Source organism: Rhododendron vialii, chromosome 2a (assembly GCF_030253575.1).
Source record: "Rhododendron vialii isolate Sample 1 chromosome 2a, ASM3025357v1".
In the NCBI taxonomy this organism is placed as follows: Eukaryota; Viridiplantae; Streptophyta; class Magnoliopsida; order Ericales; family Ericaceae; genus Rhododendron; species Rhododendron vialii.
This window is the reverse complement of record NC_080558.1, coordinates 43389617-43461445: the sequence shown is the minus strand read 5'-3', so window position 1 is coordinate 43461445 and position 71829 is coordinate 43389617. Positions and strand designations below refer to the sequence as shown.

The 71829-nt window shown below is 38.8% G+C and overlaps 3 protein-coding genes and 2 long non-coding RNA genes across 9 annotated transcripts; 1 reads left to right on the top strand and 4 right to left on the bottom strand.

The window, feature by feature from the left end:
* The first annotated feature begins 11778 nt into the window (after window positions 1-11778).
* On the top strand, window positions 11779-15491 carry LOC131316151 (probable LRR receptor-like serine/threonine-protein kinase At3g47570). Its single transcript, XM_058345429.1, has 3 exons — window positions 11779-14633; window positions 14712-15107; window positions 15179-15491. The coding sequence occupies exons 1-2, from the start codon at window positions 11912-11914 to the stop codon at window positions 15092-15094; spliced, it is 3105 nt and encodes a 1034-aa protein (XP_058201412.1). The 5' UTR covers window positions 11779-11911; the 3' UTR covers window positions 15095-15107; window positions 15179-15491.
* A 15122-nt stretch (window positions 15492-30613) lies between these two features.
* On the bottom strand, window positions 30614-36406 carry LOC131316556 (uncharacterized). Of its 5 annotated transcripts, none has more exons than XR_009197177.1 (3): window positions 36288-36406; window positions 33679-33815; window positions 30614-31770 (listed from the first exon to the last, which is right to left on the bottom strand). It is a non-coding gene; the product is annotated as an uncharacterized LOC131316556 (long non-coding RNA). The 5 variants fall into 5 exon arrangements; XR_009197176.1 differs by lacking the exon at window positions 36288-36406 and having other exon boundaries at window positions 30614-31128; window positions 31305-31770; window positions 33679-33895; XR_009197174.1 differs by lacking the exon at window positions 36288-36406 and having other exon boundaries at window positions 30614-31821; window positions 33679-33895.
* A 582-nt stretch (window positions 36407-36988) lies between these two features.
* On the bottom strand, window positions 36989-39671 carry LOC131316555 (uncharacterized). Its single transcript, XR_009197172.1, has 5 exons — window positions 39437-39671; window positions 38978-39001; window positions 38466-38526; window positions 37412-37499; window positions 36989-37341 (listed from the first exon to the last, which is right to left on the bottom strand). It is a non-coding gene; the product is annotated as an uncharacterized LOC131316555 (long non-coding RNA).
* A 14522-nt stretch (window positions 39672-54193) lies between these two features.
* LOC131316554 (protein neprosin-like) lies at window positions 54194-57332 on the bottom strand. Its single transcript, XM_058345971.1, has 8 exons — window positions 57312-57332; window positions 56827-56990; window positions 56306-56398; window positions 56027-56224; window positions 55193-55345; window positions 55021-55074; window positions 54792-54929; window positions 54194-54673 (listed from the first exon to the last, which is right to left on the bottom strand). The coding sequence occupies exons 1-8, from the start codon at window positions 57316-57318 to the stop codon at window positions 54308-54310; spliced, it is 1173 nt and encodes a 390-aa protein (XP_058201954.1). The 5' UTR covers window positions 57319-57332; the 3' UTR covers window positions 54194-54307.
* A 7656-nt stretch (window positions 57333-64988) lies between these two features.
* Window positions 64989-68069, bottom strand: LOC131316553 (protein neprosin-like). The gene is made up of 8 exons (XM_058345970.1): window positions 68024-68069; window positions 67557-67723; window positions 66760-66852; window positions 66481-66678; window positions 65898-66050; window positions 65731-65784; window positions 65502-65639; window positions 64989-65376 (listed from the first exon to the last, which is right to left on the bottom strand). Exons 1-8 carry the CDS (start codon window positions 68028-68030, stop codon window positions 65011-65013), a joined length of 1176 nt encoding a protein of 391 aa, XP_058201953.1. The 5' UTR covers window positions 68031-68069; the 3' UTR covers window positions 64989-65010.
* Window positions 68070-71829: the final 3760 nt, after the last annotated feature.

The following is a 71829-nucleotide window of genomic DNA, read 5'->3' as shown; positions in this document are numbered from 1 at the left end:
CAATGGTGCACAAATCGGCATGCGGGACCCAATTCTGTGTACCTAAAAATAATTCAAACTATTCATTGATGTTTAAATATTTTTACGAATGGTCCCGTAGAAAATTAACTCAGTTGATTTTTAAATATTCATTGATAAATTGACAAAGCTCTTTAATTATTGGCCATGTTCTTATCACTATATTAATCCTGAAGTGTTTACTTAATACGTCCTCTAAAATTCAAGGTTGCTTTGGTGAAATATCTTATGGCTAAGCTATGTACTTGTTGCACAGGATTATTTTCTTCTCTTCCTAACCTAGACATGTACGGCTATTTTTCTAGCATCAAGGGACCAAGGGAACCTATCTCCAATAGTCAAGAGTTAAAAGAAGAAAATTAAAGTAAAGACTAAGGACAAATCTTTCCTTTATGGTTCAAATGGCTAAATTATGGAGGAAGATTGAAGAAATCAAGAATGGTAAGGGAGGAGCCTTTTGTGTCTAACGGTAAAAATTCTCCAACAGTCATACACAGAGAACTTTTGAAGAAAATTGCTCGTTGGAGCGATTAGAGATACATTGCTCGTTGTAAAGCTTGTCTAGCACCCGCGAAGCTAGAAGATTGTAACTATTGGAGATAGTGCAGCAAATCCCGAGTTAAACACTTGGGGAGTAGACTAGGCCGTGAAATTATGGACCGAACCACTATAAATCTTTGCTTTCGATTCTCTCTTCTCTACTCTCTTTAATTTCTATTTTGCATATTTATATTGGTTGCGTAAACTGATAATTTCTGAATCTAACTTCGGGCAACTTAGCTTGCTTAATTAGTTAATATTGTCTACATATTAATGCCCTAAAATCTGCTAATTAGTTTTTCATATCTGCTGAGTTTTCTGGTTTTGAGTTGACTCCATCTGCTTTGCTTACAGTATTACTGACTGTATTGAGTCGACTCAATTGTGCTACAATGTTGATTTGTTTCTATCTTGCATTTAGTTTTTAATTCCGCATTATAATTGAGATACCCAATTCATCCCCATCTTAGGTTGTTATTTGGACCAACAAAAAGTGTCTACCGTGTCCTCGTGGAAAATTGTGTTGCGTTCTTATCCAGAGGTCAATCTCTTGCTTGACTAATTCAGTTGGAGTGGCTTCAAAGTGGCTTAAAATCGGTTTTTTTATTTTTTTATTTTTTATGTCAAATACGTAACATTCATTGAGTTAGCACGGTACAGAAAAATCAACGATTCCCAATAAACGGGGAAGACTCAGGAAAGAATATAACTGCACCACTATCATGTCACACCCAAGTCAGCAAAAAATATTCATGGAAATAAACACGTACAAGAAACAAAATAAAAATTTACATCCTCAGAAGATAGAGAATATTACGTTATAAGAGGGCAAATCTATATAATATGATAGAGAAGTTTATGAATTCGTATATTTTGAATCATTAGATTGGTATACATTTTTTAAACTGCTAAGATTTTCGGATACAAAACCTAGCGATATATTTGGAAGCCAAAAGTGCTACACACACAACGGTTGTGTAAAACACAACACATAACCAATCTCTAGCCATCCATTGCTGTAGTAAATGGTCAGGATTCGCTTAAACTCTTTCCCATAAAAGTTAAACTTTTCCTTGAATGAGTTTTTTTAAAATCTAGACCGTTCAAATACATATGAACGGCCAGAATTACGCACACAACTAACACAACGATTGTGCAAGTAGCATTTTTGATTTGGAAGCCATTCTTACTACTATAATGCCGCATTAATTTTCGGCCATGCAGTTAAATGTGCCACATTTTCGGCCACAATTTCAGGATGCAATTATATGAGGCTTACAATAAAGCTACGCCCACCGCATGCCATGCCAGGCCCGCTCCGGCCACCGTACGGGTGATCCGAGTTGTTCAATAATTTTTTTTAAAAAAATCGAGTGGGCCATCCACTGAGCTCTCATATTGGGTTTCTTTTGTTGAAAATTGGGAGTTTCTAGAACGATTATTTTATTTGTAAGGGAAAATTGTTTCTGTGACACCGGGGGTGATCACATAATTTTTTTTCACAGCTGATTAAACTATAAAATTAATCTATGTAATTAAATTTGAAGTCTTAGGTTTCAAGGAACATGTCACAAAAAATAAAATAACCTTTGTTGAAAAATTGCAAGGGATTCAAACATCGAAGGATTTTGTTCAGTTCTCATGCAAGTTCGATTTTTTCCTTGAACAATTTTTACTCATATTTTGTTTCTTTTGCCGAAAAATGGGAGTTTCTTGAACGATTTTTTTTCAGTTCTCATTCAAGGGCTTCAAATACTGAAGGATTTTTTTGTAGTTCTCATGCAAGTTCGATTTTTTTCTTGAACAATTTTTACTCATATTGGATTTCTTTTGCCGAAAATTGAGAGAAAAAATATGTGTGTGAGAGAAAGAAAAAAAAATTCACAACCTTGGGTCTTTTACGTTAATCCTAACTTTGTATTTTTTCTACCATCTTCTTACTTTCTAATATTTTACTGCAGGGGTGATCACATAATTTTTTTCAAAGCTGATTAAACTATAAAATTAATCTTCATAATTAAATTAATATTCACCTTAACTGATAATTTAACACACACATCTAAGTTGTCTCTAGAGCTTTTTGCTTAATGTGGATTACGGGCCTCAAATTCAATTGAGGTGAATATTAATTTTTTTTCCCATACAAATGCTAAGTGAACCAGTCTTCCAAGGATCATTTCTTTCCTTATTTGTGTGATATTCTTTTCTCATGAGACAACTTGGATGTGTGTTAAATTATCAGTTAGTCACTAGCAACCCTTAGTTATAGATCTTCATCAAAGCACCGTTATGAATTTAATTTTTTTTTCTGATATGTCTGTTTTCTTCGCAATCATGGCACAACATATATCCAATTTATATAGAAGTTCTTTGTTTTTTCTGATTATCATCCAATTTATAAGACGAGATTGGTTGGTATTAACTCATGTTTATCAAGAGTATTATAATTTAGTTTTTCTTTGATATCATATACACTACAAGAAATTTAAGATCTCCCAACGGTTTTTTAGCAACGGTTAAAAAAACCGTTGGTATAGACGGCGTATAGTAACAGTTTACAAAACGTTACTAGAAACAGGTCTATAGCAATGGTTATCATGTGACCGTTAGTAGATTACAACACTATAGCAACGGTTTTCATTAACCGTTGCTAAAAACTGGACTATAGCAACGGTTTTCATTAACCGTTGCTAAAAACTGACCTTTAGCAACGGTTTTCAATAACCGTTGCTATAAACTGGTCTATAGCATCGGTTTTCATTAACCGTTAGTAGAAACCGGATTTAAAAAAAAAGAATTAAAAAAAACCGGTTAGTATAGTATAAATATTAAAAGGTGTATGATTTTTCACAAGTTATAGGCTAGCACAGTTGGTTCGCGCACGCGCGCGCACACACGAGGTCGGAGGTTCGATTCTTAGGAGGAGCAAGAATATTTCGCCCGCCACGCGGGCGACATGTGGCTGACACGTTAGTGCCACGTGGAGGCTTACGTCACACAGTGGTTGGTTTTTTAAAAAAAGGAAAATTGCCTTTAGCAACGGTTATAACCCTTGCTAATGAAACCGTTGGTAAAAAAAAATTTGTACCAACGCTCGTCAAAACCGTTGCTATACCTCTATAGCAACGGATATATTGCAACGGTTTGGCCGAACCGTTGGTATAGCCTAAACGGGTCTCTACCAACGATTTTTGGGTTTTTTGGCAACGCTTTCGACCGTTGCTATAGAACAATTTTCTTGTAGTGATATCATCTCTTAAACAAATAACTTGGTGTACCAACTAGGCTTTTGTTGACATATCATTCTTTTTTAGGATTGGGATCGAGAAGCCTCGAAGCTCAAAAGGATCAATATGCTTGAAAATTTTTAGTATTGACATGTTTCATGTTTTTTTTTTAAGATGTCTCCTTGAGGCATGCATGTTCCTTAATGTATATCGTTTGTTTTTTTTAATCGTTGTTTTTGATGGTGTTTTTTTATTTGATCAAATTTTATGTATTTGAGTTTGTTCTATGCTTCTTACTTGGTTGAATTTGTTGTTAAGTATTTATTTACGTGTGCTAAATGTTTAAGCGGTGTCTTCAGACATGGACATGCGCTAGTATTACATATGATGGAATATATGGTGGGTCTATTTGAACGCTAAATATATAGTTCCCCGGCCTCTAGCTTCATGTATTCGAAGAAAATTGGAAAACTTTTGTAAGTTTTCTTTTCACTCTGAAAATGGTTCCACCACTAACCATAGACTGGGCTGTGCTTGAGGCCAAGAGTAGTGGAGTATTCTCTAAAATCTAAATTTCATTGAGGGTTTATGGATATTGAAATTGTAGAGAGATTTGCTGAGGAATAGAAACGAAATGGCAAAAATAGGAAAATCTAGATGCGATTGGATTACTTTTCCGTTCCTTCTCGTTATCCTCTACGAATACTTCACAAAATCACGATTTTGGAATGAGCTCTTATTTAGTTTCAGATACACGACAAGATTGTGTTCTTAGAATGAATCACATTTTAACAGTAACTAGTGGCAGAGCCAGGATTTTTTTTCCGGGGGGCGGCTTGATAGACATAATGTATCGGAATGTCTTCTTATTATATCAAAAAGTTTTTGCGTCTAATTAATACATTACATTACATTTATGTATTGAAATGATTCTAGCCTAATGCAGTTAAAGTATACCAGTTATTTTATTATTTTCTTTATGTTATTTCAACTATCACGTGCTTATTTTTTATTTATGAAGGAAATTGAGAAATGAGAATGTCAAATAACTAATTTTTTATTAAATTAAACTAAGATTATTAAAATTATAAGTAGCTATACACGAATAATTATCAATAATATTCAAAATAAAATATATATGCAACAAAAATTTTATAACTCAAGAGCTCGGGGGGGGGGGGGTTCCCTGGGCCCCAACATAGCTCTGCCCCTGAGTTCAATACTGCTAGGAAACAAGAACAGACTCTCAGTTCAGGTCGACGTTGAGAGTACAGACTAGAGCACCCAATAATTACTTGGTCGGGAAAAGCTGTTCTCTCTCTTACTTCAGACCCTCTCTCTCTACTTTACCCTCTACTAGGGCTCCTCGGCGCCACCACCGCCAAGGGGGGGGGGGGGGGGGGGGGGGGGGGGGGGGAGAGGGAGGGGGGGACCCCCCCCCCCCCCCCCTCGGGCTCCTTTCTCTTCTTCTCTCTCTCGTTATCTCTCTATCTCCTCCCTCTCCTCGCCTGATCCAGTCCCTGCTCACTGTTTTTTTTTCCCTCTATCCGTTCTGTGTATCTCAGGCACCGCCCTTCTCGTGGGGAGGGTGTGGCGGCTGGGTGTTTTGCTCTCCGTCACCGACCAGAGGTTTCCATGGCTTCCTCCGGAGGCCTAGCGGCGCTGGGTGTTCAGATGATCAGTGGTGGTGGGTGGCGGTGTGGTGGGGTTTTTGATCCAGTTTACTTGGGTGGAGGCGTCGGGTGGTGGTGCAGTGGAGGTGGAGGTGTAGCTAGAGCTTTCTAACTTTTGTTGTTACAGGTGTTTTTCAAAATCGATTGGCAAAGATGGCGGTTAGATCTGGTTCAGTGTCTCTCCGATGGCGGCGAGTTGGTTGCAGTCCTCAAGATTGCTTTTCTCTTGGTCATCTTTGTGTGCCGAATTTCGGCCGGCGGCCTCTCTGAGATATCTTTCGGGCGAGGGACCGGCAGTTTGCATTCTCCGGTCGGTTGCTGCTGCTTGTTTGCTCGTGTAGTTTGGGGTTTTTTTGTGTTTTCTGCTGTGTTTTGATGGTTGGTTTAGTACCCAAGCCTTGGCTGCATCGGTGGTCCCCATCGTAGGCCGGAGTCGAACCGCTGGGTGCTACTTTTGGGAGTAGCCGGATTGGCTTAACGGCGAGGCTGGGTCCTCCGGTGGTCTGTACAGTGGTGGCCGTCGTTGTGGTTAGGGTTTTGGGGGTTGGTTTTGGGTGGGCCGGTCTAGGTTGGGCCGGGATTTCGGTGTTTGGGCTCTATTGTATTATTTGGGTGTTGGGTTGCGCTCTAATGTTTATATTTTGTGACCCCCTGTAGACCCTTAGGTGGTGGGGCTTTTGCCCATTTCAGGTGTATGTGTGTTCCAACTCTTTGTTAGATCCCTTTTCCTTTCCCCATTTTTTAATAAAATTTCAACTTTGCCGATCAAAAATAATAATAATAATTACTCAGTTGGGATTCAGGTTGGGGTACGGCAAAGCCCGCCCCATGCTGACCTGTTGCCATGCCTAACTGTGGGGCTCTGTTTCGGATGGTCCGTGCACCTTGCGCCTCTAGTTCGGTTTGGTCTGGTCCCTCATCCCTGTTTCGACCTGCAACACAGAACACGACTAAAGACCACACCGGAGGAGCTCCACGATGGCCCTCCGGTGCCAGGATCAGTCAAGTGTAGAGAAGGAAGAAAAAGACTAGGGTTTAGTATGTGGAAGAAGATGAACCTTTCTAGGGTTCTTATCAAGGGATATTTATAGGGCTCTTCTTTGCTTGGCCTCCAAGATTGCACATGTGTGTGGCATGCGATGGCTGACGTCACCCCATGTCAGATTTAGGGCTTTGTAACCACCTGAGGGATGAGTTGGCACCCCCACGTGCTATGATCCTTGTTTGAATGCGTAACCGTTTGGATGAGGCAGTTGTGTCCATGTGAGTGGGCTAGCAGTTCGGTGCAGCCGACCGGTCTCGTCCGATCTGTGAGGCCGACCATCATAAGGTCAATGATTGGCGATAGGCAAAACCGCCTCTATCCGGTTTTGCCGAGCGCCATTACTGCCGAATGTATCAATTTCTCATGCGGAGTTGGCAGTCTTATGGCCATCTAGAATTCCTAAATGATCGGGTAATATCGACAGTTTGAATAATTTGTGTGGGACCCGAAAGCGAGACTTGCACGCCAATCTGGTGCACATCTCGTCGATTCCCATAGGATTTTCAGTGATTCACATGGTGAAGGAAACAAGATCAATGACGAATCTTGGACAGGATCATGAAAAGAGAAAAATAATGCCATGTCAAAAAAAGAAAGACAGAAACTGACGACGTTAGTGAAAATGTTATGTTACGTGAAACACATAAGACTATTAACGTGGGCATCCTCAACGGTTGACACATAATAATGGCTGTAGGATTTCCTCCTCCCTAGGTTATAGGAAATCTCTCCTCATCCTATAAATCACTTGATTGCGACGACTAGAAATTAAGAATAGTACTCGCTCCGGTCATTCAAGTAGATGTATAATTTTCTTAAGATGACAACCCATTTTACAGTGACTCTTTAGCACTAAAAGTCCACAACCTAGCTATTCTTGTATTCAATAATCCAGCATAGCCCGCTCATCATGAAAATTTATTTAGTGCTCTAGGATCGGACCACCCCATATTCTCTCCATCAAATGGTGCTGGGTAGAACACTCATTTGGTGTTTAGGTTTCGGAGAATTAAGGGACCTGAAATGCCAAAATTTAAATTGTTCTGGCAAAAACTCAAATTTATTCCAGCCAAAACTCAACTCCATCTTGACTTAATTATATGTCCTCTGCTGCATCAATTACTTTTCATGCTCATTTTATTTGATGAAACTACCCATTAAATCACTTAGTTATCAGTGTCTAGGGCAAAATTCATAGATCCAAGTCGAGTCCAGTGATGACCGTGGAAGACAATTGGACCTAATTTAGCCAATTTGTACGTACAGGAACAGAGGCTTTACCAAATATCTTGGCGTAACCAGTTTTTTTACCTTGTTTGCTATATGTCCAATACAAGCTCAAAATTGCGGAGAGAACATTACCAAATTCAATTCCAGTTCACAATTTCCATGATTCTAGCTCATCAAATCTACATTATAAAAAATTGAAGGCAGATTTTACATTTTCGTAGTAAACAAGAGAAAGTAATTTATGAAATGCTTAGAAAAAACACACGCCATCCTCCTTGACATTCTAATAAAAAAGAAAAAAACAAAAGAAAAGAACAAGAGATTAAACTTAAGTATTTGTTCAAACCCTAAAAGTAAGATAAAATATTACGGAGTAGGAGAAGAATAAAGATGAGGGGAAATCATATAAAAAACAAGTAAGTTCAAATACTCATGTGTAGAGAAATATAATACTTATTGTTAATTAGAGGAAAATCCCCAGTTGATTGGTTGTCTAATTGATTGACTGAAGATTCATGATTGTAGCATATGAATATTATATAATTATTCTTTCTTAGTTTAACTTCTTTCCTAGTTTAGCTTCTCTATATGTATATAAAGAGCTTCGTATCTTTGTAAAGGATTCACTCAAGAAATACATAAATATTCTCTCAATTTTCGCTCTCCTAAATTCAACATGGTATCAGAGTTAGGGTTCTATACCTAGCATTTTTTTCTCTCTCCCCATGGTAGTTATTTTTCTCCATCAAAACTGGATCCAAGTTTTGATTTTTCTGCAAATCCTAAGTCAATTTATGCAGGATCCTCGGAAACCACATTGGGAAGCTGCTCTAAGAGTTTTACGTTTCATTAAAGGAAATCCTGGTCAAGGATTATTCTTTCCTTCGTTCAATGATCCTACGTTAAAGGCTTATTGTGATTCAGATTGGGCGGGTTGTGAGACAACTCAACGTTCAATTACAGGATTTTGTGTATTTCTGAGAAATTCTTTAATTTCTTGGAAATCAAAGAAGCAAACCAATGTGACTCGTTTTTTCGTTGAAGCCGAATATCAAGCCATAGCTGCAACATGTTTAGAAATTACATGGATACGACACATTTTGGAAGACCTCAAAGTTCCACAAAGCCAGCCAGCATCCTTATTTTGTGATAACCAAGCAGCTCTCTACATTGCCAAAAATTCCTTTTTTCATGAACCCACGAAACATATAGAGATTGATTGCCACATTGTTCTGGAAAAAATTGCAAGCTGGAGTAATTGCACCATCTTATGTTCAGTCAAAATCACAACTAACAGACACCTTCACCAAACCTTTGGGAAAGGAACAATTTCAATATTTAAGTGGCAAGTTGGGACTTCATGATATTCACTCTTCAACTTGAGGAGGAGTGTTAGAGGAAAATCCGGTTGATTGGTTGCCTAATTGATTGACTGAAGATCCTTGATCGTAGCAAATGAATATTGTATATTTATTCTTTTCTAGTTTAACTTTTTTCCTAGTTTAGCTTCTCTGTATGTATATAAAAAGCGTCGTATCTTTGTAAAGGATTCATTCAAGAAATTAACATAGAAATATTCTCTCAATTTTCGCTCTTCTAAATTCAACACTTATGCACCTTGATTGACTATAATAGAGAAGATATGGGAATGCATTTGAGGAGCTGACCTCAGGAAGAAGAAAGCTCGCCTTCAAGCTTCGAAGGATTGCAGCAGAGAAAAAGTCACGTTGGATGCACTTGCAATTAACAAAAGAGATTGAAGGGGTACGTAGTTTTGTAAAGTAAATTAAAAATGAAAAGTCCCTGGTGGAGTAAAAGGGCAAATAATTAAGTTAAGTGGAAGTTTTTTTATTTTTTTAATCAAAAGTGAGAAGATTATATTGATAAACGCCCTTTTTTAATCAAAAGTGAGAAGATTGTATTGATAAACGCCCAGCGGCACTTTCAAAATGGAGATTATTACAAAGAATTTGGACAAAGCCAACTAATTGTCTAACAAATACAAAATGAGTAAATCACATGACATTCAATGTCTTTCATCCTAATTTAGGCAAGGTGGATAATAGGCGCGCAAATGTTCACATTAACGCCTCCTAATTTATCCTTACTAAGTCTATTTAGATCATTATTCGAAGCTTAATACTTGACTTTTGTATTGTAGGTGTTTGGAGGCTTTACACGTCAAAACCGTAAATTAAAGTTACGTGGGCAGAGCTAAAAGAATTAATTATGGGCTGCGTCTTGCTAGTTTTGCTCTGACTGTGCACATGGTTTCGGAAGTGAAAGAGGAAGCAAAATAAGATGCATGTTTTGGTGGGTCTAAGAGTGGAATAATATTTTTGATATTTCGACCAAATCTTTTTGACTTAGGAAAAGAATGGGCCTACACAAATTTCTTGGCAGTGGGCCATGTTTGGGAAAAAAGGGTTTTAGCATATAAAGGCATCACTACTTCTGGCAGAAAAAACGACCCACAACTTTTGTTTTTTTTCAAAGCACTTTTTTTAACAGGAAAAAAGAAAAGAACGGGGGTGCCGTCAGAGGACTTCTTCTTACGGTACGAAACAGAAAAAAAGTCGAGACCGGCAGAGATCAAGACGAACGGGGCTACCGTTCTTCGGTTCGAATATTATTTAATTTCTTCCGATTTTTTTTTTTCTTTTAAGTTTTTTAAAATTTTGTTCAGATTTTTGCATTCCGATAATTCGTATTGATTTATGTTCTTTATTAAAGTTGTTCGTCGGTATTCAATTAGTTGTTATCTTTTGTTTATTTATTTATTTTATCTTGCATAAAAAACATGATCAATTTTAGGATTTTATTCTTTTTATTTTTAATAATGAATGAGTAGTTTTTTTGAGGTTTGGTCGTTGGGTAAAGGCGCACCGCTATCCAATTAGAATTCGTCTCGCAATTTTTCAGTACATAAATTAAATTATATAATTTTAGTTGATGAAAATTACATCCGTTGGACGAATCCGAGGCATTGCCCGGACTCATGTGAGCGGGAACGAAAGACCAAAACCTGCTCGCTGTTGTGTACGGGATCGGCAACCTTAGGATTCGCATCCTTCGGGGTTTCCAATTCTCCCTAAATTTAACTGTTTTTAGAACCTTAAAAAGCGAGCGGATTCTGATTGGGTAGCGAACGTCAGATTCCCTACGACCATGCCACTCTTTTTAATTATTTGAGCAAGTTATTAGTTAATATTAGTTAATTAATCAACTAAAAGACAAGGGGTGGCTACCTAAGAGCTAATTTTAATACTACAACCCGAGTTTCCACAGCACACACTTCACTGTCCTTAGTGGATTCGACTCCGGTCTTATCGGGTATTGTGCTATTCGGTCTCAGCCCTACGTTTAGGGCAACCTATTATTTTAGGTCTAGGAATCGGTCAAGCAATGAAGTTGAGTTTTGGCATTATCAGCTCCCTCGAAGAATATATCCAAGTATCCCTGTGGTATATATATACAGGTATACATGAAATATGTGCACGCGCGCGTGTTCGTGTGTGTGTGAAACTGAAAAGGCTAAGGATAGGACACTATCAAAAGATAAACTAATACTGAATACATTCTCATATGGTATAGGATAGGATACATATTTTCACTCATCGTAAAAGAAATGCTTACACTGGTAGTCCAACGTAGCAGAATTACATTGCCTAACATGTCTTGAAATGGACTAGCCTTAGTGGGATGGCATTGGGGATTTAGCCAAGATGAGTACATGTATCTTACACCGAACTTGTTAGTACTCTTTAACACCATAAAAAATTCCCAAGAAAATGTGTGGTTTTAACACTTCTCTTTTCAGAGGCAAGCTTGAAAGAGAGATCTCATGTTCAAGTTCATGGCCCGCCATTGAAATCTTGTACTAACTTACAAATGCTATCACTGTGGAAAAAAAAGAAAAAAGAAAGAAGCAGGTAGCCTAGTGGGAGTGCTTAATTTGACGATTTAGCAGACCCATAGTAGTGGGCCATGTGCCGAATTATGAGCCGCATGTTGGGGCAGCAGTGACGTGTGGTTTCAGCAGTGATGACTAGGGGACTTTAATTATCACAAGACTTGTAAAGTGCAAAGACTTTGCATGATGTTAAGGTGTTACTGCATTCTTATATTATGATAATCTTTACTGTCAAATTGGTTAAGCTCTTGTTTGCACTTCCGTCATGGGTTTGAGTCTATTCCTCCAACCATTTCTTTCCTCTGTTAATCATATTACTGTCCTCTGGGTTTGCATGTGCATCATGGTTTTATTGCATCAATCTAATTCTGCCTCCGCCAGGCTAAGTGGAAATGAGACAGACAAGTTAGCTTTGGTTTCCATCAAGGCCCGAATAACTCAGGACCCTACAAACATCACGAGCTCATGGAACAATTCTCACCACTTTTGCCGCTGGAATGGGGTCTTATGCGGCCGCCGCCATGGGCGAGTCACCGGGTTGGTTATGGACTCCTTGAACTTGGCCGGTGCCATATCTCCTTCCATTGGAAACCTTAGTTTCCTCCGAACTGTTAGTCTCTCAAGCAACAGTTTTCGAGGTGAAATTCCTGGTGAAATGGGTTGGTTATTCAAGCTGCAAATACTGAACTTGAGCAATAACTTGTTGGAAGGACAAATTCCAGTGAATCTCTCTCGCTGCAGTAACTTGAGGAGCCTTGGATTAAATGGGAACAAGCTCAATGGAAATCTTCCGGAGGAGCTTGATTCGTTGTCCAAATTGGTGCAACTAGTTATCGGCTCCAACAATTTAACAGGAGCACTCCCACCTTCTTTTGGGAATCTCTCCTCTCTAGAAGTTTTCTCAGGACAAGAGAATAAGTTGGAGGGAAGTATTCCTTACTCACTTGGCAGTCTGAGGAACTTAACACAATTTTCGTTCTCCTCAAATAACCTATCAGGTGTGATTCCTTCATCTCTCTATAATCTTTCTTCATTGGAAGTTTTTGAGGCACCCCAAAATCAACTTGAAGGAAGTCTTCCGCAAAATTTGAGCCTTACTTTGCCCAATATCAAAGTGCTTAACGTTTGGGGAAACCAGTTAAGTGGATCCATTCCGCTTTCCATATCAAATTCTTCAAAGTTTGAAGTAATTAACTTAGCACAGAACCAACTTTCTCCCGGAGTGCCAGTTAATTTTGGAAGCCTAAAGAATCTTTGGTATCTTGATTTAGGTGATAGTGGTCTAGGTACTGGTGGCGACGATGACCTTAATTTCATCTTCACTTTGACCAACTGTAGCAAATTGAGAGAGTTCTTCATAAACGACAACAATTTTGGAGGTGTTTTGCCGAACTCCTTGGCCAACCTCTCAACCCAACTTGAGGTACTATCAGTTGAAAGAAATTGGATATACGGCAACATTCCAGCAAACATTGGAAATCTCGTGGGCTTAACTGCTGTAGCTTTGCACGTGAACCAATTGACAGGGAGTGTTCCGGCCTCTATTGGAAGACTTCATAAAATTCAAGAAATGGGGTTAGGTAAAAACAATTTGTCTGGGGAAATCCCTTCCTCCATTGGGAATTTATTACTTTTGAACCAACTCTGGTTAGAAGAAAATGAATTTCAGGGAAATATACCTTCAAGTCTTGGAAATTGCAAGTATTTGTTAAGACTACATCTTTATGGCAATAATCTTAGTGGCAGCATCCCCCGAGAAGTATTAGGTCTTTCATCTTTGTCAATATCTCTGGACTTGTCTCGAAACAATCTAAACGGCCCTCTACCTCTGGAAGTGGGCAACTTGAGAAATCTTGGTGAGCTAAATCTTTCCCATAACAAGTTATCTGGTGAAATTCCTAGCCGCCTTGGTCATTGCATTAGCCTGCAATACCTCTATTTGGATAACAATTTATTTACAGGATCCATTCCCCAATCTTTGGAGTCTCTGAAGGCCATTGATGAATTAGATCTCTCGCGTAATAACCTCTCCGGAAAGATTCCCAGGTATTTTGGAAACTTTAAATTGTTGAGGAATTTGAACCTTTCTTTCAATAACCTAGAGGGAGAGATACCGTCGCGAGGAGTGTTCCAAAATGCAAGTGCAATTTCAGTCTCTGGAAATAACAAGCTCTGTGGGGGTATACCTGCATTACAGCTCCCAGCATGTGCTTCTGGAAAAGAAAGAAAGAATAAAATGTCTCTCAGTCCCCCCTTAATCGCTGTCATAACATGTGGGCTTTTGAGTATAATTTTGGCATCATCTGTCATAATCCTTTGTCGGCTTAGAAAGACGAGACAACTGCCTTCTGTGGCATCTTCTATACTGGGTTCACAGAGGAATGTATCATATGGAATGCTCCTCAAAGCAACGAACGGCTTCTCTCCGGAAAACTTAATTGGTTCAGGAAGCTTTGGTTCAGTATACAAAGGAATTCTTCATCCAAGCAATCAGAAAGCTATTGCAGTGAAAGTACTTCACCAAGATAATAAAGGAGCTTCAAAGAGTTTTATGACTGAATGCAAAGCTTTGAAAAACATTAGGCACAGAAACCTCGTTAAAATCATAAGTGCTTGTGCAAGTACTGATTTCCGAGGTAATGACTTCAAGGCCCTTGTTTATGAGTACATGGACAATGGGAGTCTTGAAAATTGGTTGCATCCGGTTTTTCGGCAAACTGGTGTTGCTGATGAGCAGCCTAGAAGTTTGAATCTCCTTCAGCGATTGGGCATAGCTATTGATGTGGCTTCTGCTTTGGATTATCTTCACAATCATTGTCACATACCAATTATACATTGTGATATCAAGCCAAGCAATGTTCTTCTTGACAGTGACATGACTGCCCACTTGGGTGATTTTGGATTAGCAAGGTTCCTGCATCGTGAACTTTCTCAGAGCCAAACCAACTCTGTTGGTTTAATAGGGACTATTGGATATACAGCACCAGGTAATACATGTATATCTACGCTTATTTATTGGTTTATAATTATCAAGAGTGAACTTAATTTTCGTGTATATGTTGCAGAATATGGCATGGGGCTTGATCCATCTACCAGTGGTGATGTATACAGCTATGGAATCCTGTTGTTAGAGTTGTTCACTGGAAAAAGTCCCACAGATGGCATGTTCAGAGATGGCACGAACATTCACAGATATTCCAAGATGGCTTTGCCAGAAAAAGTGATGGAGATTGTCGATCACAAACTTTTAGAAAACGAGGAAGGGGCCAGCAAAAGTTCTTGGACAGAAACCGAAAGGAGAAAAATACATGATTGTTTGATTCTGATACTCAAAATCGGAGTTGCGTGTTCTGAGGAATCACCAACAGAACGAGTGACCATTGTTGACGCGGCTAGGGAATTGCATTTGATCAAGGAGATGCTGGTTGATAGAAGGACTAGAAAATAAACGGGTGACCAAGGTATGCTCTCATTTGATATTGGCACTTATTTTAGGGCTGCCTTTCATATCTGATTAAGATAACATTTACAGGGCATTTGGAACCATGTCGAACAAGTTCCTTCAACATCTCCACTAGGATCATCACCACAAAAACAAGTGAAGCCCAAAGTGTTTCTTCTATTCTAGCAGTGGACGAGTTCATCTCGTTCCTCTCATGCAGCGATCTTGGTAAGGGGCTTTTTTTCCTCTGTTCTTATCGCGTACACCGATTACTTGTAACCTGTAAATGTTGAAAGTTGCAAAACTCTGATTGGAATCTCTATTTTCTATGTTCTGTTTTTATTTTCCTATATTGTGTGTAATCTATGTTTGAGAATTTCATGGCTTAAATTTTCCTGTTAGTTCAGTTATGCTTTTAATTTAGCCTTTTGATGTTTGGCTTTTCTTTTGCTGTCAGTAACTTTGCTATATAGCTTTGGTTACTGAAAACAATGAGAAGCCCTTTTTTCTCCTTTGGAGGAAAATTCCGGCGATTCGGATGTCGTCCAAGAGGTCGTAGATCACCAACTCAAAGACTGTTCTCTGGCTGGACCCAAGGCCGGCTCATAAGTTTTGGAGGCCGGAAGCGAACTTTTTGAACAAGGCCTCCCTATATTTTCCATACAAAAGTGGTCTACAAAGAGTCTCATAAAAAAAACTATTACAAAATAGAAGCATATAATTATCCAAAAAAAATGCAACTATTACAATATCTCAAAATCTATCATTTCAAAATTAGTATTTTCGCACTTTTTGATGTAAACGTACTAATTAAGTCTCCATATATAGTTAAGCTGCTTCACCAGTGACTCACTCAAGTGTGAAGCAGCGTTTCTTTCTTTCATTTTTGGATCGGCTCATGTATTCTTCTGTCCCTTGAATTGGCGTTTCTTTTTCTTTTCTTTTATTTTTTCAATCGCCGCAGTGATTTTAACGAGTAATTCCACCGTTTAGCCTATTTTGTAGTTCCTAAATTTCAATTGGGCTTACTTTGTGTAAAGAAGGTTTAGTGCAAAAAAATTTGGACCATATATATATATATATATATATATATATATCCTAGGATTTTGGGGCCCTTATTTTTAACATTTTTTGGGGGCTCGAAGCCCGTGATTCTCCCGCCTATACCATTAGCCGGCTCTGGCTGGACCTGAATTATGCTTCATCTCTTTTGCTAGCCGTTCACAAGTATTTTGAGGCTCGGCTCAGCAAGGGTTCATTCGAGCTTGGATCATTAAGTTAATCACGAGCTCGAGCGAGAATATTAGGGTCGTTTCGTAAAGAATCGAGCCGAACTTGAGTTAGCAGAAGCGAGAACACAAAAATCCATTTTGTATATAAAAACTACAAAGGAGATTGATTTCCACACTCCCTATTTCTCCACGTACACTCCCTTTTTTGTCTCTATTATGTGAAGTTACTACCCGCTTGGCTCGAGCTTTGCTCATTATGTTTTCGCTGAGCTCGAGTTCGGGTTCGTTAAAAACTTAATAAACAAGCTTGAGCACAGTAAAACTCAACTCGGCTCGTTTGCAGTCCCAAATTTACATGAATGCATGGTTTGATTATGCATGTGAAGAATCTTCTATTTTGTTCCACTTGTCCAGATCGAGGAGACTAAGTGCCGTGTTCGGATGGCCCGCATTTGGCGATGAAATTTTTTTTTTTGCCCTAAATGATTATCTTTGGCGACGAAAAATAATTTCTTCTTTGTTTTTACACTTTCGGTGACGAAAAATGTATTTCGTCGCCAAATGAGTATCCTTGGTGACGAAAATACTTTTTCCGTCGCTAAATAAGTATTATTGGTGACAAAATAATTTCGTCGCAGAAATTGTCAAAACAATGACGAATTTAATGAATTTATTTTTTTGTCGCCACTTTTTGGTCACCAAACACATTTTTCCTTGTAGTTGTAGTGTTTTAGCCTCATTGGATTAGTCACTAATTAACTGTTTTCAAACAACATGTAACTATTTGAAAAAAATACTAATCAATGCATTTTGAAACAATAAAATCGTACTAAATGCAATGAAATTTCATTTTGACGTTGAAATGTGTACGTAATACTAAATTCGAGATACTAAAGATACTCAAGCCTAACTAAGGGCACATTTTTCACCTCCAACCGCCCTATATGGAGTTGGAATCTTATTATTATTATTATTATTATTATTTATTTTATATCGGCAACCTCAGCATGGAACCTATTATTACCTATAAAAGAGCATGCCGTTTCGGGGGCATCTCGATCTTTTTTTCGAGCATAACCAACGGGTTGTGTTTTCTGTCGTAACTGAGGCCACCAGCCAAGGAAATATAGTTTCTACTCTGTAGAGTCGTGCTTTGCCTTGCCAAGACCAGCTAAAATAGCATGCTGTTACAGAGGTATTTCGGTCTTTTTTCTGAGCATTACCGGCGGTTGTGTTTTCTCAAGTAACGATGCCAAATAGCCAAGGATTGCTCAAGTGGTCTTGATAGCATCGCGCCTTGACAGCCGGCATCAGGTGGCCACGGCTCCCCAAGAGAGGGAGACCACAACCCCCTATAGTAGCAAAATGAGCCTTTGTCCTTATGGCACGAATAAACATGACTTTGTATGAGAAATCATAATAGGGTTTTTTTAGCAACACAAATCATTTTTTGAGCTTTTGGTTACGAAGGCAATCGCATGGGAAAGTTGGAGTAAAGTCCTTTTGGTTACGAAAGGCAATTGCCAACTATAAGATAAAGAGCGCCGACGACATGCGAAGGCCAAAAAGCTTAAGGAACAGAACACAGTGTGATCGTGCACGAGAAAAAAACAACTAACAACATAAAAGAAGAAATGTGGTTAAGTTTGTTAAATCCTTGAAATCTTTCTTTCATATATATAAATGATGTTCTCTTTGATGTCAAAAAAAAAAAACTAGTTCCTAATTCTTATCCTTTTTTTTTTGTCCAAACAACAGCTACTATATCATTCCCCTAAATTACACCCTTCACGGATTTTTATTTGTGTTTCCAAATCCATTACCAACTGTTGGGAATTATACGTAATAATACGATTGCTATGACTACCATTGTTTTGAGCGCATTAGATGGTAAAAATTTATCACTACTATGGTAAAAAAAAATGGCAAAATTCGATGATAAATGCTAAGAAAACATCCAAGTATACACCCGGATCGATCGGGCACGTGGTCATATTTGGACTGGGCAATTGATCCCAAAGAGTTTTCGGCTTTGGGCCATTACAATTGGGCTTGGACTTAGTAAAGTCTTTGTGGTTAGTAAAGTAGAACTTTTGAAGTTTGGGCTACCTAGCTAGAGTGTGGGTTTTTCGCCCAAGATGAAATCTACTAATCTAGTTGCTGATATGCAACAGTACTCAGTAGCTAGCAGCAACTTTGAGATGGTTTTCCCATTCAATCACCGGAATTCATTTTTCAACCATCACCCGGCCTGATGAGAGGAGGAGATATTCACATATAATAGTAAGCCCACTTTTATTGATAAGGCACACAAACAATTGTAAAAAGGCTCACATCAGTAGTATGATAAACTCATATCTGTTGTTCAAATCACAAAACATATTACGGAAGCTCAAAAAAATCTTTGATGGGTAGGTGAAAGCTATAAATGTTTTTTTTTCCTATTGTATGTTCTTATTCATTTTCATTCCAATCCCTTGGAGCCTAGTAAGTCAAAAGTCTGATTGAGCTTAAATGGTATCCTACTTTTGTTGCTTGATAATTGGAGAACTTAGCATGTAAAAAAAAAAATACACATTCATATTGACAGTTATCTTGTCATCACTTCTTTACATCATTTAGCATGAGAGAACCCAAAGAATAGCGTCGTAGTCCGTTATGTTACTACAGTATTTGTCTCTTGTTTGGGGTGCGATGATGATTATTATTATTATTATTATTATTATTCTTATTATTATTATTATTTTGTGGCGCTTCAGAAAATTGCCATGAGTTTTTGCATTCTGGTGATCCATTGGCGCAGAAGCCGCACCAGGACACTAGCTGAAGTAAATGGGCTGGACTGGGTTTGACCTGCCTGGGCGTAAGCCCAGAAGCCGCACCAGGACGCTACTGACAATAAGTGGGCTAGATGGGTGTTTTTCGTGGGAAAAATGACGGCCAATGACGTGTTTTGATAATTAATACTAGCCAACGACATTTTCAGCATTAATAAATATTCTCAACATGTTATTAACAGGTATTAATTATCAAAATATGTAAATTTTTTGAGTAGCTTTATACTCGGTAAATTTTTTGAAATGGGCTCATCCTTATTTGTAATTTGGACCCCCAAAATGTCATGGGCTGTCATTTTCCCTTTTTCGTGCCTGGGCTAAGGCTCACAGCGGACGGGCTTGTGATTTCCAATTCTGTACTATGATTATAATAGTATATATTAGTATATTTTTATCATGAAATTGAGTAAATAAACAAGTTCAAGAAAGGATAAAATAAAAATAAAAAAAACAAGTCCAAGAAAATGCTCACATATAAAAGCCCCCCTTTGTTCGCAAATCAGAAAGTAATAATCAATAATCACCTAACCAATAAGCCTCCGGCGCCCCAGCTCATACGTCGAGCACAAATGTACGGTATTTCTAGCACGAATAAGCTGGAGCTCGACTCAAATCTGTACTAGTTCGGTTCATTAAATATTCTTTGGGCTTGATCCTTGAGCTTGCTACACATAAACTTAAGTATATATTCTGTAATTCTGGTTGACTCAACTTGTTGGCAGCCCTACAAAAATTTGGCAGAGAAGTGTGTTTTCTTTTGACAATGGATCACTTAATTTGTACCCGTACTTCTCTTCTTCTTTTTTGTTATTTTTAGTAGTATGTTATTCATTTTTGTTAAATTCACATAATATTTTTTAGATTATCCATTCGTCTCGAAAAAACGAGTCTTAACAATAAAAATTGTGACCAAAAGCAAAAAAGAGTTCGCAAAAAACAAAATAAATGAAACAACCTGTATTTTTGTCTGTACTGTCATCTTATATGAATTTCTTTCAACTTTGATTCTCATTTTTATACTTTTCGAATTTCTCTTGTCATAATGAATGATTAATTCAAAAACTTACAATAGAAATCTACGATAAAAAAATTATGAAATGTAAAAAACACCAACAAAAAAAATAACAAAAAAAAATGTAGGAGTGTTATGTTGTGCTTATTAATATCAGGTTTGTTTAGGACCTAATTAAATGGGATTACGATGTTGATTTCCTTTTCTGTCCTTTGCCATAATAGTAGAATAGAAAATGCTGATGACATGTCCTGATATTGTTTTTTCTTTTTCCGTTATTATAGTCATATATATATTTATAACCGTACGTTCAGGCCAACTTGCGCGCATGTCGACTAATTCCGGGGTCCTGAAGGAAAAGACTGGGCATATATAACCCACAGTGACCCACCAAGATTTGGAATGTTTAGCCTCCGTCGTTGTGATCACAAAAATGATGAACTTTATGTGAAGTGGTTAATAATTGAACAAAACTAGCACATATAACTTGTTTTGAAAAAAGGAGAGATACTTATTCACAAAGCCACTGTAAATAGGTTATTTACGGAGCCGCAAGATCTCACTCGTCCGTCTCGACAATCAATGATCCGGATTTTAAACAAACTTTTCAGGATAGATTGACCCTCCAAAACACTTTGGACCCGTGAGATTCACCTCCGCAGACACTTTTTTACGGCATGCACACTCCCTCAAGAAAAAATTTTCTGAAAAAAAGACGTAAACATGAACAAAGTAATGTGGAAATTTTTTTGAAGAAATAGCAGCACATCATAGGTACGTCGCACCTTTACAAAATAGGTTGCATTTTTTTTTTTTTTTATGTAAGTAAAAAATAGGTTGCACTTTGCACTTGTACAAAATGCTTTCTTGCAGTAGTTGTCACAAAACCCATTATTACAAATTTGCAGCTATTGAAAACTAATCATGTACCCTTCTTTGTTCATCTTAAATATTGGTAATGTTTGCATTTAATTTCACAATACCCACTTAGGTTTCTTGGTTTAATTGCATTAATTTGCTAGATCTTACTTGTGTTTACACAAGTAAAGAAACATCGAGTTTTTCCCCCTTCATTTTTCATATATACTTTTTTTTTCACGAAATGAAATAAGAATTTTATTAAGAGGAAAGATGACCTAAAGATCGTACATCATAAGGGCAAGTGGTAAGACATATATACATCACTTTCATAACATTGATGGCATTTATTTTTATGCGTCTAAGAGGGCCAATTATTGCACAAAATCCACATGATACTCCTAAAAGTCTCAGAGAGCATCTTTCCTGTTTTTTAATAAGCCTTTTCTCATTTTAAGGTTGTTCTTCATTAACTACGTGGCAGGGTACCATTCATAGTTTAGTGAATTGACCCAATATGTTTTTTTATAATTGGATGTCCGGACCACTTTATGTGTTACTCGACTAATTTTGGAACCCTAAAGTTAATGACCACGCAAACCTACTATGGCCCTAAGGTTTGAAATGTTGGATTTCATGGGATTTGAACTTGCAAACTCTTAGGAACAAGCCTTTTAATTGCTTCCTTATACCCACTTGGCCACTTGGCCAAATCGCTTTCTCATAGTATTATGTATATATAACCAAGTTCAACTTAGGTTACTCAGCTTCTCACCTACTGAAGTAGTAATTATAAAACTTTTGGATAGTTTGAGCCCTACTTTTTTGCAGAAATTTTGGATTTTGCAGTAAAAATTGCCGATAATTTATAAAATAATACAATAAAGCGGATACTACTGATCCAAAAATGCAGAAAATAACAAACCAAAAAGTACGACAAGCAAACAAAACAAAAGCATCTCATATTCCTCGGTTCACATTCAACCGAAGGGAGAGAGTGTTGCTGTGGAACTTTCTTAGGGTTCTCTTCGTTAATAATGAAAAAAAAGATTCTCCTATCAGCTTGGAACTTTTTGTTTTGACTCAAGTATCTTTTATATTTGACTAAGGATCCGTTTCACTAACACTTTATTTACTTTTAAAAAGTGCACGTTTTGTTATTATTCAATTTTTTTTTCATATTTGTTAGTTTTGTGCTAAATTTTATGAATTATTAATTTGTTTCGACGAGACGAATCAGAAAAATAAAAAAAAAAATTTATCCATATATTTTAAGAAATAATCATTTTTTAACCACAAAAAAAAAAAAACCACGACTTTTTTTAATTTAAAAGTTTTTATTTTCCAAAAAGTGTTCAAAGTTAAGCGTAAAGAGATCCAGGAGTACTTAAAATGGCCACGTGATGAGAAGCAGAGAACTATCGTAGACTTGTAGTGTAGTTAACTTCATGCAGGCTTGTAGTGTAGTTAACTTCATGCATGGTCCCCTGTTCGGCAGCACTTGTTGACTGAAATTGTTTTTTTTTTTTTTGCCGTTTTGGGTAAACTCTGCGATGGTACGATGCATGGCGTGTTTCACGCATTTGTTCCCTTCCAGCTGAAAAACTCACTTTCCATTTATAGTAGCTAGGAGTAGTACAACCCAACCACCCTAATTCTCTTGCATAAATGTTACTTTCTCCGTCCCATAATATTTGTCCGGTCCGCAAAACGGAGACGTAAAAATAATACAATTTTTGTAAGAAAAGTTGGAAAAAAATTCAACAATTTACTAGATCTTGACGAGTTTTTTTAACTTATGAAAAAAATTTGAATTTTTTCTTGAAAGAAATACATTATTTTATAGTCTCCGTTTTGCGGACCGGACAAATATTATGGGACCGATGAAGTAATAAAAAAGAAATTGATTTTCTCCCTCTTCTTGGCCAGAGATCGCAAAAGAAGAAAATGATATCAGAATGAAGACGAAGCAGCAAACTCTAGCGAGAAAGCCTCAAGAAGGGGTCTGCCATCTTGTCGCCATCTAAAAACGAAGAACGAGTTTAACCATCAAATTAAGTCCACCCATTTTTTTCCCCATTGCTGCTCACAATGTCATCACTGACAAAGAAGAAGTTTTGCCCTAGCTCCCATGGGGTCTCTCACTGGCCCCTTCGTTCAGTCTCAGCGTGCACTCGAGGTCATGTATTTATGAAGCTCCCAGCGCCGTCTCCTGGCGGTAGCCTCCCTCCCTGATATCCCCCTTACCTCGTTCTCCCCATCCCTAGATCTTACCCTTTTCCCCTTAATCGCTACATCCCGCATTGCCTCTCCCAGACTCGGGTCTCTTCGTCACTGGGCGACGGGCTTGGGTCTCGTCTTAGGGCAACGGGAGCCTCTCACCGGCCATCATCGTAGTCCGCCTAAGCTTCCCCAGGGGCCATTACAGGGCCTCGCCGCCGACGTTATATTGCTCCGGTCGGGGTCTGCTCCTTCATCGGCGCTGCTGTCTGTTTGCAGGGATCTCTGTGTCGCCCGATCTCCACTGTAAGGTCAGTTCGTTTCGAATTTGATTGGTTGATCTGCTTGTTGCTTCAACTCTGTTTTGGGTCTGTTTTTGCTTGCTCTGCTTGCGTGAGCTTTGGCTGGCTGTGGTTTCGATTTTGCTTGCTTGCGTCGTTTCGATTTTGGTTGGCACTGGTTTTCGGATGCTATTTGTGATCTCTGTTATGATGTAAATCGTGCGGCTATGGCAATTCGGGGGCCAAGCGTGGGAGGATGGGTTCCTGTGATTAACAAACATAGGATTAAAAATGGTGGGTTGGGGAGTGATAATCAACCGTTGTTCACTCTTTTCATTGACAACTTGCCAGAGGAGGCTGATCAAGGTTGGCTCAGGAAAATTTTCACTAATTATGATATAGATCTGTAGTATCTGATCTGTTATCTCTCGCCATTGCACTGCTTCAATTTGCATGGACGCATTTTGCGTTTCAATTTTGACTCAATTATGGACACACCCCGTCCCCAATTTTTTGTACTGCCCCTAGAAATGAGAATACATTGGACCCATGATCATTGCAAATAAGTTTTGTCTGTATGGGTGAGAGATCCTGTGAATCAGGAACCACTTCATCTATGGCCATTTCTTCTTTCCTCTCCACAATGGACCCTCATGATATTCATTCTTCTCGTTGTTCTGTTTACTGGGAGGGTCCTCATCTTCAGCAGCAGCAGCAGCTTTTTCATCTTCATTCGCCCAACAACCCTTGCAAGTGCAATCAGTTCTAAGAATTGTGTTTATCACCGTTTGTTCTTCCATGATTCTGACTTTAAACTTTTTGCCAGTGCATTCTGTTAGCAAAACTCACTAATGACAGTTTAATTTGGTTTGTTAGTGATTTGTTAGTGGTTAGTCAATTAGTTACTAAGTGTCTTGATTAGAAAAAGTGAGCTGGCAGTTGTGCTGGCAGGGGTGTGCTCCCCCTTTTCTGTTGTAAGTTGGTTTGTAGATTGAGTTGGGGGATATTAAAGAGCTCTAATGAGATCTGCTTTGTAATCGTCGAACAAGGAATATAGAGAGAGAGAGAGAGAGAAAATATATCTGTTATTGATCGTTTTCTAAGGTTCTTTAATTCTTCTTTGAATCTTATCACTTTTCTGTAAAATTCTTTATGGTATCAGAGCCATAAAAGACGAAAGTCTCTTGATTTGTTTCTTCTTTGTGTTCTTCGATTGTCGATCTCAACAGATCTCAACAACGACGTCTTCTACATCTTCTACTGTCACGATTCCACCATCTCTTGCATTCTTAGTTTCCAATTTTCACTCTTTGGTGAACATCAAGCTTGACGGCCCGAATTCCACTTCAATAACCTCATTAATGGCGTCCATAGTTCTTGTGGAGATTAGTTCTTTGCCCACAGTAAAAGACAAACCTTTGAGGGTTTCATCACTGATTTGGACTACGTTTCCCCATTTTTGACCAATCATGAAGAAGGTGTTGGAGTTCCATAGATGGAGATCGATCAGGAACTCCATAGCAGTTTAACCATATTTCATCACTGATTTTTGAATTCAAGATAGTAGCTAGTATCACTATGATATACGAAGTTGGAAAGATAGTACTAATATTTACAACTAATCATCATATTTAAATATTTCACTTGGAAGTTCGTAAATATTTCATGATTTGACTCCTATCGTGCCCAAGTCCTATTTCTTAAGAAATTCTTGAGCCCCGCGGCAATCTAGATTCTTCATAACTTGTGCACTCTTGTGGCGGTATAAACATGACAATATATTTTGACATGCATATATATAGACATAGCTTCAACTTGTCCGTATCCATGCCTTACATGTTGGAGAAATAGAGATTTCGTGTCGCATTTTGGAGACTAGGATTCGTTCTATCATTTAATATTGGAGATACCTACATTGAGAAAAGTAACATTGATTCTGAGCCAGCTAATTTTGTCACACTACATGGAGCTTTAGAGATTATGTCTGAGATAGTTATCTACTTAGTTTTTTATGTTCAATAATCATTGTCTACGAATGCAACGAGCTGTACGGCTTTGACTATGATTCCATGAACACGTGGGATTGTAGAACAATTGATTGGTAAGATAAGATACAGAAATGCTACGTTCACCGAACCCAAAAGCGGTGACCAGCCACCGCACGTGTGTGGGACCTATTCTGAGCCCCGCACGGATAATCCGAACCGTTCAATAATTTTAAAAAAAAAACCAAGTGGGACCCATGGGAAATCCCCCATTCAATACGTGTAAGTGCTCAATTCAATCTTTCTCTTTTGAACGGCTCGGATCATCTGATTTTTTGGAAGTTTGGATTGAGTACTTACACGTATCGGAAAGGGGTGATTTCTCACGGGTCCCACTCGTTTTTTTTTTTAACTTATTGAACATCTCGGATTATCTGTGTGGGGCCCGGAGTGGGCCCCACACATGTGCCGTGGTCGGTCACCGTTCGGTGGACGTAGCATTGCTCGATAAGATATGTTGAGTATATCTTTTCTTTTCTTTTCTTTTTCCGTTTGACCTTCTCTGTTATTGAAAGGAATGAGAAGATCATCTCATTTTGTCATTCAAGATGTTATTGATTTCTATATATCGGGTGGTTTATATTTTTTAGTTCACTAAAATAGTTGATGTTGGAAAGAGTATAACAAAATGTAACAAAAGAATTTAAAGAACCGTCCGTAAATTAAACTAGCGTCCCAAACTTATACCTGGAGACACCTTAAAGCGTTTGTCATCTCTCTTTCTTTTTTTTTTTTATCGGGATTAATGAGAGTCAACTTTGAACTTACAGATCACTTATTGTTCTCTGATTTCAGGTTGAAGGCACCGATTAATTGATCCATCTTTCCAGACTACAAAATGGTGAGTCCCTTATTTTTCTCATAAAAAATATCGCTATTCTCTATAATTCTTAAATGAAGAGAAGCTAGAGGACATGTGTTTGCGTCACTTGAAAATTAAGGACCAAATCTCGAGTGTTTCAAGTTGTTATTAGACACGTGATAAGAGAATTCACTAAAGGGCAAAGTAACGAATCAAAAAAAAAAAAAACTAAAGGGCAAAGTATGAATTACCTCCTTGTGATTTGGACCGTTTGCATATTACCTCCATAACGTTTAGAAATGACCAATTAACCTCCTCGTGGTTTCGGACAAAAATGCCAACGTTAACAGAAATTGCTGAAATGGCTGTGATACACTTTGTCCTTTTTACATACTACATCCTAATTTGACAATGGTTGATTTATGCTTCTTCTTTTTTTTGGGCAGGTATTTCCCTTTTTTCCATTCTCATGATCTCTACTACATAAAATTTTTAGATAGACAATTATTATTTTCTGCTTTTATTTTATTGGATATATTGAGTTAGAGAATTATTCGTAAAACTAAAAAGAAAAAACTTTAAAAAACAAGTGTTACTCTTTTTCTTCATGAAAATACAAGAAACAATTTATATTTTGAAAACAAAAAGAAAGAAAAAGCATGTTACGCATGTCAATGGAAACAAATTGAAGCAAAAATAGTATCTTAAGGCTCTGTTTCAAATATTGTACCGGATGTTTTCAACCCAATAATGTACTGGAGGTTTTCAACCCAATAATATACTGGATGTTTTAAATATTAGGTATTGATTATGTTGAGTTAGAACACCGAATAAAAATCCAAACATTTCCCAGCACACAGATCGATTATTGTTTTTGAACATGGAGAAAAAATTTCCGATTGTTGGGTCTATGTCCATTTAGCCTTCGATCGCGGGTGCCAAATACCCCTTTTCTTCTTCGATCAATGAGTTTTAAGATCCACCCAATGATTGAAGACGAAGGAGAATCGTCTATCGGAGCACGGGCAGCGGTGTTGACATGGTAGAACATCACCGTTGGAGAGAGAGAAGAGAGAGTCATTGTCGGTTCAGGGAGCAATACAATGGATACACCGGAGCACGAGCTGCGGTGTCGTCGGATTTGCAGATGGTCGGCCATGGCTACTATTGCAAATTTGTTTCGTGATGAAGAAGGGTAATGTTGTCTTCTTACATAGAAGTTCAACTTTATTTAATCTTCTTTTTCATTCATATTCTCATCACAAGCATGTGTTCTACACCTTCCGTTAATTTGGATTAAAAATGTAACGATAACACTTTAATCCCAAACCATGAAGAGGTGAATTGCTCATTTCCAAATGTTAGGGAGGTGAGGTGTCACATGCCCAAAACTAGGGGTGGCAAACGGGCGGGTTTGGGTCAAATTGGGTAAGTTGTTAGTGGGTTGGGTCTTTAATGGGTCAATGACCCATTTAGACCCATTAACTATGAGTCTAATTACCCATACCCAACCCGACCCATTTATTTTAAAGCAAACCCGACCCGCCCATTAACCCAATTACATATATACTAAAAATTATGATCGAAAAATTAGAAAAGTAAAAAAAAATTATGATTGAAACTCATAAATTTTTTCAAAAAGACGAGAATAAGTAATTTTTTTTGTCTTATTGATTTTTTTTTGTCTTTATTCAAAAAATTCTAAGTTTCGATCGAATTTTTTTACTTTTCTGATTCCTCTCATCAAAACAAATTAATAAGTCACAAAAAGATGACAAAAAATGAAAAAAATGAAAAAAAATTTGAATAAGGACAAAAAAATAAGTCAATTTTTTAATCCAAACCCTTTGTGGGACTACTATGAGAGAAATTTATTCACGGCGGAGAACAATTTTACGGGTCCATTCGCGCAATTAATGGATGAGATGTGTTTTCAATTTTGACTGGTCAAAATAATTATTACCGGTCACAATTGATTTTTAATTCGGACCAGCGAGAGAGAGAGAGAGAGAGAGAGGGGGGGAGAGAGAGAGAGGGGGAAAAGAGACCAGCGGGGGAGAGAGAGAGAGAGAGAGAGGGGGGGGGAGAGAGAGAGAGAGAGGGAAAAGAGACCAATTGATGGGTCTGGGTTTGGAAAAGAGACCAATTAAGAGATGAAATTTGGTGGGTTACTTTCATTGCCCATTGGGTCATTTAAGTTGACCCAATTGATACCCAATTATGACCCAACTAATACTGGGTTAGCTGGGTTTGAATCTATTCTTACCCAACTAATAAATGGGTTGGATTGGGTCTATTTTCTAATTAATGGGTCTGGGTTTAATTTGCCACCCCTACCCAAAACACATGGAAGTAATCTATACTTTGCCCTTCACTAAATACGAGTATGTACTTTGTTCCCAAACCAAGAGGAAGTGAAAATCATTTCCAAATGTTAAGAAGGTCATGAGTTGCCAAAGGCCCAAAACACAGGAAATTAATCGATACTTTGCCCTTCACTAAATAAGATTATGTGTATCTGGACCCCTATAGTTTTTTGTTTTCTTAGATGGCTTCCCAAGAAAACAAACTCTTCACTGAATGGGGCACCCCCACCCATGTTAAATTAAACCCCATGAATCCAACTTCAAGACACTGCTTAAGTAGATGATTTACTTTTCCTATCGGTCATTTTGTAACGGGATTTTGGACCTCCGGTACTGTTGTTAATTTAATTACATATCAGCCATTACGTAACGGGATTTACTCAAACTTGTGTTTTGATCTTTGAAATCAGGCCCAAGAAAAGAGTACTGATGACTGGAGTCATGTTGTCGAATCTTACAATGAGAACAAATACTTAATCTTAGGACTAGTGGCTACCGGCAGTTTTATGTTTGTCATATGCATTCTTTTTGTGTGTTGGTGGAGATACACACATCAGGATGCTCAGGAGGCCACTGGCGCTGAGCAAGCTGAGATAGAGCTAGCCGTAGCACAGCCAGCCCAACCAGCCCAAGCACACGGACTTGATCGAATCATGATCGAGCAATTTCCGTTACTTGCTTTTCCAGTCGATGAAGCAATCGGATTTGGCGAATCAGAATGTCAAATATGCCTAGAACCGTTTGAGCATGGGTGCAACGTGCGAGTCCTCCCTGCGTGCAATCACATTTTCCATACCCATTGCATCATTGTGTGGTTGACATCACGCACGCATTGCCCCATATGCCGCCACGACTATGTAGGTTGGGAATTTGGAGTGTAGAACATACTTTGTGGATGGTTGTTAAACATACTTTAATCGGATAGATGTAATTGGCCGAGGCTTATATGATGCAATGAAAATATGGGGAGAAGCCTATTTTTTTGTTTGCTTCAAATGTGCACTGTTCTTTTATAATTCGAAGAGATTCCTATTTTCTTTTCCTCTCTCCTAATTATGCATCGTTTTTTTTTTGCAATCTGCAGAGAAATACATTTTTTGCTTATACTAGATGCATGGCTACATGCAAGCACATCCATCATGTCAATTGTGGAGATCTTTTTCTGGGTCTTCCAAATATTATGTATGTAGTCATCATAGCAGAAGTTATATGCATTAGTTTGACCAAGAATTTGATCATAGCAAAAATTACATGTACAAGTCATCACTACAACAAATTCTAGATTTGGCTACCAAATTTTTTGTCACTACATGTTTGTTTTTTGTCACAACATAGCTATTGTGACAAAATATTTTTGTCGCCCTTTTGTCACAACAAGCCCGTAGCAATAAGTTTGTTGTGACAAAATTTTAAACCCGTCACAAGAAATCAAAATTTATGGTGGCAAAAAGATTTTGTCAAAAAATGTTTCATTAGTAGTGACAAAATATTTCATCACAAAATGTATTTATTTTGTTGCCATTAGGTTGGCGTTTGTCACAATAAATTACTTCTACAAGGTATAAAACTAACATCGGCAACAAACGATTTTGTCACCAAAACTCAAACTTTGTCGTTAGAATGTTGTTGAGGCAAAACAAACTTGTTACAATTGGTACTCTATTTTTGTCATTATAAGCTTGTCGTGAGAAAATACCCATTCGTCGCAAAAAAACAAAAGAACAATTATCACAATTATTTTGTCACAAGTTCACAACTAATTCAGAACCTAATTTCAGTAGTCCTGTATATAATTAGGACTATCATAACTTCCATTCACCATAAACAGAATTCAAACAAAAAATTGAATCCAAGTACTGAACAGGTAGTCGGTTAATAATTCAAAACTTTATTAATCATCACAAAATCAAGAAAGAATAGATTGAAATTCACTAAATGTCCTCACACATAATCTGCGTGTTCACTCCCTCTTTCAAAAGAAAGCTACAAAAAAAAAGGTACTAAATACAATGAATGACCCTAACAATTAGTTTGTCCGTCCAGCTTCCTTCAATGTCCCAAAAGAGTTTGCGTTGCCCAGCGCATATATGCTGCATTAAACAACATAGGACATACGTTAGAATAGCGAAGGTGCTGAGATTAAGGCTATCTTAGTCGATTCTCAACAAGAAAATAGTAAAACAACAAATACCATGAGCTTGCCTTAAAGATAGTACAACCACAAGGTAGAACACCAACCATACTCAGTAGTGATGGAGCACATTTCTTTGGTCAATTGTCTTGAGTTCTCCATATTTGAAGTAAGGAGATAGGTAAAAACATAAAAGATAATTCTACCAGTGTCTGTAGGTAGCAAGATCTGTTTACAGCATAATTCTGCCCACCACCTATGAGTCAAAAGAATATCAAATAACGAGATGAACGGGCAAGGTTGAAGCAAGGAACACTAAGAAGTATTGCCGGCTATATCAAATTTATGAAACCTATCTTAAGTTACTATCTATACCAATGTTCCGCCACTTAAACAAATGAACACTTGCAGTAGGGCATCTACAATCCTCACCTAAACATTTTTACTTCATCGCCAATCACTTCAAGATGTTTTTGACATCAATTATTGGAGTAGTGTTTCTTTCACCCGATTCTCATTTTCAGCAACTAAGACTCATATGTCTGATTCACATTTTCAGCGAACACCACCAAATTTTGGCATGTAACACCAGTTTCCTGCACTTATATCACAGTTTCAAGCACTCAAATCAACCTCCTCTTTCCTAGTACAAATATTTACAGCAACAAGAGTTTAGTTTCAGTAGTGAAGAACATATTTTCAGGAAATAATCAAACTGCATCATGCTTGCAAGCACTTTAAAGATGTTAATAACGGCATGCTCGAAGAAGAGAGAGTTAAAGAGCTAGCTTACATGTAATATGCGGTACTCCCCCCATGGCATAAAAGAGCTGCTAATATTTTTTCATGGCTAAGTTTATACACTCAGATCGCTAGCTTGGGGAGAGACTCCATGGAACTATAGCAGCACACATTATTCAAGCAGCAAGTCAACAAATTTTTATACTATCTGACATGAAATAGAGCAGTAATTAACAATCTGGAATGCAATATATTGGACATCGAATATGACAATACTTCAAACAAAGCTGGTTACGATCTAAGCGAGCAAAAAAAATTTTGGGTTCAAGCCAATGTGAAACTTGATATAAGTAAAATAGGAATAAAGGCCTATTAGCATCAGAAATCACCATGACGTACTCTTATTCTTGCAGGATACACATAAAGCTCACACTACCTAGTCCGACTTTGCAACTCCTCTATGAAGACTCTAGGAACAAGGGAAATATGACACCAATTGATTTTTTTTTCTCCCAAAGAGAACTACTAAAGGTGTACCTTAAGTGTAATTAATCTGCAACAAAAGTGAGAACATAGAGTATTTGAAAAAGAAAAACATCTAGACCATTTAACTAAGACCAGTAGCATGTATAAGCCCATTATATGTAGATTGGAGAAAAAAATCATGCCCATTGCCGACAAGTATAACAGTACAATCAAACAAACTTAAATGATGTCAACAAGCGAAATGTTACGATTGACTAAGTTTGAACAAACACCCCACTTCCCAACAACTTCATCGCCAATCAGATTAGGTTTTTCAAAATAGGGAAAATAGGAGAAAAGGACAAAAAGGCAGCACTCCAAGTTTTGAAGACTGCACATAAAATTTCAAAACAATACATTGATAAATTCATGGATTAAATGCAAAGTTCAAGAAGAACAGAGAGAAATATGTGCAGTACTCACTTGTCAATATCTAAACCTGGATACTTAAAAAGGTTTTAGGGGGTTAAGGGATCACTGACATTCTAAGAACACAAGTAGATTGATAAAGAAACTGTGTAGAAGAATTATTAAGTTAAAACGAAAGATATCCAAGATTTGACAGGTGAAACAAAGGAAAGAAAAAGAAGATGACCAACTATTTAAGCCTACTTTAGGGGTATCATGCAGAGTGGCCTTTTCCAACTATTTACTTGAACAATTTCAACCATTTTCCATGTTCTTCCCCCTTCCCCAAATAAAAGTCAGTTGATTGAGCATGCTATTTTAATCAGACATCTCCACAGACTCGCCACAAACAATGGCTAAACACTTTAAAAACTTCAGATATGCGTTACAGACTAAGAAGCACGTTTTACTTCATTTAATATGGCAGATGCCTCCAAATACCTCTGTGGATTTTCTCCACATACCTAAATACCAAACATATGCAGCTCCTCAACTAATGGGCTCTAGTTGACCCATTGAAAAGTTCTCTCTCTCCACAGATGATTGCGTATTTGCGTTTCTATGTGTGCAAAACTTTGTACCTTAATTTCTCTTGAGTTTCTATGTGAAATTTTCTAGCAAAACTTGAAATTCATTCAAGTTCTGTTTCTAATTTGCACATTTTAGTTATCATCTAACAACAGAACCAGAAACCGGAAACCATAAACCACCAAGTAATATTGTTACTGGTGACCACACTAAAAAATTCCTCACGGAGAAAGAAATAGTAAATGTTATAACCTGGGGTTATAATTAAATGTGTTCCAACCTAATTAATGCAAATTACCATAGATTAGGCAATGGAGCTGTAGAACGTAATGAAGTTCAGTTGGGAACAAAATAAGAGCCCCCTGGATTGGGGCTGAAGCACTAGAAACCTATTAATGTTGATCGAACTATACCAAGATGTCAATAGGGTGAAAAATCAAGGAATAAACAAGAAAACTAAAAAAAGGGTATCCGGTTCCAAGAGTGCTGGCCGAACACGGCGTGGTTTGCGACCGAGGTCGGTGGGGTGCGTGCATGCGTGTGTGTGTGTGTGTGTGTGTGTGAGAGAGAGAGAGAGAGAGAGAGAGAGAGATGCATCACTAACCGTTGGGAACGGACGAGGGAGGGCTTGGAGGACTGTGACGCACGGACTGGTGGGGATGGAGGCCGTTGAGGGAGACGGAGGAAGGACGAACTGCTACTGTGCCCTAGGAATTTGGGGATTTCTCTTCAGCGCACGATCTGTTTGAGAGAGAGGCGCGAATAGAATTTGGAATTTCAATTATTTTGTATAATTAGGGTCAAAATAATTAAGCGCCCTCATATCGTATCGCACAGTGCCACCTAATTGTAAACTTAATCAGCCAATTATATTTTAATAATGATCGATCTAAACCATTAGGATTTCATGTCTCCTTGATTCCGTCATTAACACCAAAATTGAAGATCATCGAATATCTACGATCGCCTAATCAAACAACAGTTGATGCATATCGAGAAATTAAAGTATTAGATTGCAATACCCAACCCTACTTAAGTCTTTTTTTTCCAATTGGAACTGTCCATCTTTTACATATTCTAGAGTACATCATCCATACCAAAAACAAAGTTAATCGGGTATCGTTACACACTTGATCGGACATAAAAACCAATTTTTTTTAATGAAATTATGTCTCAATAAAGAAGTTTTGTATACCCGATCAAGACAATTTTTTACAAGAATGATATAATCAACAAAGAAAACAAAATCATCAGTCTAGATCGTTGTAATTATGTCATGGTCGAATGGCTACCATACGTTCAAGTACATCACAAGAGTTAGTTTGTTAACAATTATATTGAACGTATAGAATTTAAAGGTGATAACCAACTCAATTTTTACAGCGGTCGATCTGAACCATTAGGTATTCATGTCTCACTAATTTCATAATTGTCACCAAAATCGGAGATCATCAAATATCGGACAACATTTGATACATCCCTAGACATTAAAGTATTAGATTGCAAGACTTGACCCCGCCAGAGTCTTTAATTTTCTATCTGAATCGTCCATCTTCTACATATTACGAAGTTCTTCAATCATATCAAGAATGAAGTTGATTGGGTATCGCTACACATGTGATCGGACGATAACTATCATCAAAAAAATAAATTGCATCCCAATCAAAGAGTTTTCTAAACTTGATCGAGTCAAATTTTTACGATAATGATTTAATCAATAAGCACAACGAAATCAATGGCCTCTACTGTTAAAATAGTTTTGTCTTATTGAGATCTGCTAAATAATCATATCGAAGAATATTAGAAAATGTATAACATATAATAAAATTATACATTGTTTGAGCAGCACGTGTTTTTTCTTTGGGTCTATTAATAGGGTCTATTCCAGCGCTTTTCTTGAACTGCTAGTAAACTCCAGGTAAGTTCGAGCATTTTTTTGGGCCATTGAAAAATGGTTGATCTATTCCAGTGCTTTTGATTGGGCCACTAGAAAAGGCCCATTCTAGCAGCGGCTAGAAAAAGTGTTGGTGTAGACCTTTTATTAGAGCGCTTTTTCGAGCCGTTAGTAGAAAAATCGCTGGGAGATCTCAAATTTATAGCAGTGAATCATTTTCCATTTGATCATATGGCTGGTAGTATGAGATCAAGTTTATTATGAAAAATATTTATTCACAGTTAACTTTTTTTTTATTTTGCAAGGAAGTTTTATTAAACTATATTGCCAGAAATTTTTTGTGGCAAATATATGTACTGAGCATGACGTACTCAATTTCTACGACGGGGATTAAAATTCCCCACTATAGTTGTTGTGACTAATTATCGTGACGAAATTAATGTCGTTATCACAGAGCTCTCATTTGTATATTTGTTGCCACGCATGAAATTTTGTCACAACAACTAGATCTATTGTGACAAATAATTTTGTCGCAAGTAGCTGCATCAGTAGCAAGGAGTTTTTTTTGTTCCTATAAGTACCATCACAATCTTTTGCAACAAAACAAATCGCAACAAAACAAATCGTAGCAATAATAATTTCTTGTTGTGACAAACAATTTTGTCACGGTATATCAAAAGCAAGCCTTTATTGTGACAAACTAATCGTGACAAAATTATTATGTGGCAAGATTTAATTTCCGTAGCCGAAAAACTTTCCCGCCGTACTTGTTGTGACAAAATATCGCAACGAAATTTATTTTGTCACAATAACTCCATTGTCGGTGGCTTGATACTACAAAACTACATTTCGTCACAACAAGTCAACATATTGTGACAAAAATTATTTTGTGGAAATTATTTTTGTAGCTAGAACTAGAATTTGTTGTAGTCCATGGTTTAGATATATTCCTATCTTTGGTAACTAATTACACGACTTTGGCAAAAGGCATAGCATTAAAGTCGAGTTCGTGCAAATTAGACAAAGTGGAAGTCTTTTGATTGGGAATTCTTCATGCCAGAAGCTTGCAAAGCTCCGGAGGTTATGGAAGTTGACTTTTTGTTCTTGTTGGGGTTGTTAGAAGTTTCTTCAGTTGCCGGAGTGTGATTTGTTGGCCTGCTGGCTGCTGGTGTGTTGGAAAAAAACAAAAACTGTCTATTAAATAAAATTTTACAATTTGTTTTTATCAAATCAACTTTTCCAATTGGTAAAAATAAGTCTACTTGACTCAAAATAAGTGAGGTTGGAAAGGGGGAATTTTTATATGTAATTCACCATACCTCATTCCAGCATGTGTTTGGACAGACGATTGTTGATTTGAGGTATCGATGAAACGAACATAGAAACTATACGGGGTTCATTGTCATTTCTCATACTTACTCCTAAGAAGGGCTAGCTCGTGCAAATAGAACAATTCAATACAGCTACAAATTATAAATTAGCCGATCGGTGCACCATTCTAACAAAAGAATCAGAATATCCATATAAATATATCATCAGAATACCCACTAAGTTGGAAAAGGTAAATAGAAGAGTGATAATGGCCATGGGCAAGGACAACAGGAAGTCAATTGTTAAGCAGCAACTCGACATTATTGACTTGCACTTTGTTCTGAACAATCTTTTACTTATTAATTGCTAGGTTTATGTTCTCCAAAAGTCAGAATCATATCCACTGACTCTAATCTTCTGTTATTCATCATCCAAATATACCAAGGAAGAAATCACAATCAACTCTATTGACGATCTCACAAGTCACTTAATAGCGTGGTCAATTTACATTCCACATGCATATATGCATACTCCAAGGGCAGCACTGAAAAAGTATTAAGCAACAAAGATAAAACTTAAAACCAAGATTTTCATTGCTACAGGTTTTGTGTGTGCAAAAGGTGTCAGAGTGCTTGATGAACATCTTAAAAGTATACTGGAAAAAGTATTGTTAGTACTTTTATCGATCAAAAAAATGCTAGAATCGAAAGAAAAGTATCAACCCACAGAAATTTACAATTTCAAAACGTAATGCTGCGAGCATTCATGCCATACTTTTCTGGCTGCAACACAAACACAACCCCTTAAAATATATTGGTGTTTTTTAAAATGCAAAGGTGACATAGCTCAGTGAAAAAACTGCATACAGATTCACAACATGTTTTGCCAGAGATAATTTAAATAAAATAAAAGTATAAAACAGCCAAAGGAATAGAGAAGCTTCCTTACAGAGTGGTCGATCTCGACATCGTACTTCAATACACGATAACATAACATTCCAGCCTCTGATGTAGGGAGATTGGCAATTTTTTGAGTTTCATTTTGCCGGCATTGACTACACACCTGCAATAGTTCTAAGTGAGATAAAGATGGTAAGCTAAGTAGTTTCTTCTACAGGTAATAGAGCAGTTACCATGCCGGCAGTGTAGCTGCTTCTAGTATAGGTGGGTTGAAGATGAAACTTGATGAGTTATTTGAAGCAAGCGCTCTTGAGTACAGCTCTAGAAGAAGAAGAAGAAAAATAAACGGGACATAATAAGATCCAGACATAGATGAGATTTAAGCCAAATATGTACATAAACAAGTCAAATAAGGCACATGTAAGTGTACTCATGTCCAATACATCGAAGAAAGAGACTATTGCAATGAAAAATGAAAACTTTTTTAGACCACTATCAGGAGATACGTCTCGGAGGTGGTATACAACTTGGCTAGTCACTGACCTAGGCCAATTTCCTGCTACATAAAACATGTATCAAAGGAAAGAAAAACACAAGATTGTGACAGGTATATATGAGGTGAAGGTCAGTCAATGTGAAACGTCACGCCGTGCCTTTAGGTACAGGCACAAGATTGAGAGTTTTTTTGTTATTCGTCTACTTATAATCCTCGAGGTTAAAGTTGAGAGCCCTAGAAATTAAGGGAAGTGTCATTGTTTCACATAATCTTACGGAAGAGTCATTTTGTTTCACTATGACTTATGATTGAAAGATACACTATCTGGTATTAGGTGCTTAAGAACAATGAATCATCACAATAGTAGAAGAAGTAATTTAGCAGTTGATAGTGCAGAAGTTTGGGGTAAGTTATAAATTAGCTGGTCTTGCTAAGGAAATTGCTAAGGTTTTTGGAGACACTTGGGAAGGAGCAGGGCATTGAGTTTTGATTCTTGCTACAGATTAGACAGAAGCAACAGTTAAAATACCAACTGCAATAAAATGGAGCAAAACATGGCAGAATTCTATCGTTACCGAGCATAACAAAACACTAAAAGAAAATAATGATATTAAAAAGAAAAGAACAAATAAATCAATCCGACCTTACAAAGGTCTAAACGCAAAACCTTCTTCTTTGCCCTTTTCCATACACAGTAACCCAACGGCCTTTTTACCCAAACCTTTTCATCCGAAACAGGGAAAACCCTAGGAAAAATTAGGATGGAGAAAACTACGGAGAGCAACACATACCGATTAATATCCTCTGATGTAGGAGCAATCAGGAATTGATTGGTACTAAAAACTTCAAAACCTTCATGTTTCTAAATTAGCTGGTCTTGCTAAGGAAATTGCTAAGGTTTTTGGAGACACTTGGGAAGGAGCAGGGCATTGAGTTTTGATTCTTGCTACAGATTAGACAGAAGCAACAGTTAAAATACCATCTGCAATAAAATGGAGCAAAACATGGCAGAATTCTATCATTACCGAGCATAACAAAACACTAAAAGAAAAATAATGGTATTAAAAAGGAAAGAACAAATAAATCAATCCGGCCTTACAAAGGTCTAAATGCAAAATCTTCTTCTTTGCCCTTTTCCATACACAGTAACCCAACAGCTTTTTTACCCAAACCTTCTCATCCGAAACAGGGAAAACCCTAGGAAAAATTAGGATGGAGAAAACCACGGAGAGCAACACATACCGATTAATATCCTCTGATGTAGGAGCAATCAGGTATTGATTGGTACTAAAAACTTTAAAACCTTCATGTTTCTAATAACCCACACCTGGAAAAATCCAAAAGTACGAAATAATTAATAAAGATCAAAGAAACATATCAGATGCTTTGTCTCTCCCTTGTTATGTGTCATTTGATTTCTTTTACTTATATTATTCGTATTCGTTGGATCTATAAAGTTATGCACAATAGAACAACCACAAACAGTAAAAGAAAAGAGGGGAAACAGTAATTGGGAAAATAACCTTTCTTCATTGTCATCGCTGCTTGGATCAAATCACATGCCGTGAGACTCCACAATAACAAAGAGAGGCCCAAAAAGTTATTCTTTAGAGAAAAATAAACACAAAAAACCAGCAGAACCTTCGATCGACAACCAACAAATCCTAAAAAAAAATTGCAGCCATAATAGCCAAACCAAACAACATGCAAACCACAACGAAGAACATAAATTGGAAAAAACCAACCAAGAATAGAGCCAAACCTTTTCAGGAGGAGCACGAGCCATAGATTTGAGCGTTAGACGGAAAGATTTGCTCTGCAGGAACCGATGGAACCCCAAAAGGGACAGGAGAGGAGAAAACAACAGGGTAGATTAAACAATATCAATCTATTAAACCGAAAATAACCCATCTGTGCAAATTGAACACGTAATTACGTCGAAACTTGCGGAAACTTAGTATAGTTAAACAAAATCACATGTCCTTTGCCTTTTCATTGCCGTCTGCTACGTCATCGTCATCGTCTTCATCGTCCTCTCGCTCTCTGATGAGCAACCAAGATTGTATAATCTTGGTGCTCTGGTTCCCTATTTTGTAACATTTTGATTGCTTTAGTTATCTTTTGTTTCTCATTTTGCACGTAAGGGTTTGTTTTGGTTGTCTCAGGTAATACGCGGTGCTAAGGCGGTTCTTAACGCCAAGGATCGTAGTCGGAAGTATCAAAGAGTTCGGGGCAGTGAAGCAATGTTCCACAAAGCCCCGTCGGGTGATTAATCCAGTGCGAAGAGGCTGTCGGGTCGCTGTCGGGCTGTCTAGGCCAAAGCTGAGCAAAATCTGAAGTTCTGCCTCCTATGAACCGGTACTGAGATTTGGCCAGTACCGGTTCATGCTGTCCAGAGTCTACGTTTTTCCAGCTTTTGAAGACCTATGAACCGGTACTGGGATTTGGCCAGTACCGGTTCATACTGCAGATTACAGCCACGTTTTTGCTGCTTTTTCTACTTTTGGAATATCTTCCACTTTTGGTTGCTTTTGGGATATTTTGTGAGAGAGAGACCACCTTGTATAAATAGGGTCTCTCTCTCTCTCTCTTCTTGATCATCTTGTTACTTTCCACTTTAAGTCTTTTATTTTTCTAGAACTCCATTAATGGCTTTCAAGCTTTTCTAGCTAAATTCTTCAAGAACTCCTCAAGGTATTTGTTGTTTAATGTTTTCTCGTTTATTAATGTTGTAGCCGCGGACTAGATCCTTTATAAAATCAACTTCATTTTCATTTCTATCGGTTTAAATTCATGCCTTATTTCTATGCTTTGGTTTTTTCTTTAAGTATGTGTGAGTAGTCGTTTGGCCAAGTCTTGGGATAATCTTTCCCGAGGACTTAGGTGGTTATTTGGTTTTCAAATATTAGGGCTTAAAAGCATGATTTACGGAATAGAACTTAACTTGCATTTTTGGTCTAAGCAAAGGGGTGTTAACTACTTGGTGAGGCGTTTGTCAAGCGGTCTTGGCAAGCGGCTCCCCGAGGGTTCGTGGCCTCCTATGTGTTCGATAAATTCGTCAAATAAGTTGGTTCGCCTCCGTTTAATCACATCTTTCATTAAACGTAGTCATAAAAGTTAAATTCTCCGGGCGAGAGCACGCGGTCGTGACTCTCGCCTGAGTTATAATCGAGAACCGGTAACCTCCTCTGTCAAGGGTTAGAAGATCCTTAGACTTGCCTCTTTTAAGTTAACTAAGCTTTTTCCTAGTCTTTTGCCCGGGCGATTTTCACCAATTCTAAGCAAAATCAAGTTGGCCGTCTTGAACGCTGCAGTCTACCTTTTAAACCTACAATCCAAACTAGCTATATTGCGAATTCCCTGTGGTACGATCCCGGTCTTGCCGGTTTACTATGCTACCGACGACTTAGCCCTACGCTTGGGGTTTTTCTCAACCTTATTGGAAGGCGAGGTTTGGAGGCTAAGCATTTTTTGCGCCGTTGCCGTGGATTTCTTTATTTAGCTTATTTGGAGGATCGACAAACCATTGTAAGTACTCCATTTAATTTTCCTTTTATGTGTATTGAACTCAACTTAGCGGATACCTCTAACTGAGTCACCAATTCGACTTGAGGTTTAACGAAGCTAGTCGAGCATCAATTGTCTTTTTACTTTCTATTTATTATTGCTTATATAGCTGTGGTGGTGGCATAACCCCACAGAACTGTTTGAGAATGAGGCAGCGGCATAGCCCCTCTAGTCTGCTTTATTGGTCTGTGCAGGTTGTATGCTCAATATTTATCGTAGCCCCTTATCGAATCGGCTACATCGATCTGCATCTCGCGAGTTATCACCTCCATTAAGCCCAATGGCAGATCAACCGGCACCGCGCACTTTGCGCGATTATTTAATGCCAGAAAGAGGTCCACATGTCTCCCCCATAGCCATTCCCACTTGCACTGCCGCCAATGCGTTTGCTTTTAAGCCAGAGTACCATCGGGTTATACCAGAGTTTCGGGGGCGTGAATTGGAGGATCCCTATGCTCACATTCGGGAATTCGAGACTATCGTTAGCACCTTTGTGACCGGGCCGGGACAGCTAGATCAAGCTCGCTTGAAGTTATTTCCCTTCTCGCTCAAAGACAAGGCTAAGCAGTGGTTCCATTCTTTGAAGCCCCGCTCTTTGCTGACATGGGGGGAAGTGCAAGATGTGTTCACCACGAAGTTCTTTCCAGTCAGCCGAACCAAGCTTCTCATGGATCAAATTCAGAATTTCAAGCAAAAAGATGAGGAGGTCTTCTACAAGTATTGGGAGCGTTACAAGGATTTACTTACAGCTGTCCCACACCACAATTTTCCCATGTATCTTGTGATCAACTATTTCTATTTGGGTTGTGATCGGGAGTCTAAGCAGCTTCTGGACACTATGGGGAGCGGTGACTTTATGGGAAAGGACCCCGACGCCGCTTGGGAATTCTTAGATGCTTTGGCCGAGAGAGCTCAAACTTGGCAATACATTGATCCGGGTGACCAAGCTATGAGAAATCAAGGACCGGAAGGCTCCGGTAAGTTTTCGGTGAATGAGCATAACGGTCTTGAGACGCGGTTGGATGAGTTATCGTTAAAGTTGGACAAAATGAAGCTAGATTCGGTCCAAGTGAAAAAAGTGAAGGAGGTTCGCCAAGTGGAAGAAGTTTGTGTCATTTGTGAGACTACGGGTCATTCGACCGACAACTGTCATACCATCCCCACCCTCCGACATCAATATAATCAACTCCCCGAAGAAGTATGTGCTCTGAATCAACGTTGGGATCCATATTCCAATACTTACAATCCGGGGTTGAGGTCTAATCCGGCTTTCCGGTGGGGTAACCAGAATGAGACCAGCTCGTCAACTTCTCAAGCCCCTCCTCCTCAGAATCAAACTTGGCGCCAACCTCAGTTTCAAGGTCCACCACGGTTCCCTACGGTTCCATCTCAAGGACCTCCTGGATTCATATCGCCAAACCAGTTCCAAGGGCAAAACCAATTTCAGCATCAACCAGCACCGCCGCCACGACGTTCTTTGGAGGATACTTTGAATGCATTCTGTCAAATGCAAACGACCACCAATGAGCAAACTGCTCAGGCGATGAACGATATAAAGAATCAAGTGGGTAAATTAACAACGGCTATCGGTGTATTGCAACAAGAGAAAGGTAAACTACCTACCCAACCTCAACCCAACCCTCAAGGCCAACATTTTGCACAAAGCTCTTCGGTGATTCTCCCCGAGCAAGCGAAGGCCATAATCTCGTTGAGAAGTGGGAAGACGGTTGATAATGCCCAAGTGGAGCCGCCGGTCGCGCCAATCTTGCTACCTTTTCTGGCACCATTAAAGCCAACAACGCCAAATGGGGAATCTCCTAAGCCAGCTCTTACGGAGGAAGAGAAAGGAAAAGCCAAAGAGAGCGATATTCCGCCCGCTTTCACCGTTCCCGCTCCATATCCTAACCGACTAAAGTCGCCTGCCAAGCCAAATCTGAACAGTGATATCTATGAAGTTCTCAAGAAAGTGACGGTCAACCTTCCTTTGCTAGATGCTATTAAACAGATTCCATCGTACGCCAAATTTTTGAAGGAGTTGTGCACTCATAAACGGCAACTCCAAGTGCAAAAGAAGGTGTTCTTGACTGAACAAGTGAGCTCGCTCTTCCAGTCAACCCTTCCGCCCAAGTATACTGATTCGGGGTGTCCTACGATATCCATCACTATTGGGGGAATGGTTGTTGAGAAAGCCCTTCTTGATTTGGGCGCAAGCGTGAACCTCCTGCCTTTCTCAGTGTATAAACAACTCGGGTTGGGGGAAATGAAGCCGACTCGGGTGACTTTACAGTTGGCGGATCGGAGTATTCGAGTTCCCAAAGGGATGGTCGAAGATGTCCTTGTTCAAGTTGACCAGTTCATGTACCCAGTTGACTTCGTGGTTCTTGATACGTGCCCGGTGCCGGCGGGTCAATCATCTGTCCAAATTATTCTTGGCCGGCCGTTTTTAGCAACATCCGATGCTGTAATTCATTGTCGGGATGGCCGACTTAACATGAGTTTTGGCAACATGAAGATGCAAGTCAACATGTTCCATATCGATAGCCAATTGGGCGATGACGAGGATGTGTGCGGAGTAAGCATGATCGATTCACTTGTTCAAGACCACGTCACTACGTTTATTTGCAACGATGAGTTGGAGTTGGCACTGACTTCCGCCGAGGCCGAGTTTCTTGACTCCCCCGATGTTGCTTACTTGTGCTCTTTGCTCGATGACGAGGCGGCGTGTGGTATAACCCCGTGGGTCCCAAAATTCGAGGAGCTACCTCCAATTGAGAAGCGCGCCGTTCCGTCTAGCGTGGAACCCCCAGTGCTCGAGTTGAAACCACTACCGGATACCCTGAAGTACGCCTATCTTGGTGAAGGCCAAACATATCCGGTGGTAATCTCCTCCGCCCTAACCGAACTTCAGGAATTTCAACTACTCTCTAAGTTAAGGAAGCATTCAAAGGCTATTGGGTGGTCCATAGCCGATATCAAAGGAATAGATGGATCTCTTTGCTCTCATCACATTTACATGGAGGATGATGTTAAGCCCTCTCGCCAGCCTCAACGACGATTAAACCCGATTATGAAGGATGTGGTGCGAACGGAAGTTCTTAAATTGTTGGATGTTGGCATTATTTACCCTATAGCGGATTCCAAGTGGGTGAGCCCGATACAAGTGGTACCCAAGAAGTCTGGGGTGACTGTGGTGAAAAATGACAAGGATGAGCTTATTCCAATGTGGGTTCAAACTGGTTGGCGGGTGTGCATTGATTATCGGAAGCTGAACGCCAGTACAAGAAAGGACCACTTTCCCTTTCCCTTCATCGATCAGATTTTGGAGAGAGTGGCCGGGCACAAGTTTTACTGCTTCTTGGATGGGTACTCCGGTTATAATCAGATTGAGGTGGCCTTGGAAGATCAAGAGAAGACTACTTTCACGTGCCCATTCGGGACCTTTGCGTATCGTCGTATGCCGTTCGGGCTTTGCAACGCCCCCGGTACCTTCTCAAGGTGTATTATGGGCCTTTTCAGCGACATGGTGGAGAAAATTATGGAAGTGTTCATGGACGACTTCTCGGTTTTCGGTGACTCTTTTGAGGCTTGCCTTGCCAACTTGGGGTTAGTGTTAGCACGGTGCGAGGAAAAGAACCTGGTGTTGAATTGGGAGAAATGTCATTTTATGGTGACCGAAGGCATTGTACTCGGCCATATTGTTTCTTCGAAAGGCATCGAAGTGGATCGGGCAAAAATTGATTTGATTGGGAATCTTCCGACTCCAAAGTGTTTGAAGGATATCCGATCTTTCCTGGGGCAAGCCGGTTTTTATCGGCGTTTTATCAAAGATTTTAGTGCAATTGCTCGGCCTTTATGTCATTTGCTCGCCAAAGATGTGCCGTTCGAGTGGACGCCGGGTTGCGAGGCCGCCTTTGCCAAGTTAAAGTCTAGCCTCACCTCTCCACCTATTGTGCGATCGCCGGATTGGGAATTGCCCTTCGAGCTCATGTGTGACGCCAGTGATTACGCCGTTGGAGTTGTTTTGGGTCAACGGAAAGGGAAAGAGCCGTACGTCATCTACTATGCAAGTAAGACGCTCAATGAGCCTCAAATGAACTATTCGACTACGGAGAAGGAGTTGCTTGCCATAGTCTTTGCGTTGGACAAGTTTCGGTCTTATCTAGTGGGAGCTATCACCGTGTTCACCGATCATTCCGCTCTCAAGTACCTTTTTACGAAGCAGGATGCCAAGGCGAGATTGATTAGGTGGATCTTACTCCTACAAGAGTTTGACCTCACTATTAAGGACAAGAAGGGCTAGAGAATGTGGTGGCCGATCATTTGTCTCGGCTAGAGTTCGAAGATCATACATCGCACATCCCTATCGGTGACTCTTTCCCCGATGAGCAATTATTTTCAATTTCCACGGCTCCATGGTACGCGGATATTGTGAACTACTTGGTTACCGGTCTGATGCCTGTCCATTGGAATTTGCAAGAACCACATCGGTTTTTGGCCGAGGTGAAACGGTTCTCTTTTGATGACCCGTATTTGTTTAAGTATTGCGCCGACCAACTTGTCCGCCATTGTGTGCCCGATTCTGAGCAACAAAGTGTTATCAAGTTTTGCCACACGGAGGCATGTGGCGGCCATTTTTCTTTCAGAAAGACCGCCGCCAAGATTTTGCAGTGCGGTTTCTATTGGCCACAATTGTACAAGGATACCTTTGCGTTCTGCCGGGCGTGTGCACGCTGTCAACTTTTGGGATGTGTGACACAGCGGAACGAAATGCCGCTTACGCCCATCTTGATCATCGAAGTGTTCGATTGTTGGGGAATCGACTTCATGGGACCGTTTCCTACGTCATTTGGTTACCTCTACATTTTGCTTGCCGTTGATTATGTAAACAAGTGGGTAGAGGCCATTCCCACTAATACAAATGATGCCCAAATCGTGGTTGATTTTCTTCGAGAGTACATCTTAGCAAGATTCGGGATGCCGAGGGCTATCATCAGTGACTAGGGGTCTCATTTCTGCAATCGGTCCATTGCCGCCCTAATGAAGAAGTATGCCATCATTCACAAAGTCTCAACGGCGTACCACCCGCATACGAATGGCCAAGCGGAGTTGGCGAATCGGGAAATCAAGAATATCTTGGAGAAGACAGTTAATCCTACCCGTAAAGACTGGTCAACTCGTTTAGTCGATGCTTTGTGGGCTTACCGTACTGCTTACAAGACGATTTTGGGGATGTCACCGTATCGGTTGGTCTATGGGAAAGCGTGCCACTTGCCGGTAGAGCTTGAGCATAAAGCATATTGGGCCATTAAGAAGTTAAATTTCAATATTGCCAAAGCCGGTGCCCGCCGCAAGCTCTAATTGACGGAACTCGAGGAGTTGAGGTACAATGCTTACGACCATTCTAGCGCGTATAAATCTAAACTCAAAGCCAAGCATGATAATAAAATTGTGATTAAAAACTTTGAGCCCGGCCAAAAAGTGTTATTGTATAATTCTCGGTTGCATCTACATCCCGGTAAGTTGCGCTCACGTTGGGCCGGACCGTATGTTGTCAAAACTGTGTTCCCTCATGGGGCAATAGAAGTAGAAAGCATGAGTACCGGTTCCTCTTTCAAAGTTAATGGTCAACGGCTTAAGCCCTTCCTTGGTGGCTTTGAAGCTGGCGAGCCCGATGAGGTTTTGGCCGATCCCGTTTATACGGATGGCCCGTTGGTTTAGTTTGCGTTATTTTAATTTGCATGGGGAGCGAAAGCGTAACCGCTGAACTTAACTGTTTGTCGGACCCGGCCCCCGGGTAAGGGGTACCCTCCATTGACTTGGGTATATGTAGCTCTGCACGCCGCTACTAAAAAAAGGATCGTGTGCCCAGCTCCGGTTAGTAAGGGCAATTTTAATATCAGTGACATAGGGCTTTCATTAGCTTTTCTGATAGGAGTAATTCACAGTGAACCACTCACGTCTTCCAGATTAGCCCCAACTGGGGCGGTATAGATCTTAGGTTAGGCCTTGATATTCCCGTGCTCCATTACCGCACTTGGCTCTATCTTGTGTCTGCCTGGTTAAGATCTTAGGGGACGCTGGACTTCATTGTTTGGCGGAGTCCAGCTGTGACTTGGACGCTCCGAGCTCTGATATTAAATTCTGTATATTTGTACATTTGTGAATATTGCTTTTATGCTTTGTTCTTTATTTATCATGTTTCGGGATACTCTCACCAAAAGATTTCACCAACGCATCATTGTATCGGGCTTTAATTAGTCCTTCTTTGACGTAGTTTGCCGTTAACGATCCATGCTCACCAGATATGTCCCTATCGGGGGCAATTTAGGTCTTTGGGTGAGGCTTGCTATTCCCGTGCTTTGGCACTAGGCTTTGTCTGGCATCACTTGGTTTTGATCATAGGGAACGTTGGGCTTAATTGCTTGGCGAGGTCGAGCGGTGAATTTTACTTCGGGCATGATGTAACAACTTTGATGGTCTAGTATAGCCACCCGCGTTTTGCCTACTTGGTGAGACACGGGAAGAAAAGTATGACTCGTAAGATTGCGTGAAAATCGGGTGGTGTTCTTTGCCATTTTTCTTTGTTTTTCTGTTTGTTGGGCGCCCGGATAACACGAGCCGGGCGGTTCTAATGTCATTTGGCTCTTAGTAGGTAGTTCGGACTTAAGTCTTTTACAGGGTGTACGTGCTACCACACCAGCCTTGGTGGATTGGATCTACCGTCGGAGTGATTGAGGCATTCAGGAGCCCTAAGCAGGGGTGCGATTACGTGTCGCGGTTGTTAGTCCAACAAAGCTTTGGCCATGATCCTGTGTGACTAGCTATGGTTCCGTTGGCAAAGCCGAAGGAGTTGGCCTTGGAAGCCGTTCGGATGACGAAAAGAGCCGGTGACGCAAAAGCCTCCAACTTGGTCGAGGTATACGGGGGTTGACATTCCCCCGTTGGTACGCTCTTTTGTTCCCTTTCTCCTTCCTGTTGTTTTTCGTGCTATGGGGACATAGCATCCTTTAAGTTGGGGGGAGGGATATAGTTGCGCTATATATGTTGTTTCTTGGTTTTCATGTTCGGTAAAAAAAAATTTCGTTTTTAGGTTGCAATCCTTCCGTTATTACAAAATTTAGTGGATTAAAACAACTTGGCACATGCTTATTGTTCTTAATTGGCAAGAGCTCGGTGTTTGATATTAAGTGATAGTGTACATTTCAACTCATAAGCATGATTAAAGATGAGCAATTAGGTGTTGAGTATGTTTTGAGCAAGTTTTACCCATATCCCGTTCTTGTTTCATCGTAATTCGTAGCTTAGGTAAAATACTCTCTTGTCATACCTAAGTGTGCTTGATATCATTGTTGAATCATTTTGGAATCTATAGCGTACGAAGGAAGTGATACAAGGCATTCTTTGTTTAATTAAACCACAAATGTGTCCCCTCATCCTATTTTGTAGCCTGGTCCGTGTCTTTCTATTTGTTCATTAACTTAGGGAACCGGATGTTTGGAGGGTGGTTTGGAATGCTGTTTTACCTGCTGAGAGGTGTTCGGGGGATGTTTGGAAGGTGTTGGGAATGAGTGGAGTTCGAAATGTTGAAGTGGGCAAAAATTCAGAAAATCGGGAAATATGAACCGGTACTGGGATTTGGCCAGTACCGGTTCATACAGGGCAGAGAGTTAAAAATCCAGAATTTCAGAACCTATGAACCGGTACTGGGATTTGGCCAGTACCGGTTCATAACCGACAGAATTTGAAAAAAAAAATGGTTCGGTCCCTTTTCCTTTTGTCTCTCCTACCCCACTATATAAACCCAAAACCTATTCTATTCCCATACCAAAACCCAGAAACGGCAGACAACCCCCCCCCGCCCCCCCATGCCTCTGTTCTTCGTTCTTCTTCAAATCCTTCTACAAATCATCACAAATCCCTCTCAAACCTTCATAAACCTCCACAAAAACACTTAATCTTCAAGTTTCAAGGAGGGTCTCAGAAGTTTCGAGGATGGATTCTCCCTCTCAAGGTCCGAAAATCTCCATAGCCAAGGTGAACTCGCAATTCTTCCTCTCTCTCTCATGGAAGTCATCCATCTTTAAGCATGTTTAGCCCTCAAGGTGTTGGATTCTCATGTTTTATGAAAAGTTTTGCAAGATTTTGAACCCTAGATCCCCAAATCAAGTATAAACCGAAATTTCTCTCTTTTTCCCCCAAATTTTCCGGAAATCACCCATAACCCATCATGTCTGACTTTGTGCTAGTTCGAGGTTGGTGTACGGGCTATTTTTGTGATCAAAGCGCTGTATGTGTTTGATTTCCGGGGCAGGCTGTATTTGTTTATGAATTTGGGGGCTGTAATTTCTGTTTCGGTTAGTAGATTGAATTATCAGGGTGAATTTTTTGTGAGTTTTTGGCTGCTTTTGGACTGTTTCCGTTACGGGGGCTGAAATTTGCTACAGGTGGTTGTTTGACTGAAGTTTGGGGGGTGCTCTGTTTTGTGAGAATTGTTGTTTTGAAATGGGGAGATCAAAGAAGCTTATGGGGGATGCGATACAATTAGTGGATAGTTCTGGTAAAACGTCGTACATTAAACGCTCCGATCTGGAGAAGAATGCTGAGCGAGCGGAGAGAAGCGAAGAGGAAAATAGGAAGCGGAAAAGAGAGAGGAAAGAGGAGGAGAAAAAGAGATGGGAAAAGGAGTTAAAAGGTTGGAAGTACATTTGTGAGCGTCAGGTGGATCGAGCGAAGCTAGGAACTCACCCAATCATCGATATCATTAACCAACGAGGATTGCATTTCTTTTTTCGATCCAATCAAAGGCTTTAAACCCAAGTTGGTGCTTGATTTCTATGCTAATATGGAAGTGGATGAGAAGGAAGAGAAAATAACCTCTCGCTTGGGGAAGAAAACTGTGCTCGTAACCCCGACTGTCATAGCCAAGTATCTAAAAAACTACCAACGCCCCTCACTCCTAGCTATTACTTACCCTGCTAGAGGATGGTCCAAGTCAGAGGAAGAAATTCAAAACGCTCTAACTGATAAACCCCTGAAGCTTGACCGTTTTGTCCATGGCAGGTTATTCGAGAAGTATCGGGTTATTAATAAGGTGGTTCATTACAATCTGTGTCCCCATGGCTCGGAGAAGCTTCCATGGAAGGAGGATGGCGAGGTAATTTTTGTTTTTGGTTCCAATGAGGAGGTGGTTGATTGGGCTTTGTTCATTTGGAAGTCATTGGTGAGGTTTAGGGAGCGTTCGGCACCGTCAAAGCCTAATATTCCGTTTCCGGCTATGATTACCGCTCTTTGCGAGTCTCAAGGAGTACTAGTTCCAGAAAGGCTTCTTCCGGGTACCCCCGGTCCTATTACGGGTGGCTCTGTGGAGAAAAGCAAGGCATTATCTCAGCCACCCCTGCCCGACAGTTTCGATTTCCCTACGCCTACTACTAGGACTCAGTCTGGGAGGATTGAAGAATATACTAGAATTATGGCTACTCAGCTCCAGTCAGTGCAGAGGAAACAGAAAAAACTTGAGACTCAAATGCGTCGTACGAGGAGGGATGTCTCGGCCATAAAGAGGGGGATGTTATGGATAGCAGCTCGATGTGGGAAAGAAGGTGATGTGTATGTTCCCACGGAGGCCGATATGAGAGAATCAACTCCTGAGGAACCAGAAGCTGTACATGGTGCTGGGATTAATGGTGTTGGTGAGTCAAGTACGCGGAAGCGAGGTAAAGAACCTGTTCACGAGGAGGAGGATGTCGAGGAGTCGTCGGAAGAGGATTAGGGTCGGTGGTGTCGCCTTTGGAAAATCCCTCTACTTGGTCGGGGTACATGGGGGTTGACAGTCCTCCTATCCTATCTTGTTTTTCATTTTAGTAGGTGGATTCGTAAATAATAGTCTTAGGAAGTTTTCGTTTAGGCCGGCATGTGGCCTTTTGACTTGGTAGTTTGGTGTCGGTGGCGGCCTAGGGTAGATAACCAAGCTAGCATATGGCCGTTTCCCATTTTGCTAACCGTTCTTTTGTTTAACCAATGTCATTACAAGCTTTAAAGCCCTTAGTTGATCCTTCGTACATTGTGATTCCCTTTTGATTCAGATTGTTGATTGTGGCATATTTAGTCTGTGGCATTTTACTTTTCAGTAAATTTCTGGCTGCTTAGTTAATTTGTCTTCCTAACGGTGCTCTCCACTTATATTTGGCTTGGCATTTTTTGTTCACCACGCCTATTTTCGAGCACCTTTTGCGTGGGATATGGTTACTTTTGTTATTAAAGGTTGTTGGAAGTCTCGTATCCACCTTTTTGATTTTGGATACTCCTGTTGGATGCTTGTTAGTTACCTGCTTAGCATCTAGTTGCTCATCTTATCTCCGACTGTGAGTTGCTTTGGGGTAAATGGTTTGTTTTTGATCTCTTGCGCATTGGATTTATCGAATTGAAGCATGTGCCGTAGTTGTTTTGCCGGAAGGATTGTTTAGTTTTCCCTTATTTTGTCTGCATCATTGCTCGGGGCTAGCAATGTTCAAGTTGGGGGGCGTGATGAGCAACCAAGATTGTATAATCTTTGTGCTCTGGTTCCCTATTTTGTAACATTTTGATTGCTTTAGTTATCTTTTGTTTCTCATTTTGCACGTAAGGGTTTGTTTTGGTTGTCTCAGGTAATACGCGGTGCTAAGGCGGTTCTTAACGCCAAGGATCGTAGTCGGAAGTATCAAAGAGTTCGGAGCAGTGAAGCAATGTTCCACAAAGCCCCGTCGGGTGATTAATCCAGTGCGAAGAGGCTGTCGGGTCGCTGTCGGGCTGTCTGGGCCAAAGCAGAGCAAAATCTGAAGTTCTGCCTCATATGAACCGGTACTGGGATTTGGCCAGTACCGGTTCATGCTGTCCAGAGTCTACGTTTTTCCAGCTTTTGAAGACCTATGAACCGGTACTGGGATTTGGCCAGTACCGGTTCATACTGCAAATTACAGCCACGTTTTTGCTGCTTTTTCTACTTTCTACTTTTGGAATATCTTCCACTTTTGGTTGCTTTTGGGATATTTTCTTGGGATATTTTCTTGGGATATTTTGTGAGAGAGAGACCACCTTGTATAAATAGGGTCTCTCTCTCTCTCTTCTTGATCATCTTGTCACTTTCCACTTTAAGTCTTTTATTTTTCTAGAACTCCATTAATGGCTTTCAAGCTTTTCTAGCTAAATTCTTCAAGAACTCCTCAAGGTATTTGTCGTTTAATATTTTCTCGTTTATTAATGTTATAGCCGCGGACTAGATCCTTTATAAAATCAACTTTATTTTCATTTCTATCGGTTTAAATTCATGCCTTATTTCTATGCTTTGGTTTTTGCTTTAAGTATGTGTGAGTAGTCGTTTGGCCAAGTCTTGGGATAATCTTTCCCGAGAACTTAGGTGGTTATTTGGTTTTCAAATATTAGGGCTTAAAAGCATGATTTACAGAATAGAACTTAACTTGCATTTTTGGTCCAAGCAAAGGGGTGTTAACTACTTGGTGAGGCGTTTGTCAAACGGTCTTGGCAAGCGGCTCCCCGAGGGTTCGTGGCCTCCTATGTGTTCGATAAATTCGTCAAATAAGTTGGTTCGCCTCCGTTTAATCACATCTTTCATTAAACGTAGTCATAAAAGTTAAATTCTCCGGGCGAGAGCACGCGGTCGTGACTCTCGCCTGAGTTATAATCGAGAACCGGTAACCTCCTTTGTCAAGGGTTAGAAGATCCTTAGACTTGCCTCTTTTAAGTTAACTAAGCTTTTTCCTAGTCTTTTGCCCGGGCGATTTTTACCAATTCTAAGCAAAATCAAGTTGGCCGTCTTGAACGCCGCAGTCTATCTTTTAAACCTACAATCCAAACTATCTATATTGCGAATTCCCTGTGGTACGATCCCGGTCTTGCCGGTTTACTATGCTACCGACGACCTAGCCCTACGCTTGGGGTTTTTCTCAACCTTATTGGAAGGCGAGGTTTGGAGGCTAAGCACACACTCTCTCTCTCTCTCTCTCTCTCTCTCTCTCTCTCTCTCTCTCTCTCTCCAAACCCAAGGAAGAAAAGAAGAGTGGGAAGAAGAGTGCTTCCGCGGAAGAAAAGAAAAAAGGGAGGCGGAGCAAACAAAGTCATATAGTTAAAAAGACGAAATTACCCTATGAAACAAAATCAGTGGCTTCTCAATTAAAGGGCAAAATTGTCCAAATTGGAAAAATTGGCTAGCGTTGCAATTCCAAAAGTGATTCTTCTTAAGGAGAGTTTGGATATCCCAAACATGCACTATTTTTTCCTCTTGCAAGGAAGTCCCATGAGATGAGATCTCAATCGTTGTTGCAAGAAAACTGATGTTGTTTCAATTAAGGTCTCAGTTTTGGGAATGACTTTGGTGTCCCCGGTTATTTTGGGGACACCGTAACTTTTGGCATAACAAAACCATTATGAGTATAGCCAAAACTCATTATGAGCATAACCAAAACCATTATGAGCATAACAGAACCATAGCAAGGTTTTGTTATGCCTTGGTTGATTTTTTGAATGTTCCTTGGTTATGCCTTGTTTAGGTTCTGTTATGCTTGTAATGGGTTTTAGTTATGCTTATAATGGTGAAATTATGCCAAAAATTACGGTGTCCCCAAAATGACTGGGGACACCATAGCATCATCCCTCAGTTTTTGCTTATCTCACTTGTTGTTTGTGCAAAAAGATAAATTTAGTATTAAGATCTACACGGTGGAGGACTTTAAGGACTATTTAGATGGCATGGTATTCGGAAGGTGAAAGTGTAATGTAGCATTGAGGTGTCTTTTTTCATCCAATTGTTGGTTGGATGAGTTTTTTGTTTTCTTTTATGCAGTTAAGCTCTCTTAGGCTTTCCAGTTTTTGATCTTGATATACCCCTTTCGAATTTTATAAAATGTTTCGTTTGACAGGAAGAAAAAAAGTAATAAGGTCTCTATTTTACGTACACAAATTTAAGCCAAACAGGAATTAAGAGCCATATATATATATATGAGACTGTTTTTATTTTTAAGCTCAACACGATGTAGCATTAAGTAACATCTACTCCCTGCAGTCGTCCCCCACCTCAGGAACTGTAAGGGGGGTGACCTCCCCCATATAGGACCAGATGTCGTAATTTAGTGTGTTCCAAATCAACAACATTATATATGTGTGTGTCTTTAAATGTCTCCGTGTTGTAGGCATCGATATTCTGCCCCGCGGCATTCATGACTTCAACATTCCTTAGGTATGCATCGTATTTTGTGTCTCTTTGAAGGGGAAAACCGCTGCCCATGTCCGGTATAGGGGTGCCTGGCGGATAAAACACCTCTCCTCCCCATTCAGCATTAGATGCCAAGTTTGTCAATCCGCTGAATATTCTCTTTGGCCAGAATCCAACCTCGGTATTACTTTCTCCTACTAAGAGCCACCAGTTTCCATTAACTAAGTCCTGTGCATTACAACAACAAAAAATCATCAAGGTCTCTTCTTTGCTACTACAACTACTAATTTTTCTTTTCACACAAATAATGAAATGCAGAAGCACGATGAGACATAGTCAGTATTACCCGATCAATGAAAAGTGGCGCCTCATACCCGAGTTCTCCACGTTTAGAAACTTCTGGATAAACTAAGTCAAGAAGTTTATCAGATCTAACTTGAACAAATCCAGGACATCGTGTATTGAAACAATGAGATTGACCTGCCTGTTGATACATACAAATTGAGACTTGATTAGTAACAAGTGTGTGGGACATCCATTAAGCGCAAATGAAATGAAATTACTAAGAACCTTACGTCTAAACGTATAAATCGTCTAGTGCGGGTATCACCATATAGAGTTGGATCAACCTATATACACACAAAAATGTAATCCATGAGAAGACATTATATCCTTGGGAAACCAATGAATGATGGAAAAAAATCTTACAAGAAAAATGTGATTCAGAAATGGCAAGCAGAGGCTTACCCTCCACCCTGCTTGTATAGCATCGTTCCCGTTTCGAAGCAAAAATCGAGATGCACTGTACTGTGTTCCAGAAACACGTGGATTGTGTAGGCTAAGCCTTGCTCCAGCTCCATTGAACTTGTTTGGGCCAGGTCTCGTCCGGGCCACGGCATACTGAGTAATGTAAAAAATGTAACACCAAATTTAAGCAAAGATTCGATACTTAATTCCTCCTTTCCAATGACAGTATGTCATGAGCCACTAATATTGACAGCATAACATCTGTGTTAATTTTCGCACCAATATTTTGTTGAAGCTCCAAAAAGGCTTCAAAGTTTCACCATGATTGTAACTAAGAAAAAAACCCTGCTAGCTCCCGTAGCTTTGATCATCTCAATGTTATGAATGATTTAGCATATATGGAATAAGATTAACTTAGTAACCACTTTTGAATTATAATGTGTAATTTACGGTGTGATACAATTTCATTTTCTGGGTGAGCATGTTGTTGTTGCTCATCTGCGTTCCCTTTCGATGTACCTCTTTCGAGTTTTATAAAAATAGTTTCGATTTGCCGAGCGAAAACAAAACAATTTCTTTTTCTGGTTGTATTCATATATAACGATAACTAATGCTTGGAAAAGCTCAGGTTTGATTTATTAATTGTATTTGGAGAAGGAAGCAGAGTTTATTTTTTCCCCTAGGGAGTGCCTTAAACAGATAAAATTGATTCAAAAATGGGGGGAGACGAATTTTCTAAACTCTGTTTCCTTCTCCAATTACGTGTAATAAATCATAAAAAGAAATATAACAAGAAATGAAGCCTTAGTATATAAGGGACTAACGATAACTTACGTGAGCACCAATAGTGTTATCTGCAAAAGACATTAGTTTTGAGGCATTTCTCTCTCTGATGAGATCTTCTTTAGTAATTCTTCTAATTGGAACTGTTCCAACTGGGCAGCCTCCACCCTTGAGCTCTATATGTGCCGATTCTCTTACTCCTGAAGAAACTTGATCTCTGTTTCTCTTAATTGATAAAGTAGGTTTCATCTACAATACACTCATTTGCGTTAACTAATTTAGTAGGTATTAAATCTTATATTAGAGTTAGGAGGGTATTCAGAGACAAACCTGAAAATGAAAACTATGGTTCTTCAACAAAGGATGGTCAAACGCCGGTTGTTTGTAGAAATCCACACAGTCATACGTATCCCCATACTCAGTCTGAGAATATCACAATCTTTCAGTTCATTTTTACAGGCACGTGAATTAAATACAATGGCAGCAATGGAAATCGAATATTAGGCATACAAATTAACCAAATAAACTCTAACGTAGCAAATTTTTTGCGTGTCGCCATTTATGTCACCAAATCTGGTAAGCCTAAGGATTATAATGAGTCGAACATGAAATCCCAAACTGGTATATTCCTATTACCTTTGGAGATGAGATATAATTTATTTGCTTAATTACTATTCTTCCATTGTGATTACTTACAAATGGCCTAAGCTTATTGCATATTAAGTGATGTTGCCAAACATTACCAAGGATTTTATTAGTCCTGTAAAATCAAAAGTTCGTACATCACCTACTTTATTTTGCTTGCTCAAAAAAATAAAATTAAAAAGACTTTCCTAACGTAATATGTATACCTTTGTAGTCTTGACTGCTGGCTTGTTCAAAAGCTTAAGTTGCTTCTTCAACTCCTTATCTTCTCTTTCGAGTAACTCCTCGGCTCCTTCGACTCCATTGTAGCCCAGAAGTAGAGGGGACAAAAATAAAACGAGAAGAAATGCACGTAAATCCATCTGTTGATCTGGAGAGTGAAAGCAGGGTAGCAATGAGTGATCAAAGAAAAAATGAGTGATCGAAGATCGAATAAAGCAAATCGTGTTTAAAGGAATAAGAGACATGTTATAAAACTACATGCAGTATTACAACTAGCAAAACATCACTAAAAAGCATGTCGTGAGATGCATTTGAGTCACTTGCATGAAATCTTAATTTACTTCGTTTCTAGTTTGATCGCAGATTTAATGTCTTCATATCTGAAGAACATTAGTGAAAATTTCAAAGACCAATCAAATTACGTCGAAGACATGCAAAAGCAAGAAAATGGCTGGAATCATGAACGCACCTAACATGCCACGAGCGGATCTATGAAATGTTAATCTTCAAATTTTGTTCACAAACAGGTGAACAATTTATAGGTAAAAGAATATCTTCAAAATAGGGAATGCTGCCCATACTTGGAATTTGCATTTACTGTGCGATTCCCCAACTGCTAGTACTTCATAGAGAGAGGAATAAACAGGATTTCCAATTCCAGCGATCTATTCAAGGTGCACTAAGAAGGAAATTAACCAATCAATTAAGCAGGATAACAAAGATTTGGTCAGACCCAAAATAAATTAAATAGTGTCAACACAAATTGTGGTGATTGACCTTTGATTCTCCTTGACGATCAAACCAAAAAAGAAATAAAGTTGATTATCTCATAATGATTTTGGTGAGAAGTTAATTAGAAGGGTTTATCACATGTATTTATCATTTGATTATTGCATGAATCTTTTTTGCGTTTTGAACACTTAATTTTTTTTCTTAATTTACCACTATATACTAATAGTAACTATAATTCACGTAGTAATTAAGTTCCCATATTTTTTTCATTTCGAACACTTAAATTTTTTTCTTAATTTACCACTATCCTAATAGTAACTATAATTCACGTAGTAAAGAAGAAGGAGGAGGAGGAGCTAGGAGGAAGAAGAAGACAACAGCAAAGTTGAATTGTTTGGCACCAATAAAACCCTACTCTACAAAAAGTAAGATAGAGAGAACAGCAAAGTTGAATTGTATCCCTTTAATTTCGAGTTTTATAAAATGTTTCGTTTACCGAGAAAAAAAACTTGGTAGTGCCGCATAAAAATGAATGAGGATTGCAATGTCCATGACCAAACAAAAATAAGTATGTTAATGGTGCAATCTATAAGCACATATTAATTCTAGAAAAAAAATTTGGATGCTAGGTAAACAATGCTAGCTAGCTCCAATGAAAATGCGAATTCAGAGGAAAATCTTTTCCTCTAGAAGGATTATGGAAATATGAACAACACATTCAAGAAGAAATCTGGACGAATTACATAGAATTGGTCAAACTAGAAATAAATCAATAACGATGCATTTCAAGAGAAATCTGGACAGAAAACAGTAGACATGGCCAAAGTACAGGTAAATTTTGTTAAACGTGGCCGTTGTGTAAACGGGTAACAAAAGCAAATTCATTGTATGCATGTATGCCTTTTAATTAGGGTTGAAGCAGATATATATAACTCATGTGATGCTTACGAAAAATGGACATAGGATGCAATGGCCGCTAGCTGCATTGAAGATGCATCATGTGGGAAACCTACGATGGTTACAAAGATTTTTTGTTTTTCTGGTACAAGGTTACAGAGATTTAAAAATAAATTACAGTAGATTTGGACGGATATTTACAAAAGATTTGGCATATTACAATAGATTTGGCTAGATTTTCGTTGTGTTTAACTTTTCATATTTGAAGCCAAAAGGGTTGCAAGTGGAGTGGAGTGGAGTGCAGTTGGTGCCTCTCTTACACTCTCATGCACATGGATAAGATTCGATTTCCATAAACACTTATCCCCTCATCAAATCCCCTAGAATAGAGTGGATTAAGTTTAACGAATGACATCACGCTCTCTGTAAGTTTTCTTATGAGAATTGGTATAATTCATCAACAACATCACGCTCTCTGTAAGTTTTGTGGGTAAACATTGGAATCGATCGATCACTCATTATTATTTTGTCAACCTGTATGGAATGTTTGGTGTGAGATTTTGGATTGGTGGGGCATTCAGTGGGTGACTCCGAGTTCGGTGTCTGGATTGATCAGTTGGTGGTTGAGTTACAGGCAGAAACAAAAGGTTAAAGTCATTTGGGACTGTATCCCCTTTGCAGTCCTTTGGTCATTGTGGAGAATGAGAAATGAGCATACATTTCAAAACAAGGATCTTAATTGGAATGAAGTGGTTGAGCTGATAAAATTAAGGATTGCTTTCTGGGTCAAGTCCAAATGGTTTGAGTCAGATTACTCCATCACTGATTTCATCTACCGTTTAAGGAGCATTATCCAAGCCTCATAGTCTTGAGGTGGCTATGCTTCTTGGGGGTGGGGTTGTTTGGTCTGGTTTGGTGGGCTTGTGCCTTCTTTTTGGTTTCTTTGGGGTCTTTCCTTGCATCTGCTATGTTTTGGGGTCAGGTTAGGGTGTTTTGTTTGGGCTGCTGTCAGGTCTTTGTTGCTCAAGTGTCTGGTGTTGTTTGGTCTGTTTTGTCAGTCTTGTGCCTTCTTTTTCTTTTTTGGGGTCTTCCTTCGGTCTGTTGTGTTCTGGGGTCGGGTTGGGGTGTTGGGGTGTCTTTGTTTGGGTTGCTTTCGGGTCTTTTGTTGCTCCTGTGTCTGGTCGTTTTGGGTCTGTTTATTTTGGGGGTCGTCTTTTTTCCTTTATGGCATCCGGGGTCGTCTTTTTTCCTTTATGGCATCCGGTCCAACCTTGCTCTGATTCCGGCTGATGTTGTGCTTGGAAAATTTAGTGCCCATTTCCTGGAAAGTTTCTTCTGCTGCCCGTTTACTGGATTTCAATGTTGCCCGTTTGCTGGAAAGTTTATTGTTGGCCATTTGCTGGATTCAATGTTCAAGATTATCACTATCTGTTGGCCCCTGTTGTCTAATTTGCACTGAATTCTGAAAGCGTGTTGTTGCTACTGACATAACTTGTTGCTGCTACTACTGATATACCTACTGTTGCTGTTGCTGATCTGCTCTTGCTTTAGTAGAAGCCTAATACTACCACCATTTTGATTACCCATTCGGAAAATCCATTCAGATGCAAGGGCTGAAAAGTGCCCTTCTGCCAAATCAGATTATCTCGAATTGGGTTCAATGGAATCTTGCTTTGACATTTTGTCCTAATCTTGCTGGGAAGTTTTTCAACTTCCACTTATTGCTTTGTAAGCCTAACTGGGTTCTCTTATTGTAATTTGGTTGGGTTGATTTCTTATCAATCCTCGGGCTTGAATAACATATGATTGTTGTGGAGTAGGGTGCCAACCTCGTTGGGATGTTACTTTCACATTGTGATGCTACCTTTTCCCGCCCTTTTTATCGATGTACTTCATCCATTTTAATGAAATATATCTTTTCGCCGTTCAAAACAAAAAGTTTATCGAATGACAAAAAAAAAAAAAAAACACAAAACCACTAGGGTTTAGCTTTGTAGTAAGGGATAATAGAATTGAACACCATCATCCTCTCACTATCATCGTACCGTTTAATTTAAGATGAATAACACAATGTGCAAACCTTAGTAGCAAGGAGCTCTTAAAGTGGTACCGCTTCCACCTTAGGAGTGCACTCTTGAGTTCCCATGCATCCTCAATGCGCTCTTAAAATGACTCCTAGGTGAGGCTCCTAATATTTAACAAACAATTTGTTAAATTGTGGCTTTCAATGGGCTGCTTCCCAAACAAGCTCCCAAGGATAGTTCCTAAGCATGACTCCTAATACATTTGTTAAATTTAAATAGCATTGTAGCTATCTCTAAGTGGGATCCAAAGTCTTTAAAAAAAAGTTATTATGAAATTTCCAAAAGATGAGGGTGTTTTGCACAAAACTCTCTTGCTAGTCCAGTGAATGCACATACCCTCTCTAAATTAACAAACTCTCTTGCTAGTTACTTATGCTTATACGTACACTTTAAGATTCACTTTATGAGCCATTTGTAGATGGTACATTCAGGATGCTCTAATTAGGAGCTTGACAGCTTGCTCCTATTGAGATGGGAGCTTTTTGTACGATGCTTGCTTAGAAAGCAAGAATTTATCAATCAGCTTTATTTGTGTTATTTATTTTGATCGGAAAATATATATTTTATTAAATTCATTAAGGGTACATCAAGTACCCAATGAAAATTATATTCCTCTAAAACTATTTGACTTAACTTTTTGCCTACCAAACACCGTAAAAAAAAGTAAAATATTTTCGTATCCAAACAAAAGGAGCCTAAAATGATGAAAAAACAAAAACAAAAAGAGCCTAATGTAAATATACAAGAACATGGTGTGTGAAATACAGGTTTGGTATTTTGGAAAATACTACGGGTATATACTATATAGGGTTCGTAAGAACGGCCCAATAGGGTGGGGCTGCCTATATATTTTACAGAAATCCTATTGGTACCGACGGTACCCATAGGGAAAATGCACCGACGGCCACCGGACGGCCGTCTCCGGTCACCGGACGGCCGATCCGAGCCGTCCAAAAATTTTAAAAAATAAAACCGAGTGGCCTGACGCGAGAATCAATGGCATCCGAGGTGTGTAGGGTACTTGATCCGAGTACCCCTTTTTCGTGTATATACACGTATATACAAATATACACGAAAAATGGGTGCTCGGATCAAGTACCCTACACACCTCGGATGCCATTGATTCTCGCGTAAGGCCACTCGGTTTTATTTTTTAAAATTTTTGGACGGCTCGGATCGGCCGTCCGGTGACCGGAGACGGCCGTCCGGTGGCCGTCGGTGCATTTTCCCTATGGGTACCGTCGGTACCCATAGCAGTACTCTTTTACCTATATGAAAATACTAGGGCTAGTTTGCAATTGGACTTGGGTGGGCTACTAGTAAGGGCTAAGATATTGGTAATTGGAATCGAACTATATAGGCCCAATTGAGTGGGCTACTATGTAGGGCTAAGTAATTCTACTGACCCATTGGATTTGGGAAATCCAGTCCAACCATGGGTGTATTTAAGCCCGACTTCTCCTTTTATCTATAATTGAACTGAAAATTATTAGTCATCTTTTGCAAATACTTTTTCTCATTGAAAAGAAAATAGCCTAACGTAAATTTACTGAGGCCCTGCTCCGCTAAGTAATTCAAATAAGTTCTTATTTTTTTGAATTATAAGTGATTTCTTGTGAGAAAATGACCTGTCTCGTAAAACAAAAAATAGGTATTTAAAATAAAAATCTTAGCGGAACGGACCATGAACATGGTTGGAAGGGGTAATTCATTACTGTTTGCAATTGGATTTCAGAGATTTAGCATCTAGGCCCAATTGATTGGGCTTACTAGTAATTGCTTATAGATTATGTTGGGCCCAAATGATTCAGAATCGGATTTGAAAGATAAAGACCCAATTGGGTGCAGAAGGGCTCAATAATTGTAATGGGCCTAGTGAATTGGCAAATACCCCCAATCAGGGGTCTGTTAAAGGCAGACTTAAATTAATTAAACTTTAAAAAGACAAATGAACTTTGGGAAGACTTCCTCAATCAGGCTCATTAGGAGCTCATCTCTTTTTAATACTGCATTCTACTTGTTTCATAATTAATTTTTAACTGTTACAGCCTGTTCGTTAAAAGTTTATAGGGTGGGATATAGATTTGTCCCAGAAACTGTGAAACTAAGCAGTTTTATCCATACAAATTCAGAATACATACCTATCGATTTTTGTTGGAGTTGATTTTTTACAGAATTTCATAAGTAATTATTTTCAAATTTATGGGTATTTTTGTGGGGCTCAGAAAAGGCCTCATACAGCGTGCGGCTGCTCATGCAGTGGACCGCGATGGGCCTAGACTTCTTGTGTCTACAAAGCCTATGAATTATGGCCTATCCTAAGGGCCTGCTTGGATGGAGTAAAAACCGGGGCAGGGGAGGGGATAAATGGGGGTAAATGGGGGGCAGCTCACTGTTTTGCCCTTGTTTGACCATGTACGGGTGACCTTGATCTAAAAATAACATCAAATTATTTTCTCTTGAATATTAGTGATTCCAACCCTTGGCTTAGATAATCTTTCTCCACACTTGTACTTCAGTTAAAAAAAAATTTTTCTTCCATGAAATATTTGCTAATATTGCAGTATCTATTTTCTTTTCGTCCCTTGTTTTTCAAAATAACATGGTAGTCGGTGGACATTTGAGGTGAAAGAACCGATCGCAATGCCATAATATTAAGATTTTTGCACTTTGATACATTGATTCTCTATATAAATTGATGGTCTTCAGTAGAGGTGATAAACGGGCGGCTACAGACAGGTTGGAATAGGTCATGGCTGGGTTAAATATGAGCGGGTTAAATATAGGTCAATAGAAGGCAATGAGCCATACACCGATTCATTGATCCATCTTTCTAGACTACAAAATGGTGAGTCCCTTATTTTTCTCATAAAAATTATTGCTATTCTCTATAATTCTTAAATGTTGGAAGAACCTCAATTTATTAAATTATACATATAAAGAAGAGGATATGTGTTTGCTTCACTTGAAAATTAAGGACCAAATCTCAAGCGTTTGAAGTTGTTATTAGAGACCTGATATGAGAATTTACTAAATAAGAGTATGTGTGTCTAGAACCCTATAGTTTTTTATTTTCTTGGATGGCTTCCCAAGAAAACAAACTCTTCACTGAATGGGGCACCCCCACCCATGTTAAATTAAACCCCAAGAATCCAACATCAAGACACTGCTGAAGTAGATGATTTACTTATCCTATCGGCCATTACGTATGTAATTTGGACCTCTGGTACTGTTGTTTACTTACAAATCAGCCATTACGTAACAGGATTTACTCAAACTTGTGTTTTAATCTTTGATATCAGATGCAAGGGAAGAGTACTGACGACTGGAGTCATGCTGTCGAATCTTACAACGAGAATAAGTACTTAATCTTCGGACTAGTGGCTGCCGGTAGTTTTATGTTTGTCATATGCTTTCTTTTTGTGTGTTGGTGGAGATGCACACATCAGGATGTTCAGGAGGCCGCTGGCACTGAGCAAGCTGATATAGAGCTAGTCGTAGCACAACCAGCCCAAGCACACAGATTTGATCGAATCATGATCAAGCAATTTTTGTTACTTTCTTTTTCAGTTGATGAGGCAATCGGATTTAGCGAATCAGAATGTCAAATATGCCAAGAATTGTTTGAGCATGGGCGCAACGTACGAGTGCTCCCTGCGTGCAATCACATTTTCCATACCCATTGCATCATTGTGTGGTTGACATCACACACACTGCCCCATATGCCGCCACGATTATGTAGGTTGGAAATCTAGAGTGTAGAACATACTTTGTGGATGGTTGTTGACATACTTCGAGCGGATAGATGTAATTGGCCAAGGCTTATGTGATGCAATGTAAATATGGGGAGAAGCCTATTTCTTGTTTGCTTTAAATGTGCACTGTTCTTTTATAATTTGAAGAGATTCCTTTTCTTCCTTTCTCCTAATTATGCATTGTTTTCTTTTGCAATCTGCAGAGAAATACATTTTTTGCTTATCCCAAACATGCATTGTTTGCAAGAAAACTAATGTTGTTTGCGAGGTCACATTGTTGCAATTAAGGTCTCAGTTTTTGCTTATCTCAGTTCTTGTTTGTGCAAAAGGATAAGTTTAGCGTCAAGATCTACACGGTGGATGACTTTAAGGGCTATTCAGATGGTATTCGGAAGGTGAAAGGGTATGTAGCATCGCGGTGTCTTTTTTCATCCAATTGTTGGTTGAATGAGTTTTCTGTTTTATTTTATGCAATTATGCTTTTTTAGGCTTTCCTGCTTTTGACCTCGATGTACCCCTTTCGAATTTCATAAAATGTTTCATTTGCCGAGAAAAAATGGAAAGCAATAAGGTCTCCGTTTTTCACAAATTCAAGCCAAATAGGAATTAAGAGCCATATTTATGTGAGACTGTTTTTATTTTTAAGCTCAACACGATGTGGCATTAAAGAACAGCTACTCTCTGCAGTCGTCCCCCCACCTCAGAAACTATAAGGTGGTCCCCCATATAGGACCAGATGTCCTATTTTAGTTTGTTCGATATCAAAAACACCATATTTGCGCGTGTCGTCAACAAAGGTCTCCAAGTTGTAGACGTTGATATTCTTTCCCGCGGCATCCACAACTTCAACATTCCTTAGGAAGGCATCGTATTTTGTGTTTCCTACAAGGGGAAAACCGCTGCCCATTTCTGGTATAGGGGTATTGCCTGGTGGATAAAACACCTCTCCTCCCCATTCAGCATAAGATGCCAAGTCTGCCAGTCCGCTGAATATTCTCCTTGGCCAAAATCCAACCTCGGTATTCCTTTCTCCAACTAAGAGCCACCAGTTTCCATTAACTAAGTCCTGTTACAGCAACCAAAAATCACCTAGTTCTCTTCTTTGCCACTACAATTACTAATCTTAAATAAATATTTCTTTTCACGCAAATAATGAAATGCAGAAGCATGATGCGAGATAGTTAGTATTACCCGATCAATGAAAAGTGGCGCCTCATACGTGACTCCTCCACGTATAGAAACTTGTGTATAAACTAAGTCAAGAGGTATATCAGATCTAACTTGAACAAATCCAGGGCATCGTGTATTGAAACAATGCGATTGACCTGCCTGTTGATACATACAAATTGAGACTTGATAAGTAACAAGTGTGTAGCACATCCATTAAGTGCAAATGAAAAGAAATTACAAAGAACATTACATCTAAACGTATAAATAGTCTAGTGCGGGTGTCACCATATAGAGTTGGATCAACCTAGACACAGAAATGTGATCCATTAGAAGACGTTATATCCTTAGGAAACCAATGAATGATGGAAAAAATCTTAGAAGAAAAATGTGATTCAGAAATGGCAAGCGGACGCTTACCCTCCACCCTGCTTGTATAGCATCGTTCCCGTTTCGAAGCAAAAATCGAGATGCACTGTACTGTCTTGCAGAAACACGCGGATTTTGTACGCTAAGCCTTGCTCCAGCTCCATTAAACTTGTTTCGGCCAGGTCTTGTCCGGGCCACGGCATACTGAGTAATGTAAAAAATGTAACACCGAATTTAAGCAAAGATTCGATACTTTTAATTCCTCCTTTCCAATGACAGAATGTCATGAGGAACTTAAATTGACAGCATAACATCTGTGTTAATTTTCGCAACAATATTTTGTTGCAGCTCCAAAAAGGCTTCAAAGTTTCACCATCATTGTAACTGAGGAAAAAAAACAGCTCCCGTAGCTTTGAGCATCTCACAGTTATGAATGATTTATAGCATATATGGAATAACGATAACTAATGCTTGGAAAAGGTCAGGTTTGATTTATTACTCGTAATTGGAATAAGATTAACTTAATTTGTAACCACTTTCGAATTATAATCTGTAATTCACGTTGTGATAAATCAGAAAATGAAATATAACGAGAAATAAAGCCTTCGTATATAAGGGACTAACGATAACTTACGTGAGCACCAATAGTGTTATCTGCAAAAGACATTAGTTTTGAGGCATTTCTCTCTCTGATGAGATCTTCTTTAGTGATTCTTCTAATTGGAACTGTTCCAACTGGACAGCCTCCACCCTTGAGCTCTATATGTGCCGATTCTCTTACTCCTGAAGAAACGTGATCTTTGTTTCTCTCAAGTGATAAAGTAGGTTTCATCTACAATACACCCATTTGCGTTAATTAATTAAGTAGGTATTAAATCTTATATTAGAGTCAGGAGGGTATTCAGAGACAAACCTGAAAATGGAAACTGTGGTTCTTCAACAAAGGATGGTCAAACGCCGGTTGTTTGTAGAAATCCACACAGTCATACGTATCCCCATACTCAGTCTGTGAATATCACAATCTTTTAGTTCATTTTTATGGGCACGTGAATTAAATACAATGGCAGCAATGAAAATAGAATATTAGGCATAGAAATTAACCAAATAAACTCTAAAACGTACTCCCTCCGTCTCTTATTTAGAGTCTAGTATTCTATTTTGGGGTGTCCCTTAATAAGTGTCTATTTTGTAAAGTTAGTGAGTAAAAGTTGATGCATTGTTTATTTTGTCTCTAAAAGTAGATTCCATTTTGAAAAGTTAGTGAGTAAAAGTCTAATAATGACTGGTAAGTAGGAAAACTGGAAGAAAAAATCGATGTGAAAAGTATAATGATGATGTCTTTTTAATAAGTTAGAGTTACAAAGCAGGACACTTAAAAAAGGACGAAAGGAGTAACAAATTTTTTGCTTCGTCGCCATTTATGTCACCAAATCTGGTAAGCCTAAGGATTATAATGAGTCGAACATTAAATCCCAAACTGGTATATTTCTATTACCTTTTGGGATGAGATATAATTTATTTGCTTAATTACTATTATTCCATTGTCATTACTTACAAATGACCTTAGCTTATTGCATATTAAGTGATGTTGCCAAACATTAGCAAGGATTTTATTACTCCCGTAAAATCAAAAGTTCGTACATCACCTACTCTATTTTGTTTGCTCAAAAAAATAAAATAAAAAAGACTTTCCCAACGTAATATGTATACATCTATAGTCTTGACTGCTGGCTTGTTTAGAAGTTTAAGTTGATTCTCCAACTCCATATCTTCTCTTTCGAGTAACTCCCAGCTGGCTCCTTCTACTCCATTGTAGCCCAGAAGTAGAGGGGACAAAAATAAAATGAGAAGAAATGCGCGTAAATCCATCTGTTGATCTGGAGAGTGAATGCAGGGTAGCAATGAGTGATCAAAGAGCGGATAAAGCAAATCGTGTTTAAAGGAATAAGAGACATGTTATAAAACTACATGCAGTATTACAACTATCAACATCACCAAAAAGCGTGTCGCGAGATGCATTTGAGTCACTTGCATGAAATCTTAATTTACTTCGTTTCTAGTTTGATCGCAGATTTAATGTCTTCATATCTGAAGAACATTAGTGAAAATTTCTAAGACCAATAAAATCACGTCAAAGACATGCAAAAACAAGAAAATGGCTTGAATCATGAACGCACCTAACATGCCACGAGCGTATGTAAGGATGTATGTAATGTTAATCTTCAAATTTTGTTCACAAATAGGTGAACAATTTATAGGTAAAAGAATATCTTCAAAATAGGGAATGCCGCCCATACTTGGTATTTGAATTTATTGTGCAATTCCCCAACTGCTAGCCTATATTATAAAATAGAGCGGTTTTTGTCTATCTATACCAGCCCAACGCCCTCTACAACCATCGAATAGAATTTTCAATAGACCATATCCGTCCAATTGAGAGCATGCTTTTTAATATAAACCTCCTAACTTTGTGACTGGTAAATTCTTTCAATTGATTGTTTTTAGGTTGTTCCCTTAAAAAACTTGATTATCTTTTTGAATTTAAATCAACTCAATAATTGATTTCTGTCTAAAGTTGTTTTTCTTACGGTAAATTCAAACAGAGCGGTTTTTGTCTATCAATACAAACCTAACGCCCTCTACAATCATCGGATCGAATTTTCAATAGATCATATCCGTCCAATTGAGAGCATGTTTCTTAATATAAACCTCCTAACTTTGTGACTGATAAATTCTTTCAATCGATTGCTTTTAGGTTGTTTCCTTAAAAATTTTGATTATCATTTTCAATTTAAATCAACTCAATAATTCATTTCTGTCAAAAGTTTATTCCTTTACATTCAATTTAATATTTGCTTTTAATTTGTTTTCTTTTAGATTGATTTGCCTTTGCTTTTAGATTGTTTCCTTAAAAAAGTTGATTATCTTTTTCAATTTAAATCAACTCAATAATTGATTTTTGTCTAAAGTTGATTCCCTTAAATTTAATTTAATATTTGCTTTTAATTTGTTTCATTTTAGATTGATTTCCCTGTCTTCTATTTTCTATAATAAAACACAAGGGTGTGAGGACAAGTTGTTAGAATGACTGAGATTGATTTGATCCAAGGATTGAGAGGCATTCTTCCAATTCTATTGAAGTGCCCATCGTTAATTTTTTGCCTAAATTACAAATCTGCCACCAAGCCCAAGTATGCGGTCGCTTTCTCTTACTTTCCCTTTTGAACCATGAACGACCCTCTCACTCCTCTTTAATTCCCATCTTCCTCCATATCTTCGGCGCACACCACCCAACCACCTTCTCTCTCTCTCTCTCTCTCACACACACACACATATACACGTATTTCTCCCATCTCTGTTATTTTTTATGGCGACGACTCTATAAAAAAAAAGGAGTGCACTCTTCATACTGATTGCTTTGTAAGTATTTTTTGGATTTCCTTCGTTATTTTAATTTTTTTGGAATTAGTTGATTCTATATCTGTGACGGGAATCAAGGGTGTTTTTTTTTTGTGTGGCAAAGCTAGGGTTTTGAGAACAGTATCCTTGGTGGGTTTGCTAAGATTTGGGGTATTTTTGCTAATTCTTCATGTGGGTAAGGGTTTCTTTCAGGGTTCTTTGGTGGGTCTGTCTAAAAAGTATTTTTCATTTTGCTGATTTGATTGAAGGGTCTGAGATATTTGGTGTTTCATTGAGAAACACCACTGCGAAAATCAAACCCCTCTTGGACCTCTTCCCGCTTTGCTTTTGATATTTGATGCATTAGGTTTTGAGATGTAGATTGGCAGTGAATGTCGTGATAATAGATGGCGAACTGAAATAGGTGTGGAATATGCTCACAAGTTTGTTTCCGTATCTGTCTCCCTTAAAAGTTTTAAGTTAAAACTGTTTGAATTGGACAACTTTATTGTGGATATTTGTTGTTGGTCATTTCGATTTTGTCTTCTTGCAATTTCTCATGTAACCATGATTTAGAACAATTTGAGTGCGTCATTATACCCTTTCTTGGTTTCCTTATTTGTATCAGTACAAGTTTTGGCTACTGCAATAACATGACTTTATATTTTGTTTCTCTTTTTTCGGTATTATCTTCACTCAGATTCTTGGAGCATCGCCGGCTTGCCAAAGTTTGATGTTGGATGTTTTCTTCATAGACGGAGAAAGCGCAGTAGACCGACTCATTCTTTTGGTTCAAGGTAAGAAATAGACAAGGGCACATTAATAAATTATCATGAAATCAACTTATGAAGAATGGAAAAATCCTTGCAACCTCAGGTTGTATTTTTGGGCTCTTTTTTTTTCCTCATTTACTAATAGAAAGCTAAACCAATTTCCTTAGTTTTGGATTTTGGAGAATTGATTCTCTAGAACCATTTTTAGGCAATTTATCTCCAGGTACAATTTATCTCGAAGAATTGGTTGGTAAAATGATACTCTTTTTCTTTATTTTGGGGCGAAACTTTGTATTATGAAGTTGTTTCCATGCAAATATCCTTTGGGTTCTTTCCACTACCAGCTTCAAGATGACTGTATTTGTGCTATTTGTCTTTGTGCTACTGTATCTATATTTGCTTCAAGGTGTTTGTTCTTTTTTGCTTTCCTGTTTCTGCAATAGAAATTGGCAGTAGTTATGCAAGACATCATCCTTTTTCAATTTGTCTGCCAACTAGAAAAAGCAAAGAAGGTAGCTGCATTCATTGTAACGTTTGCAAACGGGAGCAGGAGATAACAGAACTGAAGGTGAGAACCCCAGCTGGACATTTTTGTGTGTTGTGTTGTGAATGACAGAATTTACTGGCTAATGCATTTTTAGAATGTGTGGTTTTTGGTCGTTGCAGCCAGACTGTAGTCGCTAGCGCCCTTCTAGCGAGATATGGCAAACTTTAATCTTGAATTTGCGATGGTTTATTTGTTTCTAAACTAAGTTCGCCTATTTGAATTAGAATTTAGAATTTTCTTTTCCTAATATATGTTTACTTAACAGGTCCTCTATGGGGTCCAGTGGAATACAACGACCTAGCATTTGACATCCCAATTATGATTGATTGATGGTTGTTGGTATCTATTTCGCTCTTCTTTTCAGGCTTGCTTTGTTATTTGTTTTGGTCTCCATTTTCTGTTCCTGGAGACTAGTATTTTCTTTTGGTCGTTTTAAAGGGTGCTAGAGCAAATAGTGTAGTCGTGTTTAATGCCGGGTTAGCTTTGTAGCAAATAGTGTAGTAGTATGAAGGGGGAAGTCACGAATATGGAATATTGAAGCTGAGTTATTTGGTTGTATTTGGTGGTTTTGTACTTTGTTAATGCCTTCTCCATGGAAATCAAAAATTATGGTTTTGATAACAGAGTTCTTTGTACCAGGCTAATTTTCAACAATTTGAGCCACTATCAAGATTCAAAGAGTAATTCCAATTCTAATCGGGGTGGATAGTGTCGTAGATACGAGCAAACACTAGTAGATTGATAAAAACAACTATAGTCTTTGCATACCTAGTTTTCGTCTGTAATCCAAGTTATTCACAAACGAAATGATTATTCTCTTTACTAAACATAAGGATCCACCACGATCTTCCTCGATTGGATGCCAAGATTACATTCTTACATTGAGATAAGGCTTGGTTTGATGAAATGCCGATTGAATTTTTTTTTTTTTTTTTTAAGGATAACCATATCTTCTTGGAATAAAAAAATTATTAGGAGTTTGTCAAGTATGAAATAATTATCCAAGGCATTTGTAGATCATGCTATGATTAGGAGTTGCATAATGATTAAGGAATGGAGAAAGTAGCCAATTCTTAAGGAAACCAAGTTGCAAAAGTGCTAGCCAAGATCCAGAGACAATTTTTTTGGGGTGATACGGTGGACAAGAGAAAGATTCACTTGGTTAAATGGGAGGTGATTTCGAAAAAGAAAGAATATGGAGGGTTAGGGGTTAAGAATCTGATGGTCCAAAACCTTGCTCTTTTAGCCAAATGGTGGTGCAGAT

Excerpts from the sequence above, each read along its gene's own strand:
- LOC131316151 (XM_058345429.1), top strand. The coding sequence starts at position 11,912 with ATGGGTTTGAGTCTATTCCTCCAACCATTTCTTTCCTCTGTTAATCAT. Across the intron at positions 14,634-14,711 it reads TATTGGATATACAGCACCAG|AATATGGCATGGGGCTTGAT; the intron begins GTAATACATGTA and ends TATATGTTGCAG.
- LOC131316554 (XM_058345971.1), bottom strand. Across the intron at positions 56,225-56,305 it reads ACCATAGTTTTCATTTTCAG|ATGAAACCTACTTTATCAAT; the intron begins GTTTGTCTCTGA and ends AGTGTATTGTAG. Across the intron at positions 55,346-56,026 it reads ATAACACTATTGGTGCTCAC|TATGCCGTGGCCCGGACGAG; the intron begins GTAAGTTATCGT and ends TACATTACTCAG.
- LOC131316553 (XM_058345970.1), bottom strand. Across the intron at positions 65,785-65,897 it reads CTATACAAGCAGGGTGGAGG|GTTGATCCAACTCTATATGG; the intron begins GTAAGCGTCCGC and ends TTCTGTGTCTAG. Across the intron at positions 65,640-65,730 it reads GACTATTTATACGTTTAGAT|GCAGGTCAATCGCATTGTTT; the intron begins GTAATGTTCTTT and ends ATGTATCAACAG.